At 46.2% G+C, this 72089-nt stretch overlaps 2 long non-coding RNA genes across 2 annotated transcripts; both read right to left on the bottom strand.

Moving 5' to 3' along the window:
- Nucleotides 1–35559: 35559 nt before the first annotated feature.
- Nucleotides 35560–42155, bottom strand: LOC120888494 (uncharacterized). Its single transcript, XR_005732165.2, has 4 exons — nt 41849–42155; nt 38415–38540; nt 36430–36648; nt 35560–35871 (listed from the first exon to the last, which is right to left on the bottom strand). It is a non-coding gene; the product is annotated as an uncharacterized LOC120888494 (long non-coding RNA).
- A 3929-nt stretch (nt 42156–46084) lies between these two features.
- On the bottom strand, nt 46085–53321 carry LOC144365179 (uncharacterized). Its single transcript, XR_013423455.1, has 3 exons — nt 53059–53321; nt 46832–48270; nt 46085–46319 (listed from the first exon to the last, which is right to left on the bottom strand). It is a non-coding gene; the product is annotated as an uncharacterized LOC144365179 (long non-coding RNA).
- Between the last annotated feature and the right edge of the window lie 18768 nt (nt 53322–72089).

The following is a 72089-nucleotide window of genomic DNA, read 5'->3' as shown; positions in this document are numbered from 1 at the left end:
ATCACTGGAGTCTTCCAGGGCAGGGGGAAGTAGGGGGCACAACGTGGCACTTGCCCCAGGAAGAGGGCTCCAAGCTGTTCTCTATGTTAAAGGGAGGTGGGCTTCAGATTAAGTTGGGTCTGTGTGGGTTTTAATTCCTACAGGGCCCGTTTGCTCAGCCCTCGCAGACATTTATGGATACACTGCAGCCTTGCCCCCTGTCCATTTCATCAGATTCCTGGGTTCGTGCCCCATGAGGATGGTTATGTTGTGTGTTAAGATGACCACGCGAATCATAACGATGATGAGTGGCCTCCAGTGGACTTGATTTTGTCAAGATGATCTATTTTGTCTTGATGTTTAAAAGCTCTTTGCCGGTCACAGACTTCCCCAGAATCTCGGGGGCACTTGGGTTTGCAGTCATGGTGCCGTATGGTCATATGTATTACCCACTCACTTACAGTTCAGGGACACTCTTTTTGAGGCCCGTGTGCTGTCTTCCGATATTATCTCCTCATCTATATTGAGAAGAACCTATCCTATTTTAGATATATTCAAGGGAGATGATTTCCTTCCCTCTAAATAACATACATCATATTAAAGGTCTTTCTTTGTTGTAGCATCTATGTAGCTCTTAACCTGTCAGTAGATTGATTGATTTGCCCAGCACTATCCTAAATGTCTGTGTGTCAGTCATCTTAAAACTTCACACATGGGCCCTATACATCCCTGTCACATAAACCACAGGGCTGATTAGGAGATTTGGATGTAGTTTGGTTTGTTAGTTTCCATCATCACAATTTTTGAAAACTCAGAAAGAGTATTGCCTATAGATTTCACAATATGAATACACAGTAATATGTTTTTACAGTAAAACTACAAATGACTTGAGTATACCTAAATATAATCTTCAAATCACCATGTTTATAAAGCCACTTTCTAAGACTTAAAATGAAAATCTCTCTCCTTTCTCTCACACACACCTACATACACACAGTCCAGGTATTCATGCAAAAAAAAATCACTTCAGGTTTGCATTCTGGGGTATGCATAAATCTAGCCACATTTTATGGGATAAACATTTGTGGGAAATGAGAGGTGGAAGGATCCTGTGCAGAAGAGGGAAGCATGGGTTCCGGCTTTGACTACATCTGATGAAAGCCACTTTGCCTCCCTTGAACTGTTTTCTCTTTGACAAAGGAGGGGATTATGAGATTATCTCTCTTGCTGCTTCTCAGTCTGACTTTCCACAATTCTGGGAGTGCATGATCGTGTTCAATATGTCCACATTGCCCTAGACAAAGCAAGAGCTAAGGAACAGAAAAATAGTAAAATCGCCTCTAAGTTCTTTACTCACTGAGGCAAGAAAGTGGAAAAAAGAAACAATTTAGAGGGATTTTCAACAAGTGTTGAAATAAAAGGTATATCCCTTAAATACTTGAGTCTCCTCCAAATAAAGCTTATACCCCCTGAACATTTTAAATTGCACTTCATTCTAAATATTTTTAAATAGCTTTCAACCAGTTCCCAATACTTTTCTTTAGAGCATACGTATATTCCATGCAGCTTAAACAAATGAAGAAAAATACAAGCAAACTGTTAATGAGCTTACTTAGATACTGCTCACCTGGGCTCTCTTTGGGTGAAGGTAATAATAAACTCTCTCCTCCATTTATAAATATCCTGTGCTCCAGGCTTCTTCTTTTTGTCTTTTCCTTGTAGTCGCTACAGGAATGGAAATCTTCTATAGGCAATACGATTTGTAAACAATTTCCTTGGCATGTAGGGAATTGTATTGATCGAATTGAATTTAAAACGAACCGAAGTGAAATAAATTGGGTTAGAATGAATCCATCTAGAAAGTTTATTTCATTTGAGTCACAGACTCATTATGAAGTCAGAACGTGGCCTGTTTGATCTGTTGCTACTTCAAACCCGACTAACTTGTGGTCCCAGAGGCACGAGTCCCACTTCCTTTGGAAACCTCCTCCCTCTCTCCCCGCCGTCTTCTTGTCCATGGTAACTGACATTGACAGTTGCTCCTACGCTTCTCTTCAGCCCGCATTTAGTGAGTGCCAGGCGCTGGGCTTGGTGGTTCCGGTGTGTGTTGGCATATTTACCATATCATGAAGTCAGATGTGTCTTATAGAGATCCTGGAGTCACCCAACCTTTAGGCTATACTGATTGTCTATTAACATTAATAATGTTTCCAGAGCTTCTCTTCTCAGGTCACTGTTCCAACAGACTGGTCTGCCCAGGTCTAGTACCCTAACCTTATTCTGTAGGGAGGAAGGGAGATGGAGAGATTAAGGAAACAGCTGGGTTCAACCAGCTGCTGTTTCAACCACACAGTCCAAGGCCAGGCACGCCCGCCCTCCTCCCAGCCTCCCCTCCACCGTGCCCCTGGCAGCCTGTGCTCTGGCCAACTTGGATTTCTTTCAGGTCCTCAGACACACCCTGTCCATTTTCTCTCATCCTTAGGCTTGGGTTTGGGTTCTGGCCACCCAGAACTGTCCCTCCTGTGCCTCATGTCTGAGGGCTGGACCCCTGGACCCCCATGGCTCATGCCACCCCTATGCCCCCATAACCCACACAATAACTTGTTGAAATACAACTTCTGTGAGGGCAAGAAGCATGCCTGCTTCTCTTCAGAGGATCTAATGCAGCACCCCACACTGGAAACATCTGGTAAGTATTTGTTGAATAGTTTATGAAGCGGTGCCTTGGTGAGAGGTGGGTTGAGAGGGTCATTGTGACTGTTTCCCTGTCCACCCACTCCTCCACACACCCACTACACCAATACACTCTGCAGAGGTGGGGAGAAGGGCGTTTCTGTCTTCATTACCAGCCACCCTAGAGCCAGTGGCCAACGTGAGCTCAGACACGATATAATCAGCTGACCATCAGCCGATGATCATAGAGTGTCATGGACCAAGGCGTAGAGAACAAGGCAGCATTGAAGGTTAATAGTAAAATTGTCACCAGGGGGATTCTCAGAGAGGGGGACCTCAACTCAGGACAAGTGGGTTCCTTGGCACATGTGATAGGAAAGAACTTCAGCATGCCCTGTCAGAGACACAGAGGTTTATTGAGGAAAGCAGACACACATTCAAGAGAGAAGGCAGCTATTTCAAAAATGAGGCGTCTTTTGGGGTAAAGAAAGAAATATACATTCAAGAGGGAATGGCGGCCAACTTCAAAGGAGAGAGCAACCCATTTTTGCGGGATGTTAATATTTATAAAGGTTCAGTAGCCAGGGAATGAACTAGAGGTGGAGCCAGGGAGGAGTTACACAATGTTACTTGCATATCGCCTGATTCCTGTTACTCTTGCAGGCCAAGGATGGGGGCCAAGGATGTGCGTTGGGTTGCTCAGGAGTTGCTTGTTTGCATTTCAAAGGTTCACAGGTACCTTTCTTCAGAGAGATGTATCTTTCTTTTTCCCATCTCTAAATGAAATCAAAAGAAATGAATTGGGCTCTACCAGCCTTGCCAATAGGATTCGAGCTGCATGGAAATTGACGAGACAAAACCCTTGCTCTTGGGAATGATGGAGAAATATTTGTGCCTGATCGGTACCCTTCACATCCCCCTGTATCACTCCAGAAACGGACTCTTCTTTCTGCTCTGCCACGGGCAGCTTCAGCCACCCTGTATCCACTCCTGTGTCCACCACAGCATTGGTCTTGGTGCTATTGACTCCTCACTTAGATGCTGGCCTCTGGGCCTGGCTCCTGAGCAATTTTGCCCTGCATGAAGCTTTGTAATTAATGCTTTTCTGGGCCTGTGGCAACCAAACCGAATACAAGATGCACAGCTAAAGTCCAGTTACAGATAAATAAATCATTTTTTAGTGTAGTCATCCCTTGGTATCCACCGGTTCCGGGAACCCTGGAGGATACCAAAAATCCCATGCATGCTCAAGTTCTTCATATAAATGGTATAATACATATATATTTTAGATAAACTCTAGATTATTTATAATATCAATACAATGTAAATGTTGTCGGAATAGCTATCACACTATATCAAGGATTTTGATTCTTCATTTTTTTGCCTGGAAATATATGAAAGGTGTCAAAAACCAGGATTAAAGTCTTGGCGAATGTGCCTCCATTTTGCTTACATCTCCTCAGATTCCAAGAACAAGGTCTGATCTAAAAAACATCTTGAGATGAGTGGAAGCTACCCTTGCTCCTCAGGCAGTAGCAACTTTCTTATCCACCTCCTATAGTTTCCAACACCTCCCAATAGACCATTCTGATTATGAATCCATCAATGGATTGATCCACACATGAGGCTAGAGCCCTCATGATCCACTCATTTCCGAAAGCTCGAACTCTGAACATGGTTACATGGAGGACCAGGCCTTCAACACGTGAGCCTTTGGCGAAATTCTGGATCCAAACCATAACACCATGGATGGACCTTCTTAAGGGTTAACTCATTCCCTCCTCTCAAATCTTCATCATCATCTACAGGGTAAGACCAAACTCTTGAATGTGACTTCAAGACTGCCTATGTTTGAGCCTTTCCTCCTTTCCTCTCCAGGATCCATGTTCCTTCCACCTATCTCTGGGCTTTACTAATGTCACCAGGAAGAGCCTAAACAACCATGTACCCACACCTCTGTGTCCTTGCTGATGCTGTTTCCTTAGCCTGGTGTCCCTTCCCCTTCTCAGCCAGCCAAGTCTCATTCCAATGGGCCAGGTGTGGTGGTACAGGCCTGTGACCCGAGCCACTTCTGAGGCTAAGGAAGGAGGGTCACAATTTCAAGGCCAGCCTCAGCAACTTAGTGAGACCCTGTGTCAAAATTAAAAAACAAAAAGAACTAGAGATGGAGCTCAGTGGTAGAGCGCCCCTGGATTCGATCCCCAGTACCACAAAAAATGTTTAAAAAGTCATCCAATGGTTAGCTTCCAGGCAGGAACTTTTAGAGGGAATCATATGCTCGCAGGGCTGGGGTTGTGGGAGTTGCTGCCCTGGAAATGAATGTTAGCTTTCCTTCGAGCTAAGCTGTTCTTCTGTTTCAGGTAGAGATTTCCAGAGAAAAAGTGCGAGGAACCTGCCAAAATTGCCGAGTCACTTTCACTCGCTCTCTTAGGTAACCTAGAATCAGCTTTGCTCATCATAATCTCATTGAATGTTAAATTCTCCACCCAGGGGCTTTCCTGTCAGCCATTTTTTAACATGTGATGTATGGAAGAAGCAGGAGCACAAATGGAGCTCGCTCAGGAACATGCCTACCTCTCTCCACGTGACAAGTCTTTCCAATGTGAATATGCATGAGTTTCCCAAATTAAAGCGCCCTGTTTTCTTTGTTCAGAGGGACACACTGATTTGGGACTCATCCCCAGTGCTTTCCTTACTTGCTGCAAGTCATAAACTGCTTCACTCTTACCTCCTAGTTGTGCTCCTTGACTTTGCACCACCAAGGAGCAAACTGGGTATTCAGCCACACGATTGCCACCTCCTTTGGCAGACTGACCCACCCTGAGACAACCTGAATGATGTCTTCCTCCAACTGCACACTTGACTGGGACATCTACCACGTTACCTGTTTCATTCACCCTCAGGTACCCAGGAACACCCGGATCCCATTAGATGTGTGCTCTGCGGGCATCAGGTCAATATCCCACTCTTCCCCTCCCCCAAAACTTCCTCGGGCTTTGCCAGCGGTGGCTGGGTAATGAGTGTTGTTGGATGGGTTGAATTTTCACAGCCTGGAACGGAACATCAGTTCCCTCTGGGATAGGTCGTCAGGGATATTTTCAGACTCCCAGGATAGAAAAGGATGTGGAGAGGTCACTTCATCTATCTCTGCCTCGCGGGCAAGCTCAGCAAAGCTGGGCAAGAAGGATGAGCGTGCTTCTGCTGGCTAAGGAAGGAGAAGGAGCGGAGGTGGGTCCCTGGCGTTCCTTGGCTGGAAAGCCTCCTCACGATCCATCTTCAAGCCCATGCGCTGGTCATTATTGTTACAGCAGCACTTTAGCTGGTTTTTATTATTATAGGATTAACTGAGATTGCTGTGCATGCCCCCAGAGGCTTTTTAAAGCAACCGTTTTAAAAATTGAAAGCACCATCAGACAGTAGAGCTAATAAAATGTGCTTGGTGGGTGCATCCTATTTAGTGAAGTTTCATACTTCTAGCCCCCAGGATTGGTAAAAATTAAAGATTTTCCCATACTTCAGCATTAAAAGAAAAGCCAGCTATGATTTTTATACAGCATGTTTATTTGGAAGCTCTCTGTCATTGTGAAGGTGGGAGAGGAAGAACACCGCACTCTCCTTTCTTTCCCATTGTCTCTTTCATGGGACCAAATTTCTTCTAAAATGGCTTATCTTCAGCGCTAACTCCTGGACGATGGATCTTTCACTGAAATGTCTGAATGCTGATGGCGGGATTTATTTAGAGAATCTCTATATCATTAACTCAAATGATTGCCAAGCTTAATATGATATATACATAATGCAGGGGCCAGGAGACCACTCCAGAGGGGAAGACGGAAGGGTGACCTAGCTCTGTTCTCCTGAGAAGCCTGGGCACATGCCATTCTTCTATCCCCAGTCCCCACCACACACATTCCCCAAGTCCTCCCCTGCCAAATAAGCCCATTTTACTGCCTGGGGGATTCCATGTAGACCTACCATTGGGGAGTCCACTACTACTCGTGGACACATGGTCAACACTATCAGACTCACTCCTGGGTGGGCTTTCCTGCCATTTCCAAGGTGGACATTTGGAGGAAGACCAAGGTTATGGGAAAGAACAAGAACATTGGACCTAGATAATTTGGGGGGTGAATATTAGTGGAGCTGTAGTACGACTTTGAGCCTTATTGTCCTCACCCACCAAATGAGTTGTTGTGAGTTGCTGCAAAGACTCCATGGAATAATGGAGACCTGTTGCTGAACACAAAATTACCCCCAAATTTAGTAACTTAAAACAACAGCCTGGATTATGTGTTTATGTGGCTCAGGATGCTGGTATGATGAAGCTGTGTCCTCTAATGCAGGTTCTTATTAGATGACAATCAAAGTGTCTCAGGTTGCAGTCATCTCAAGGGTCCAGGGGCAAAGGATCTGCTTCCGAGTTCACTGCTGTGGCTGTTGGCAGGACTCAGTGTCTCAAAAGCTGTTGGGCTGAGGCCTCAGGACTAGTCGACTAAGGGTCTCCTTTGTCATGGTGGCCTCTCCAGAAGGCAGCCTACAATAAGGAAGCTTGCTCCATGACAGCCAATCAAGGCAAGTGGTTGGCTGATTTAACCGTTCATCCTCTCTAATCAATAACTAACAAAGTTCTGAACAGTTATTCTATGTGCAGCAACACATCCAGTTTGTATGCCATGTCATTTGAAATGAGACCTACCAAACACATACATAAATGGCAAAGAATTACAAATTTTTAGGTAAAAGTGCGGATAAAATATACTGCAAATTTTTATACTTGCAGTGAAAAATATAAAGAAGTTTCCTGGAATGGACTCTTCTTCACTAGGCAAAGAATGTTGAGACTGGAGGATGGAGAAAGGAGGGGATGCCCAGCCCTCTGCTGTCACTTGGCACACTTTTCAAAACGTGGACCAATTGCTTCTGACATCCTACCAATTGTATTTGGAGAATAACTCCAGATTCTCCTGCACATCATTTTATTAAAGATGTCACACTGAGCTCATGAGACATAAGTATACATTTTTCCTACATTAATGTGGACTGAGGAAAATATTGCTTTGAGAGATGTAATTAGTCTTTGAAATTCGGGTACTTAAAACCACGGAGATCCTACCCTTAGGATATTAACTTAGAGGGGAGGTGTTGAGGAGGTGGTGGTGAGATATGCTAAGAAGAAAAATAAGCATGGAAGCTACCTCATGGTGGCTGGAAAACAGAGAGCAAGGGAAGATGCACCTTCCAATCGTGCTCCCAGAGGTGCACCTCCTCCAGCCACACCCCACCTGTCCACAGTTACCACCCAGTTAGTCTCTTTAAGCTGGGATAGACTGATTAGGTTACAGCCCTCATAATTCATTTTGTCTCTGAAGATTCCTGCATCAACACAGGAGATTTGGGGGACACTCCACATCCAAACCACAACATCCCCCTGGTAGGAGGCCTGTGGGTCCAGAGCTGTGCAAGTCCCTTTAGACTTGGAACACTTTCCCCACTTATCTCCTGGGTCTGGAGTAATAGGAATCCTGGTCACTATGCTATGTGTGTTGCATGGGGTGAGGCTACTAACCTGGTCACAATAACACTTTGGTTGGGAACAGCCAGCCCAAGAATGCTACCATAAGGTACAATCCAGAAACTAATTGAGAATTTTAAATCTAGAATGTAGGGAAAGAGGAACAAGATGAGAAAAGGAGAAGGGGGCCTTCGACAAGTATTTAGTCAAGAGGACCTGTCCAAGGATATGGCTGGGCTGCTCCAGGTTCCAATAAACCCCAGAAAGACCTGTCATGTTTCTGCCCCTCAGGTTCCAACAACTCCAGGGAAGAAACCTTCAGTAGTAGAGCCAACCACTATTAGCCAACCCCAGAGAGGACACACCACCCACAGAACCCTTCATCTTACCAGTGGCTCTAAGGGTAATGATGCCCACCCACCCCAGAACCAGCAACTGGGCTTCAAATTCACACTTCAAATCAATTGCATCAAAGGGTGTATAATAATAACAGCTGATGCTTAACGAGCATTTATTGCATCCAAGGCAAATAATTGCCCTAATCATTGCATTTAATCCTCAAAATCGAGCTAAAACTAGTTCTACCTGCAGCATACAGATGAGGAAACAGAGACTAGAGAGCTAAATCAATCTCCCCAAGTTCACAGTGCGTGAAGAGAGAGAGAGCTGAGATGAGTCCAGGTTTGGCTAATGTCAAAGATCTTCTTCTGCCGGTCACTATCCTGTCTCTCGGGTAAAACAGACCGACCTAAGCTGATTTCCTAATTTGATAGGGAATAGGCCTTGAAGTCATATGGATATTGTATACCTCAAAGCCAGAAGGAGTAGAAAAGGAAGGCTCAAATGGTAAAGGTAAAGGATAAAGTCTCCAGCTTTACAATTTTTATTTACCATTTTATGCACACACATACACACACACACACACACACACACACACACACACACATGAACACACATATTTCCAGCTGTGCATTTCTTGGCAGAGGAAGTACCTGAAGGTGATTTATGCCAGAGGTTGCCAGATGCTTGTTGAATGCACCATGATCAACACCCGAGCCAAAAACTACACACAAGGCCTAAAAGAACTTACTAGCCTCCTCCCACCTGGACAAGCTGCAACCAGCAAGGTAACATCACAAAGGATGTAGGGAAACTGTCACGCAAGTCTAGAAAAGCCAGGTCCAGGATTCCCAAGCTCCATGATAGTGGCCTTTCTAATTTTTCTTTTAAAAAGTTATCAGATAAATAAGTAACCGTTTAAAGTTTGAGAGCTTTGTGAGAGTCAGCCATCCAAATATGCCAAACATACCCTCTTAATCTTCTCAGCCCTCCCAAGCACAACCATTAATTAAGGACCATTGAAAGCCCACATGCTGATCTGTACTGACAGCTTGGACACAGTCCCCCGGTGACCTTCAGGAACAACCAAGTTCAAACACCAAGCAACCTTCAACTTAATCACAGGCTGTATTTCCAAACATTCATTTGCAAAGAGGGTGCTTGGGATATGGGAGGCATTTTTCCAAACAAACAGTGCTGGTTAGACAGCAGAGCAGCCCATGGAAGCCCCTTAGTACCCACCTTAGCTCAAGTACACATATACAGAATCCATGCGAAAGATTCTGTAGGGCTTGACACAGCTATAGCATTTGGACTTTGCTCAGGATTTATTGGGGAGCTGTAAATACTTCTTCTTGAGCGTCACCCAATGAATGTCATACTTTGTGACAGTTAATCTGGATGTGTTCTGCAGTGTGGGTTGAAGCAGAGAGACCAATAAAGGTGCCATGGGAAAAAAAATGTTGTTTGAGTTGATAAAGGTTTAAAATGAAGCAATTGCACCTGAGATATCTAAAAATTTATGTACATTCATTAATCTAACCAACTTTTTTCTTTTGGGTTCTGGGGATTGAAACCAGGGGAACTTTACCATTGAACAATACCTTCAGTCCTGTATGGGTTTTTTATTTTGAGACAGGGTCTCACTAATGGCTGAGGCTAGCCTTGAACTTGTGACTGTCTTGCCTCAGCCCAAGTAATTCTTACTAAGTGCTTACTAGGTGCTCTGGAGATTCATTCATTCTTTCATTAGATAAATATTTATTGAGCATCTACCATATGGGGAGGACCATCAGGCTCTGGAGACACAGTGGTCTCCATCCTTGTGCAATTTTGCAATCTAGAAAGGATTATGGATATGCAAACTAATAAGTACAGGTGTGAGGTGTGTGAAGCTGAGGTGGCAGGGGACATTGGAACAACATCATGGGAAACTAAGAGGTACGGGTGAGCAGGAAAGGCTTCCCCAACAAAGTGGAACCCAGTTTATCAACTGAGATCAGAGCACTGGTTGAGGGCAGATCAATGAAGCAGGGAGAAAGGAACACTCCAGGCAGAGGAACCTTACATACAAAGGTGCAGAGGTGAGAGAGGGTGAGCAAGTTTGAGGAACTGCAGGAAATGTTCATATGGTGGGAGCCAAGCATGCTGGAAAAGCTGGCAGCACGTGCCAGGTGGGAAGGGGGGTGTAAGCCCTGGAGAGGAGTTTTGTCTTACACCTGGGGCCACCGCAGTTTTAAACAGGGCAGTTACATGTTCAGATACAGGTTTGCTTTTTGTTTTTTAATCACTCTTGTTACAACCCGGAGGAGTAATGGCAGAGGAGGGAGACCAGAGGCAAGGAGCCCAGCTTGGAGGCTGCTTACTATTGGAGCCCAAGAGAGCACACAAGTAACCTCAAGGAGTCAGTGGTAAAGAAAAGTCCAAGGACCCTCAGGATGTTCAGGAGGATGAGCACACGGTGGCAGGTGGGAAGGGTAGCTCCTGGGCTTTGAGAGGGTGAGCAGGTTGGGAGATCATGGAAACAATTACTGAGGTAGGACCCATTAGGGGAGAGACAGGTTGGAAGGGGGAGATGGTGGGATGGATTTGGGCAGGTTGAGCTCAGTACCTCCACTGCTGACCAGCAGGGATGTGAGAGGGGTTGGAGAGCCAAGTCTGGACCTCAGGCCACGTGGGCCCATTAAGAGGATCTGGAGATTATCCACCTGAAGGGGAAAATGGAACTCACCAAGTAGGACAGGGTCACCAGGGAGTATGGGGTGCTGAGACGGCAGTGAATGGGAGAAAAGGTTATAGAGATGAGTCAAAGAAGGCTGGGAAGCAACAGGTGACTGGCTTGCTGCAGGGGACAGGCAGGAGGCAGAAGCCACTGAATTTGTCCTGGGTGACATTGAGAATGGCAATGTCATTGGCAGAAAGAGGAACAGGAGATTTAATGGTAGGCTTTCCAAACCTGAGCTGACTAACAAGGGGCCAATCCCAAAAGCCAGATGGTTGATTTGTCAATCAACAAATAGATCCTGTCCATATTTAGTGAACGCCTCCAGATATTGCCCACTTTCCCCCAGCTCTGGAGGGAGATACACAAACAAACAAGACACAGTTTCTCCCCCAAGGAAACCCAATCCAGAGGGGAGACAGACATGAAACAGAGAGTGATGCATGTGTTGTGACTTGATCAAAAATGGACATATATGCTGGGAACTTCTGTATGGTCACGGAGGAAAGAGGCCCCTCCACTTCCTATGAGGAGCTCAACTCTGATATCTGTCTGTTTGCTGGGGATGCCACAACAAAGTACCACAAACTGGGGAGCTTCAAACAACAGAAAAATTTTCTTTCACTCTTCCGGAAACGAGAAGTCCTAAATCAAGACATTAGAAGAGCCATGTTCTCCTCTCTGAAGGCCCCAGGGAAGAATCTTCCTTGCTTCTTTCTGGTTCCTGGTTTGTGGTTCCCAACAATCTTGGGCTTTCCTTGGCTTGTGTCAACATAACCAATCTCAGCCTGTGTCTTCATGTGGACTTCATCCCTTTGTGACTCTGTGTCTCAATCTCCTTTTCTATTTTCTTATAGAGACGCAAGACCCTGCATTTAAGAACCACATTAATCCAGTATGGTTTTATCTGCAAAGACCATATTTCCAAATAGAATTCCATTCACAGGTACCAGGGACTAGGGCTTGAACATATCTTTTGGAGGACACAGTTCAACTCAGTACCTATATCTTTTCAGCCCCAGGCTTGGTATCTAAGACCCAATAGGTGCCTAAAATAAGTTGGTTTAATTATGTCAGTAGCCTGTTGTCTTAGTCAATGATAAACACCTGGGGGAAAAAAAAAAACAATTTAAAGGAGGAAAGATTTATTTTGACTCTCAGTTGTAGAGGTTTCAGTCCATGATTAGTCGGCTCCGTTACTATGGATCAGTGATGAGGTAAAGCATCATGGCGGAGAGGGCATGGTAGAGCACAGCTGCTCACATCTTGGCAGTCAGAAAGCAGAGAAAAAGAAAGAAGATGGGGGGTGGGGAAGCACTGGGAGCAAGAAATATCCTTGCAGGGGATGCCCCCAGTGACATTCCATGACATACAGCTTCCGTCACCCCTCAGTAGATCATTCAGCTGTCCATGGATCAGTCCACTGATGAGGTTAGCATCCTTGTGATCCAGTCACTTCCCAAAAACTCCACATGGCTTGAACATTGCTGCTTTGGGGACCACGCCCTCAATACATGAATTTTGGGGGACATTTCCTATCCAAACCATATCATAATATGTCAGAAAAGGAGGGATTCAGGTCTTTGCTAAAGGAGCTATAATTCCTATCTGATAAAGGAGCTATGATTTGTATCTGAATGTGCCTTAAGGCCTGTTCTGAGGACGGAGTTCTTGTTGGTATTCCTTTGATAACATCCTTCTCAATTAGTAAGTGAATCTTAGTGTCTTGTGCTGTTATACAGCCTATTGAAGCCTTTCTACTTCTAAAGAAGAAAAGAAAATGATTTCACCAAGAGAAATTCTAAAACAAAGTTAAGCTTTTGATCATATATGTCCGGAAGGCTTCATTTGGAGGATTCCTGCCCTGCACACCCACATGAAGGAGTCTCCGAGATGGTACGACCTGTACAGAGAAAAATCCAGCAATGCCAATCAAAGTGAAAAATGCTTGTACTCTTTGACCCAGTAGTTCAAAGATATAGGAATGTAACTTATAGATAATGTTCTCATATGTGGAAAAAAGAGAATAGGGTCAGTTATTTTTTAGTTGTTTGTTTTTTTAATCACAGCATTTTTCAACTCTAAAAGGCTAGTAACATAAGTAATGATATTGGCAGACAAAGAGTATCACATCATTTAGAATTGATTCTTTTGCATGTAACAGAAGCTTGACTGTTCTGACTTTAACAAAAAAAATTTTTTAAAGTGTCTTTTATTGTTTAATAAGAATTCCAGAGGTCGGTGGCCCAGAGCAGGTAGGATGGTTCTACCTAGTTACATTCCACCATTGTTCTTGGCCATCTTGAGTATAATATAACCTTTCTTTTTCTCTTCTTCTTCTTTGTGTGTGTGTGTGGTGGGGGGGGGGTCTGCTACTGGGGATGGACTCTGGGGCTCTTTCCCCTAAGCTATATCCCCAACCCTTTTTATTTTTTATTTTGAGACAGGGTCTCACTAAGTTTCCTAGGGCCTCAATCAATTGTGAAGGCTGGCCTGGAACTTGTGGTCCTCCTGCCTCAGCCTCCTGAGTCACTTTGTGTGTATTGCTAAGGATCCATCACCAACATAGACTGTGAACAAACAAACAAACAAATGAGGTGCAGAGCAGGGTGCTGCGTGGTATGCCACCGGGGCTCTCCTACGGGTGTGTGTGCATGTGCCCGTGCATGTTCCTGCAGGGCACAGAGGATCTTCAGAAAGAGGGGCAAACTACCATCACAGTGCTTGCCTGCAGAAAGAAGCTCTAAGCGGCTGCAGACGAAGGAGAGATGGAAGCTTCCTTTTTGTTCTTTGCTCTTTTATGATTTTGAATGTTTGAGTGTGCACATGTACTATCTATTAATATTAAGTCATTTTTAAAAGAAGAACCCCTCAGGAGTAACGGAGCTGATTGCCTTGCCTTTAGTGTGATGTTCATGCTGTGAATCATGGGGTTCTGGACACTCTACCCCCAAATATGGCAACTTGACATTTGAGAAAATAGCAGAAGTAGGAAGGCCACCCTCACCTCCCCGTTCCCTTCTCCCTGAAGCAGATCATAAAACCTAGGAAGATCACGCCCTTAATTTCTTCCACCCTTTTCCTCCCAAGCAGGTCATAAGATCCTCCTTCAAGAGGCGACTTCCTTTCTCTGTACCTGGAGGAAAGCAACGTGCTTTTCCTCTGGAGACACGGGGTCACCGAGAAGAACCTGGCTTTGCTAAATTCCCTGACTTTACTACCCTTAGATCATAGTTTTATCCAATCATGCTTCTCTGCATCGACTCATTTTTTAATTAAATCTAGCATTAAAAAAATACAGGTCTACCTATTTCTTGAGGTGTTCCTTCCTTATAAAGGCTCCTGTGTCGTGTACAACTTAGAATAAATAGATTTGTATGCTTTCCTCCTGTTCATCTGTCTTTTGCTGTAGGGGCCTCATCCATGAACCTAGCGATTGGTGAGAAGATCTTTTCCTCTCCTACTTGACCACAAAGTCAAAGCATTCAATTGCATGTTTTTAAAATAACTATAAGAGTCATGGACCTGCCAGAGAGGAGAATGGGAAAAGAATTCAGCAAGTGGCACGTGCCTGTGATCCCAGATACTGAGGCAGGAGGATCTCAAGTTCAAGGTCAACATGGGCAACTTAGCAAAAGATCTTGTCTCAAGATAAAACAATAGAAGAGGTTGAAGATGTAGGTCTGCGGTAGAGAGCTTGCCCTGCATCTGGGAGGCCCTGGGTACAATTCCCAATCTGGCATGAGCATCAAGGGGTGGAGAAAGTAGTTTTTGTTTGTTTGTTTTGTTTTGCCAAGTCAGGAAATGAAATTAAAAGGTTACCAAAGAATCATAAAGATTTGACAGAGAGTCCAATGTCTTGTCTTAAAGCGTCTTTAAAATCAGGAATATTATCTAAGAAAGCCAAAGGAATTTTTTCAAAGAAATGTAAAATCACCAATCAGCAGAGGACCTTGCCCACATCCATGGAGGAGGTAGGTGGAAAATCCTCATCAGAAGAAGAATTAGCTGAGCATGTTTTGGTGTGACTCAGAGTCTCAGTTACAGTTCGTGGCATCACACCAGGGGCTTGGGTATCAGTCAAATCCTGTCCCCTGGCCAAAAGACTGAGGAGTACATAACCTTGGCCTCCTGAGATGGAAACTCCAGCCTCATCGGACACAACTGTCTGGTTATAGGTCAGTGCCATTCACTCTGTGGCTAGAATCAAGTATCAAAATGATGAAAGAAATCAAACTCAATCCTTTCTATATGAGGGTAGGAATAATCTCTGTGTACCTGGTATTTATCCGATTAGTCATGTCTAAGAGAAGTTGGTATGTTAGTCTTGTTATTCCCATTTGATGCGTAATTGAGTAATGGAGTTAGACTTAAGATTTCAAGATGAAAAGAGCAAGAGAATAAAGCTGGTAAACAATATTGAAATACCTAAAAAGAATTTATGAGTCATCATATTTACAAGTTTGACTTATTTTATAAAAATGACTTACATTTTGGGGAAGGCTTTGTTAACCTTCTAGGGGTGCTAAAAAAAAGAAAAGAAAAATAGAATTATTTATAAATGTTTAAGGGAGTAGAGGAGGAAAAATGTAATTTCCTCCTACCCATCTTAGGTGCATTAGCTGAGAACCACAGGGGAGTGAAAAACGGCTTCCTCCAGCCCTCTCGGCTCTTTGGCTGGGCTATGAGTTAAGTTGATATAATACAGATTAACAGGGAAAAAATATGTTGAATTGCATACGTAGACATAAGAGTCCCACACAACATCAAGACTCAAGAAGGGCCAAATGTCATTGCTTCTGTAGGAAGAAAATCTTATTTTGGCTTGTGGTTTCAGAGGTTCTGTCCATGATCAGCTGATCCCATTGCTGTAGCCCAAGGTGAGGCAGAACAGGATACTGTTCAACTTGGTACAGCTGGGAAGTAGAGAGGGAAGGGACTGCAGGGAGGATGCTCCCATCCGCCCATATCCCCAGTGACCCACCTCCTCCAGTTATACAGCCTAGGGTCACCATCCAGTTAGTCCATACAAACTGCTATGGACGGATTAGGTCACAGCTCTCATAATCCAAGCAATAAACCTCTCAATACTCCTACATTAACAAAAGTGGTCTTACGCAGATAAAGATTCTCAGATGATAAAAGTTGTCTGGAGCCGCCTCTTTCTGAAACAGCTACTTTTACTAACGTAGATTTCTTTTACTGATGTAAGTTTGTGGCTGAGGTGTAGCTCAGTGGTAGAGGACTTGCCCAACATGGAGAAATCCCTGGGTTCCCAGTACCTAGAGAAAACCCAGTACCCAGAGGAAAAAAAAAATTAGATGTGAATTTCTTTTACAAAGGACAGCTTTTCAGAGCTACTCCTAGGTCTGCAGCTTCTCAGAATAACCAGCTCAAAATATACCAAAGAAGTCTATTTGGGGTGGCAAATTCTGGCTCCTACAGTCATATTTTAGAGTATCATAGTTTGAAGCCCCTGTAACAAGAAACAGGTGAATACAGGAAAGCAAAGATATATTTCTCCTCATCCCCAACTAGGTTCATGGCCAAGGTCCCTATAACAAAAAAAACAGAATAATGTTGATGTAAAATAACAATTGGGCTTTAGGAAAATAAGACAATAGTTTATTCTGAGCCACATACAAGGGACCTTGGCCCTGGAACACAGATTCAAGTTACCCCTAATGGCATGACGTGTTCTGCTGCAGAAGAGGTCACATGAATGCATAGAGCTATAGAATACAGTGAGTCCTAGACGAATGCATTTGACAAATACAACCGTGAGGGCATGAGGTAGGCGGGCAGGGAAGCCTCTTCTATAGGTTTTAGATGTTGCCTTGGAGCATCTTAGTTTAGGGTGGGGAGAGTCAAGAGGTCTGAAAAGCTTAGTGACACATTCTGTGAGATTTACCTAATAGTCACAAGGAGGTTAGGTCAGAAGCAGAGGTTGAAAGTAAATGGCTATTAAAGGGCCTAAGATAACCCAGGATAATTTTGGTTCTTGACCTGCAACGTTCCATCTCTCTGCAATCACAATGTCCTACTCGCCAAGGTCAAGCATTCTGCAGGAGCTTTAACATAGGTCTAGCTTCTTCAGAGAACTTCAGCTTCACAGTAACGAGAGGAAAACATGCACATTTATTTCATTGAAGTTTTGCATGATGCTAGAGCCTTCATATGGAAATGAAGACCTAAAGAAAGAGTTAAACCTGACTGACCTAAGGCTAGGTTGGATGAAGCTCAGAGGGCCACAGAGAAATGCAATAGGATAAAGGAGACGTGATAGTCTGCAGGCAGCTCACATGCTTCTCTGTAACCCTGTGTCCACGGAAATGAGGGTGCCCCCTTCCTCAGAATCAGGGAGGACACCTCTCACGGAGGGTCTTATGACCTCTTCACGGGAGGTCAGAGAGCCCTTCCCACACACACTCAGATTCCTTCAGCTTAAAATAGTCAATATATCGAGGCATCACAGTTTGGAGTAGGGTACTCCAATCTACTAAATTGTCATCTACTAAATTATGACATTCTTTTGACAACAATTGTTAAAATTTACTAATTTGGTGGCCTGGGGTATAGCTCCGTGATAGAGCACTTGCCTAGTATATATATAAGGCCCTAGGTTCCATCCCCAGCCCTGGAAAAACAAACTAGTTTTAAAAACAGAATGACAAGATTGTTAACTTGAACTTCAAACCCAAGGAATGAGATTAAAAAAACAAAAACAAAAACCTGTGACAAACTGAATATTCAATGAGGTTGCAAAAATAACTCTCTATTGTTTTTCCATTTTTCCAAATTTGCCTTTAAGGGTCTAAAACATTCTCATTCACATCTTCGAGGCCCAACCAGGAGAAACCCTTCTCAACTACCCCCGCCCAGAACCGGCTTTGCTGGCAGCTGCCTTTACAACTGAAAAGCTCCCCTATTGATTTACAAGATTTACAAACCCCTGTGACCCATGCCTATACCCTGCTCTGTTGCATCTTTCCTATAGCACGGATCATCTTCAAGCGTATCACAGGTTGAACATCCCTCACCCCAAATCCAAAATATCCCCAAATCTGTAGCACTTCAGATAAGAGGTGCCCAATCACATAGTTTACTATTATCTGTATTGTTACTTTATTCTCATTCTTGGCGATGGCTATTGGACCCAGGGCCCTTTGCATGCTAAATGCATACTCTATTGCTGAAAGGCACCCCACCCCCTACAAGTTATTTTTTCAAAAAGATGATTTATCTGAGTGTGGTAAAAATAGACATAAAATTTACCATGAGAACCATTTTTAAGTGCATTCTCAGGGTTACTAGGTGCATTCACATAATTGATGGTCACATAACCATCAATTCTTTATTAGGCTTGTCACTTATTGCATCTCACTCCCCAGAATATGAGCCCTTCCCGGGTGGCCATGGTGTTCTTTCCTGGTGTCTCCTGCACCTGGAACTGTGCTCCACGCCAGGGTGGAGAGTGAGTTCTTGTTTGGACCTGACCATTTCCCTAGTGCCTACTTGGTGACCCCAAGCCATGGGGCAGTTCCTAAGGCCAAAGGAGAGACAGAGCCTTTGGCAGTTACTCTTCTTCTCCCCAGCACCCACGGAGAGGAAAGGTGCCCACAGGTCCAGGCATTGGGTGGCCAGGACATGAGCCCTGGTACCCACCCTGCCCTCAGCTGCTGCTGTCCAGAGATGAGGTTGCCAGTTGCCAGCCTTTCTTCAGTCCACACCTGAAGACAGCTCCCTGTGGCCACTGCAAAAATTCCCTTAGCGACCTGCAACTTTATGAGACCCCAGTGTCCTTAGTTTTCGGTCCTTTATGGTCACCCATGTAGATATTAAACATAGAAGTATATGCAAGTAATTTCCCTGTTGAACATTCTCTTGATTTAAATATCAATTCTGAGTATTCCCCACTGGGTTACCCTCTAACCTGTTACTGATCCTAAGTTTTCTTAATTATAAGAAAGAAACAGCATCCACCTTGTCTACTGGGCCAACTAAGCTTCTCAGGCTCTATCAACAGAGCCGACTTTGGCCAGTTCCCCAAAAGGAATTTACCTGCTCAAAGCATGAGCTATAGTCCCTTTCCATCTACATGTGGTTTGTCACCAACCCATGATGCATTGCAAATAAGTGGTCAAAAACATTTATAGCAACTTGACAGAATAATTGCATGTTGTTGAATTAATGATAAAAGTTGGTGTTTGCATTTTGTATGTTTTGACAACTTTTTATTGGATTTTCGTCTGTTGTTTCTCTAGCAATGCACATTTATTATATTTTGCAAAAGTAATGGTCCTTGAGGGATGGGAAATTTTTTAATCGATTGAGGGTACCACATTGAAGGACATGAAGAGGATCTCATGGACTTTTCCTGAATCAGGGACAGGCGGAAACACGTCACAAGACTTGAGATCCCGGTTCACAGTGTGACCCCAGGCATTAGAGACTACTGCAGACACCTCCACCACACTGTCCCCACACTGTGGTTTGACACAAGGGATCTGATAGGCAGAGTCTGGGTCTTAGCTCTGTGTGCTAGCTCCCTGGGTCCCTGGTAAAGCAGACTGACCTCTCTGGCACATCTGGTGAGACAGTTCAAGCATGGAAAAACTTCTTCAGAGAAGTGGAGCCCCCAAAAAGAAAAGATCGACATCCATCCTACCTTCCCAGGGTCGCCTTCAAATATTTTGAAATGCTATTTTGTCCCAAGCACTGTCCAGGGCATAGAAAACAAAGATACAGAGCTTCCTCTTTAAAGCTATGGGGGTCTCTTAGTGAGGCAGACCGAGAGCAGCCTCATATGCTGGCTAGAATACAAATATGAACGCAGTGGAATAGAAACAGAAAAGGAGTAATGAGCTCTGGAGGGTGAGGGCGAAAGCCAGTCAGTGTTAAGGAAGATCAAGGAAAAGAGGCCTGTCACCTGGGTCTTGGAGAATGCAGTGTCATTTCAGTTGGAGCAGGCTAGTGACAATATTTAGAATGGACAGAAATTGGTTGAAGCTTGGACTGTGCAGAGTGAGGGAAGGAGGGTAGGGACAGGGGACTGAAATGAAAGACAGTTTAGGCCTCATTAGCAGCTCTTGTCCTGCAGGCCTGCAGGTGATGGGAGTCAGTCGGCCAAGGACTCTCAGGAGCAGATCCAAGTGACAGCAGAGGTGGAGGAGGCAGGAATGGGGACCTGGGGGCTGTTAGGACGCAGTCATTCTCTGGGAAGAGCCGGCCTAAAGTGAACTGGGGCAGACAGGGATGGAGAGGGGGTGTCAGTGGGCCAGTACCTAGGAGGAGGAGGGGACGGTCCACCAGGAAATTTCACTAGTGCTCACAGAGCTCTGCCCTTGGAAAGGACTGTGACAGAAACAAGGGAGAGAGGGAGGTGAAGAGTTGGGTTTTGGCCTTGGAGCATGCAGCTTAGTGCCATTCTGTGCTTGGGATAAGATTATGGCACCAGAGAGTGGGGGCAAGGTGAGGAGGCAGTTCCCACAGTGCCCCTGAGCTGGGTCCCCAAGCTGACCACATGGGTACGGGGCCACTAATGGTCATGAGGTGCATATAGGGCATCTTCCTGAAAGGTCCGTGATGGCTGTTATTTTATGTAAAAACCCTCATTATGAAATTATTTCAATCATTATGTGCTTGATAAAAAAGAGAGAGTAGAATGCAAAATTCACATAAAGTCTAAAGTAGGCAGTTACCTACCTTGAATTTCCAGTTCAAGGTAGGTAACTGCCTTGGACCAAGAGACTCTAAGAACTAGGCTCTATTCTCCTCTGCCCTCCAGACACTTCACGTAAAGGCAGGAGAGGCACGATGGCTTCCCACCCCAGGATGGCCACCAAAGGATGACTAATGGATGTGGGTATAAATATTCCAGTTCTCCTGCTCCGTGGCCAGGATTATTCTGAGCTGTGTACACTCCCAGGATTAGACTGGTGGCTGACGGTGGTGGCTGACTCAACAAGTTCACTCCTTTGTCACACGGCCACCTTGCTCATCCTCCATGAGCCACTTCTGGTGTGGGGCTGGGGGAGAGATCAATTTCAAAAACTATTAGAATTAATAGGAGAGTTTTGGGGATATAGCTAAATACAAAAGTATTGTGAAACTCAGACACCAACACCACTAATACCAGTAAGAGAGTCTGGTTTTACATAGGTAGTTGTTCCTTGGTATCAGGAGAGAATGATTCCAGCAACCACAGAGACAGCCCAATCCCCAAATACTCAAATCACTTATAAAAAATGGTCCAGTATTTGTATACAACTGTATACTTTGAATAATCCCTACATTACTTACAATACTTGACACCATGTAAATACTATGTTAATGTTTGTTTTACTGTTTTGTTTAGGAAATAACAAGAAATGTGAATGTTTAGTAGAGATGAGATTAAAAAACTCTGGATTTCGCAGGGTGTGGCCTGGAGCCCCAGCTACTCTGGAGGCTGAGGCAGGGGGACCATTTGGGACCAAACTAAGCAATACAGAGTAACCCTATCTAAATTTTTTTTAAAAAAAAGGACAAAAAGAAGAAGAAGGAGAAGAGGGTGGGGAGTGGTGGGGAGGGAGGAGAAGAAGACTCCAAAGATACAGAGGGCCAACTGTGTGTGTGTGTGTGTGTGTGTGTGTGTGTGTAGCTATTTTCTTTGTCATAATAAGTACTTAAAATAAAAATCTTAGAAGAAATCCACATATAATAATGACAAAAATCTATGAAATCTTTGCTAATAAATATAAGACACAGGTCCTGCATGAAGACCCCTCTGATGATATACTAACAGACATAAAACAAGACCTGGATAGAGGGAAAGATAAAGCAATAAATACTTTTAAGGAAAATCCAGAGACTATGCCTGACATTCTTAGCCAAACCAGAACATCCAGATGTGCTTTTTTAAAAAAAAAATTAGATACTTGACTATGTTAAAAAAAAAAAACATGCTTTTTTAAAGTGGCAAAAAGTATCATAATAGAGCTAGGGGGACCACTAACTAATTTGGAAATATGTTTGCAAAGCAAATAACAAGAACCAAGATCCACATATAAACAGTGCTAACAGATCATCAAGGCAAACCAGCCACTGGTAAAATGAACAAAGTCTAAACTATGAGGCTTATAGAATAGAGTAGATAATACTTTTTTTGTACTTGATGTATGCACCACTCTACAGACTTTACATATTTTTTTGATTTTTCAACAGCTCTGTGCAATTTTATTCATAATTTAAATTTTTGCATATGAGGAAACTGAAGCACACAGAAGTGGCAGAGCTATGATGTTAAGCCAGGTATCTGGGTTTTTTTTGTGGGGGGGCGGGCAGGAGTGTGGGGGTCTGGGGATTAAACCCATGGTCTTGTGCGTGTCATGCAAGCACTCTACCAACTGAGCTATATCCCCAGCCCTCCAGGTGTCTGTTTTTGGTGGTGAAGTGGGGAGTGCTGGGGATCAAAGCCAGGGCCTTTTTACACTGTTATACTAAATTACACCCCCAGTTTAGCACCCAGGATATGTGCTGACCTGCCAAATCTAAATGTCCAAAAACATGAAATGCTGTTCAAATGTGACTGTGGTCAGGGAAACAAAATAAATAACCACAAACAAGTTCCCCCTTTAAATCCATTCAACTGGCAGAAATTATGAAAGAACATAATTACCAATCCCTCTCAGATACCCTGGGAAAGAGAGTGCTCTCTGTATTACTGGCAGAAAGGTAATTGTAACTGCTCTTTTAAGAAGGCTGTTTGAAAAACAATCTAGCAGCACTTACTAAGGTTTTTTTTTTTTTAAATAATCTGCATTCATTATGAACCAACAGCCTCACTTCAAGGGAATCTAGCCCACAGACATAAACTCATCAATTTGAAGACTATAGCTATAAGGCAGCTTTAACACACCCGCCTTTTTGGAAACAATGACTGCTCATCAGTAGAGAGAAAAATTCTAAGTGGAACTTCTTTCCAGTAGTTTTCTGGAAACTTCTCCAGAAAACTACTGTGCACATCTCTTTCCACCTCCACTGCCAACATGTTTGAAGTTTGAAATTAACCAGAGTGGGGATATTTAGGGCACAGGTATTAGCAAGCACTTGCAGTCAGAGCTGGTAGCTGTTTATCTACCAGCTCAAAAGTGCCTCCATAAAATAACATAGTCATTAAAAAATATCACACACTAAACCAGTTAAAGTATTTTCATGAGTTTTCGTTGAGTAAAATAAGACAAGGATGCGTACTATTTCATTTTTGAAACAATGAAGGAGACTCTCAGAGGAGTACATATGTTTGTAAATATTTGATGATATGAGCATGAAGGAAAGTATAAAGGATACATAGAGAAAGGGTGACAAGTGGTAGCGGGGGAGTAGAGGAAAATGTTTGCAAAAAATGATTTCGTATTTCACTTTCATACACAAATATACATGTATGCATGTATTTAAAAAAATCAAGAAAACGAAGACTAAGCTAAATTTATACCCACAGATTTATAGAGATATTTATGCTCTATTACCAAATGAAGAAGAAAGTTGCAGGGCCATAAGTTTGGAATGATTCTATTTTAATAAAATGAAATAAACTCCAAACTCCTGTAAATGTGTGCATTGACCTGCAGATGCTTATATGAGCCGCATAAAAGCTTATAAGTATAAAGACTCTGGATAGCTCAGAAGGGTAGGACTAAAAGTTAGTAATGGTGGAATTCTTCTTTTTTATGTCTTTGAACTGTTTGAACTACTACAGCCAATGGGTTATACTTTCATGATTTGAAAGACATCAAATTGAAAAAAAATCCTAGAGAAAAAAATGCTCCTTCGCACACAGGATCACCTTTGCCCCACCTGCCTATGTAGGAAGAACAGACACTTCGATCTCCTCTTCACGGTTGAGGAATTGGAACTCAGACATGGTAATCGCCTTGCCCGAGACCCCATGATAAGGAATGGTAGAACCCGTCTCCTATAGTGGTCTCTTGGCCCACGCTCCAGAAGTCCCAGCAAGTACCCCAGAGAATATGGCAGGAGGCAAACTGTGGCATCTGCAGAAGGTGGCTGCCATGTTTGTGTCATATGTTGGCAGTTTGGTCCCCAGTGTGGCAGTGGTGGCAGGTGTTGGGAGCTTTAGAGGTAGTGGGGCCCTAGCGGGAGGTTCTTGGGTCAATTGGGGGCCTGAATCTGGAAGGGACTGTGGGATCTCAGCTATCTCTGGCTTCCTGTTTTGAGTTATAATCTCTCCCTTGCATGTGCTCCCACCATTGCCATCCTCCATGATGTGATGCAGCCAAGAGGACCCTCCCCAGAGCCTGTGCCATGCTGCTTTGAACCTCCAGAACTGTAAGCTTAACAAACCTCTTTATAAAGTTAGTCTGCCTCTGGTATTTTGTCATAGTAACATAAAACAAACTAATACAGTGGCCAATGGTATCTTGTTGGCAGAGACAGCTACAGTTGGGAATGAACCCTGGAACCCTGCCTCTGACATGAAACAAAGATGAACGCACAATTATCCGTATTTACCATGGGTAACTAAGAAGCCTGTTTGTCTGACTTGAAGCACCCAGTGTTTGCCAGTAATCTTCTTACATCATCTGGGCCTTCTCTTGGGGCTGTTCCAGGTCACATTGCCAAAAGAATGCTCACAAACATCATCTGCTGTGGGGAAGAGGGAGTGGTGCCTGATGTGTCCTTTCTCCCTATCAACAGTGTGCCTCCCTAAGCCCTTTCTGCTGGCTCCACAGCAGGGGATCAAGGGGAAGACCTTGCAAGCCCCTACCTGCAGGAAATCCTTGAGGCCCGGACGTGGGTAATGCTCCTTTGCTGTATCAGCATCTTTAACAAACACACACCCTGTGCTTACTGGAGAGATGTCCAAGTCCCTGAAAAACGAAGTGAGCATTGTGACATGGTCAAACAGACCACAGTGGTAGCTCCAGGTAGAATCGCATCAGTTGGCTCTAACTTGCACACCTTATCATCCTCAATGGAAGTCAGCGCACGCTGGGCTTTCCTGGCAAACTTGTCTCTTTTTTTTCCCCCTCCTGCACTGGGGATTGAACACAGGACCTCATACAAGCAAGGAAAACACTCTAGCACTGAGCTACACCCTTAGTCTTTTTTTAAAAAAAATTTTTATCTTGAAACAGGATCTCACTAAATCACAAGGCTGACCTCCAGCTTGCAATCCTCCTGCCTCAGCCTCCCAAGTATCTGGGATTGGAGGTGTGTAACACTATACCTGACTCAAATCCTGTCTTTTGAAGATGGATTGAGAATTCTGTTTAGAGGTCCATAAATGTTCTTTCAATATTTACATTAAGTTGGGTGCCTTTGATCAAGACTAATGGGTTTTAGTAGAGCTAGTGGTCAGAGTGAGTGGTGAGCTGCGCCCTAGATTTGGAGACTATATATCTGCAGACAGACCCAGCTGTGGGATCCCACTATGGGATCTCAAAGAAGCTAGAACAACTTTGTGGGTCAGAGTCCCGAACTGTAATATAAGGACTGTAAAATTTGCTCTACCTCCCCACTGGATCATTGTGAGAATCAAACTAGAAAATTTATGAGAATCTGCTTTGCAGACCATAAAGCACTTTAGACACACGAGGAGTTGTTATTGATTTGCTATGTCATAGGAAATGAGAAGCCTCCTCCCTGGGGCTCTCTATTTTAGGAACATATGAAAAAATACATATACATATACATATACATATACACATGAATATACGTCTTCAATTGGGAATCATTCATGGTCGATCCAAGTTTCCTGGTAAATCTTTTTGCAATATTGAAAGAAGAGTTTCTGTTGATAAATGTCCAAGGAGCAGGGAAAGTAATATTTACCACCAACAAATAAGAATGTTTTAAAAGATGCCTTCTTGACCGTAGTTACTTCTTCTTGACACTATGCATATGCCTTTATTTCCACAATGTTGTCTTCTTGTTTCTTAAACGAGAGCTTTGGGAACAGGCTTAGTACAATGTGTAGCTGGAGACTTTCAAAATGCAAATAAGTCTTTCAATTCAAAGTTCAGAATATTCTCTAAATTTAAATGAGATCCACTTAAGACTTTTGGAAAGCAATCTGGCTATGATTATTAAAATTAAAAATAATCATCTTTTCGGTTATAAATGTGGCAGAGCATACCATGAGGCTAATGTTCCCTGCGTGTTTCCCCGGGTGCCAGGCCTGAGGCCATATTATACGGGATCGTATCATTTAATCCTCACCAGTCAAAGAGCAGGTGTATTATTAGTTCTGTTTTGCAAATGAGGAAAACTGGGCTACTAGATTCAACAAGATGTCACTTTTCCCCAAAAATGTGTTCGTGGAAATGTCATTGTTAAATGAGTGTCTGTTAAATTTAGAACACTACCAAGCCCTGGCAGATAGAGAACCCCAGAAGAGCTGTGTTCCGTGCCCACCAGACTCCATGCTAGACCCTTGCCACAAACTCTCCGGCCCCAACTTTCCACTGCCCTAGTGGTTCCCAGAGGAGGAATGAGGCTCAGACAGGAGTCAAACTAGTATTGTTGAGGTTGTTGATGACTGCCAGACCTAGTGCAAGGCCCTTGTTAATGACTTCCTCCATTACCCATGAACAGACAGGGCACAGAGAAGAAACTTGAGTGGATTCATATTGTAAACAGACACATGGGGAAAATGGTCAGCCTCCAGAACAAAACAGAACAAAAACTTACAATTTACAGCATCCATGAGGGACCAGCCTCCCTGATCACATTAGCCAAACAAAGTTAAATGCCAGTAGTAGTGACTTCATGCTGAACTCCTTTATTTGTATATTGCTGGTGACATGTTTATGACCAAATGCAGTGAAGATGTGGAATACGAATGGATATAGACTCAAAGATCATCCACGCACACGAAGGGAACACAGCGAAATGGAAACAGCTGTTGTGTTAGGGTGGAATGAAGTTTTTAATCTCTCCCGTTGTCTTCCCTATTTTAGAATATTGTTTTTACAATAAATAAAATGGGGAGGGAAACAGAATTTTATTATCCCGTGGCGCCACGTAAGGTAGAGGGTTGCCTTCCCGACTTAAATAAATCTTGGATATGACCAAGCAATTATGAAAAAAAAAAAAAAAAACAAGATTCAGTCATTTGAAACTTCTGCCTTCACCTGGGAGATGGAAAGTAAGCTCTAAAGCACAGAGTTTTATGATCCTCATTCAACCCCGTCCTTTTCTCAATGAAGAATAGAGACCCAGAGACAGAATTCTTTGTCAAGGTCAAACAGTTCTCTGTGAAGCTACCGCTGACACCTGTTGCTTCATTTGACAAAAATTCCATAGAATGAAAATACATATGCTACTTTTATTAAAACCACCAAAAATTCAGCAAAGAATGGGTAGGTCTTGCCATCCAAATACGCCAGCAAATATGTCCCTAGGGTCCACTCTGGGACTCCTGGTTGGGGCATATCGGCCGCCAGTCTCAAGGCATCAGCTCACTCTAAGGCAGTGGTTGTCACCGTGGGGTCCCTGGGCCGCATCCGTATCACCAGGGGACTTGTTAGAAATATGAATTCTTGGGCTCCGTCCATGGTGAGGTGAATCATAAATTCTGAGAGTGGGGTCTAGCAATGTTGTTTAACAAGCTCTCTGGGTGTTTCTGATGCAGGCTAAATTGAGAACCAGGCTCTAAGGCGGCGCATCTCTGAGTTCAATGTGCCCAGGAATCCCCTGGGGACCTTGTTAGCCTGCAGGTTCTGATTCAGTTTGGGGGATGGGGTCTGGGAGCTGCATTCCTAACAAGCTCTTAGGAGGTACCAATGCTGCCCCTTTGGGGACCACATTGGGAGTCACAAGACTGTCCTAAAGTTGTGTGCCCCTGGTAGATTGTGAATGAGCTCCCCACCTGCCTAGATGATGAACCTCAGCCCTCTGTGTCCTTTCCACTCAAAATGTGGTCCGGAACCCACATTCTGGGGATCCTCTGAAGCTTGTTAGAAATGCAGAATCTCAGCTTCCACCCCAGATCCCTTGCATCAAATCTTCATTTTTAAGAAGATCCTGATTTTAGTTGGTGGGGAACATGAGTGACACTGCTCTGGGAGATCACCTGATGTGAAGGGACAGCCAATATCTTAGAGCCAGTCACCTTCATCAGACGGCCTCGTGACATGCCAATGCAGCTTAGAAACATTGTTCTCCCTACATTTGGAAATGGCTGACAGCCCAGGTGGGAGAAGTGGGGACTCAGAGCCTCACAAGACAGAAACCAACAAGGGTCGGGGGGCGGGTGGAAGAGGCTGGGGAACAGTAGTCCTACAGAAGCATTTTTAAATGAAAGAAAAGTGTTTAAAAATAACATTCCCTCTCACCCCAACAAGAACAAAATAAAACAAAATGACAACTGTTGTGGAAATTTTTCCAAACTGTACAACTTCACCGCAGATGGGGGAGTGGCTGGCCAGCACCAAGCGTCCCCTCTCCTCCTGTGTCCATCCAGCTCCAGATACCAAGGAAGAAATGTAAAAAAATACACAGTCTGAAAAAATGTTTTCATTAGAATCACTTTAGATCAAGCGCCTTGTGTATGAATTTCCTATGGTTTCTATAACTATCTCAAGTTAGTGAGTGGCTTAAAACAACACAAACTCATAATCCAACTGTTCTGGAGGTCAGAAATTCTAAAGCCACAGTGTCTCTAGGGCTGTTTCATCTGCAGGCTTTAGGGGAGGATACCCTGATGTGCCTTTTCCAGTGTTATTGGAAGCCTGCATTTCTGGCTCATCTTCAAAGCTAGCAGTGCAGCATCTTCAAATCTCGCCTCCCTTCAATCTCTGCTGCCTTCCTCCTGTCCCTCTCTTTCCTTTATAAGGACCTAGAGATTAACTGGGGTCACTCAGACAATCTGGGATCATCTCCCCTCCTTGGGGTCTTTTAATTACATCTGCAAAATTCCTTTTGCCGTGTAAAGAATATTTTGTTCCCAGGTTCCAGGGATTCCAGTGAGGACATCTTTGGGGAAAGGAGTCATTATTTTTATGTAAAATGCACCTGCTTTGGAAAGCTCCCTTTCATGGGTCTCATGGTAAAGGATCTACCTTCCCAGGGGGCTTGCTGGACTCCTGTGGACCCTGCCTTCGAAAATGGGAAGATAATGTGTATGTCCCTGCCTTGTTCAGAAGGGAGGACAATTCAGTATTTCCTGTCAGGTGTCCCACTGTCAGCAGGACTCAGCTTGAGTTATTTATAGCCACAACGGCCTGCCTTTTACATTAATGTAACCATCTGCATCGAATGCATTTTTAAGATAGGCTCTGCTGAAAGCCAGGCTGGGGTGGCCTCTGTTTTGTGGGATACCATGACTCATAGGGAGAATATAATGAGACCTAATAAGTATGATTATTTATCAGGCCCAGCTCCCCCACCCCACCCCCACCTTGCCAATGCCAGTGACATCTGAAATACACTTATTTCAAGAAGCTTCCATTAGGGATCACCTTTTCTTGCTTGCGCTAATGAATTTAGAGCCAGTGAAGGGTACCAGGGGACTGATAGCCATAGGCCACCCCATAGCTTAGGAGTCAGTCAATGAGGCTTCCAGCTGCTCTAGCACTGTGACCTTGAGCAGGAAGCATGTGGATTCTGGATTCAGAGCCCCCTCTAGCCGCTGGCTGGTCTTCACTGTAACTGATGGAGCTCCTTCTGGGAAGGAGAAGTCAGGATACAGATGGTCTTTGAGGCCAGGGCTAGAAAACATCCTTATTCCCTCAGCAAACTCAGATAATAAAAGCTCAATCCCCAACCTCAGGAACTTCCAGAGAAGAAAAGGAAAACAGCAGCAGTCCAGGGTGGAAGAGCCGCACTAAAATTAAGTAAGGGATGTTAGGGACACAGAAGACAAGCCCTGCAGCCTCAGAGGCAACACTAGAGCAGGATTAGAATGATGAGCAGGAATTAACCAGGCCACGGAGTGAGGGCCAAGGAGGCTTTCTGGGCACAGAGAGAAACAGGACACAAAGCAAGCTCTGGGTAGGTCCTGGCCATTAGCGCCTGTGCTGTTGCTATCATTAATGTATTCTCGCACAGAAAGGGCACTGTTACCATGACATCGAACAAAGCCTAGTGCTTACCAAATGCCTTGTCCATGGGCTTTGAATGCGGTATCTCTCTCCTCTTATGCCCATGAGCACCTTACGAAATAGCAACTCTCGGCCTATCCGAAGGAAACCAAGGCAGAGAGAGCTGAAGACCAAGATAAGGTGACCAGAAGAGGCAAAGCTAGGAGCTTCTTCTTCACAGCCTGATTCCAGAGCCCTGGCTCACAGAAGACTAGCTGTTCTGAAGCTCTGAGTCCCCAGCGCCATGGAAGATACACATGGGGCAGGGGGCAGCACAGTGCAGGACACGGTTCCGATTGTTCCCTGGAGAGCCATGTGCATTGGAAACATCCAACAGGGTTCGCCTCTATTTCTGGTGAGTGGCAAGCTATGGAGGGAACAGAGAGCAGGCTGGTGGCAGGAGGGGACACCATCAGGCCCTCCCCAGCCTCAACTGCTCTGCGCCGCAGTTGTAATGGCTCCAACGCTGTCCAAGGAGCCGAGCCCCTGGCCTAGACCACACACCCCGCCCCCCAGCAGCTCCCAGACCTTTCAGGTCACAGAAGTTTTCACTTTCCAGAAGCTTCCCCTGTATAGAATATCAGGCACTCCCACAGGCTAAAAGTGAGGGTCCCCGTGCCCTGTGGCTCAGGGAGGCCTGGCTGCCAAGTCCACTGCAAATAGTCCAAAAGGAAATGCTCTAGTGGCCCATGAAGGGTGGGAGACAGACTCGAGAGCCAGGGCCTGGATCCCAGGATACATCTGTAGATGTTTCTCACATGAGCCCCACATGGCTTCTCCTCCTCCAAAGCTCTTCCTTTGACATCCCCAGATAAGCTCCAGCCAACAGCACTGGCCCTGCCAGCCCCAGGCCGTGCAAGACCTTCAGGTCCTCTACAGCTTGGCAGCGATCCTCTTCTCTCTCCCATGGATCCAGCTGGGGCCCCTCCCCCCCCCAGTGCCCACCTTCTCCCTTCAGCCTTTTGGTCAGCCAGGATGAGGCATGCGACTTCCCTAGGACAAACTTCCTGTCCACACAGCTCAGCTGGGTAAACAGGTGACTTTCAGAACATCTTGGCTCTGACGACCTGGGTGTTGCAAATAACTGAGGCACACACGCAGGCTGAGGCCAGACTAGGGAGGCAGCTGGGAGCATTTCAGGCCATTTTGAAAAATCATCCACAATCAACTTCTTGGCCTGAAATGACCTATGAAATAAAGATTCTTGGTGATATTTGAGGGAACATTAAGTGCTTCGGACAAATTATTCCAAGTACCCTGCCAAGTATCACTAGCTGGGATTTTATTTTCTTAGTTGTTTTTAGTTGTTCTGATTGTGCTTCAAGGACACAGAAAATTGAGTTAGACTCCTCAGTCCTTAATTGTTTTCAGTAGCTGTGATTAAGAACCTTCCGTTTCAAACCCTGGCTCTACCACTTAGTGTTAGCTCGGTGACATGCTTGGTCTCTGTTAACAGAAGCAACAGTGATACGACCACCAGCAGCCTGCTGTGAGGGTCAGGTTAGTTATTACACACAGAACCCTTAGCACTCTGGCAGGCGCGTAGTAGGAGCTGTGGGTTTGCTCTCTCGTTACTATTTTTGTTATACTCTTCTTCTCCTTCTCTGATCTCTACTTCCCTTTCCCTCTCCAGAAAACCAGTCTAAAGGGTTTGATATATGACCTGTTATCCTTGTAGACAGGCTTTCAAAGTCAGAATTAATTCCAGGCCACAAGTCACAGCTAACAGCCAATGGTGCTGTGTTAACAATTCCCACGAGCGCCGTGTGAATTATGGAGAGCTACAGTGATCGCCATATTCCGGGCTAACAATTCAATTTACCCATAAAATAAATTCTTTATAGGTCGATCATTTTTATTGATGCTATATAAGTCTGAATTCTAAGTTGCAAGCTCTAGAAATTGATCCTGCCCAAGAACCTCACAGAATTCCCAACAAGAGGGTGTCAGGGACTCTAATCCAGACTATTTTACAAGGATCTAGGCTAAAAAAGACTCCATCAACTTCAACATATAACCAGGGCATCAACATTCAAAGACTGAGGAAGAAGGTAAGGGGGGGCGGGTCACATGTGGGAGATCTTATTGGTCTGCCCTATGAGTGGCTTCATGCCATTGGCCAGGATTCAATCACATGACCTAATAGCAAAGGGGGGCTGGGAAATGGGTTTAGTAATCAGCTATGAGTCTTTGCTACAGAAAGCAAGTATTTGGCCTTTCAGTTACCCAGACCCACGTGGGAAGGAATTCCCTTAAAAAAGGGTCTCAAACACTCAGCAGCCACAACAGATGACAAATGTCCAACGTAGGCCTTACAAGAGAGACTCGGGGATCTCTCCTGAGCTTGCAATCAAGATGTGGGTGAGGGCTGCAGTCTTAGCTGAGAGTTGATTAGAGCTTCTAAGGCAGTAGAGGAGGAGAGGTGCCTTCATTTCCCCAGGCAGACTTCTGCTGAGCGTTCCCCATCCTCCGTTTAAATCATATGTGATTTACAGTGTGACTTATTCACCCAGTGGCTAGGAAAGTCTTCTGGCATTAAAACTTTGCATATTACTGCCACAAAATGATCCAGGATTTGCAGTAACAGAAATACTAGGTCATCAGCACTAGAGTCCCTCTTTTCAGGCTTCAAACCATGTGTCCACCCACAAGTCACAAACGAGAGGTCCCAGGACTGTGCGAGTTTTTACTTTACTCTTAGAGGAAAAACCCCTAAAGAGCTTTGGTGACTACAAAGTGAATGCATGTCAGTAAGTGGCTGCAAGACGTCTTGAATCATGGGACATATCAAGGGTTTGGTGTCATGTTAGTAGGAGCCTCTCTCCATGCCAGACCACGGGAGGACTGCTGAGGGCCATGTCACCTGCAGGTGGACATCTCCTCTAACCTCCCTCTCTGGGTTCTGGAAACATGGCAGCCCTTGCTCCTTCAGGTCTCAGGCAGTACCAGCTCCCTCTGTTGCTAGCCTTGGAGCCTTCCCCAATCCTAGCAGGTTTCTCTTGAGCCTTTGGTGAAGAGCCCCTTGATTTGTCCTAATACCATTTTTTTTCCCTGCCAGGACACAAGCCTATCAAGAAGACACTTACCTTGGACCTGATAAAGCCATTCCAACCCCTGGTCTCCTATTGTCTTGAGATCAACCCAACACACCCTTGGTGCCAGTGTGATCTGCTCCAAACGCCCTGTCTTCACTCAGGTGGGTTTTGAGCGGTGAGCCCCTGGGAGTCTTTCTTGCAGAACCTGCATGCTGTGTGTTTCACCTGCAGCCTCAAAAGAGGTTACAAAAGTCTAAACAGCCTTCAAAGGCATTGAAATCTGAGTTCTCACTGTCATGCTGACCCCCGCATTTTAGCAGAGTTCTTGTTTGTCCGTTGGTTCATTCATTCATTCTAGCTGGTGTTTTGTGGACACCTATGTACCGGGCATTACTGTAGGTTCTGGAAATGCGGCCGTAAAAAAAAAAAGAAAAAAAAAAAACACAAATGTCTTCTCCGTGGAATTTACAGTCTCCTTTGGTTTCAGGGAAACCTCATGATTCAGGTTCGCCGCTTGAATACGATTTATTTCATTTCATTTTTGTGGTGCCAGGAATTGAATCCAGTCCTTCACAGGGCAAGTGCTATCACTGATCTACACCCCAAGCCTTTAAATACCATTTTAAAGTTCAAGGCGGTGTGATCAAGAGGTGCTTCCTGTTAGGATCCCCTCCCTCCCCCACCCCACCCCTCACATGCTGGGATCGACCATGGGCACGTCATGGTTTCTGGAGTCGCAGATGAAAGCGGATGAGGCAGTCTCTGGGCAAGCCCACCCTCACCCTCCCAGGCTGATTCTGCGTATGACATTGAAAAATCCCAGGAGCAATAGGTGTGCCCATGGATAGGAGCCCTCCTTCATCTCCCAGTGCACTGACCGCCCCCACCGTGGCACTCCTGGAGGGGCCGCGTGGCTAATGTGTGTCGTTCATCATCAGCAAATGTCTTCACCCCCACATGGTCTTGAAGCACCAAGGCCTGGGGCTTAGAGGGAAGGGACAGAAGTAAATTCCCATTCTCAGGATGCTTTCCCTGGACAGGGGGGCCCTCGGCCGTCTCGATGGTTTCACTCAGCAAGCACGAGGCTTCCGGGCTTAGGAAGCGCATGCTGTCAAATGAAGCGAGTCAGGCTCTTCGGCATTCCCTAAGGCATCCCGCCAACACAGGGCTCTGTTTCCAGTACAACCTGGATTTATTTCTGCATGGCTCCCAGGGGGGCCTCTTCTGCTGACCTGGTCCAGATTTTAAATCCCCCTGTGGCTGCAGAGCCACACAGATGGCTCCAGCCCTACAGCAGCGGCATCTAAATGGGTCAGAAACTTGAGGGACACCGACCCCCAACCACTCTGGCTGTCCCTACAGTTTCCTTCCTGGTAGAACGCAAGGTTGGACCTGGAGATATGGAAATGACAAAGGCTTTGGTGGACAAAGCATCTTGTCAACTCTTCCTCAAAGCATATGCCCTCTGGGGCAGGGACGACTGGGATCCGTTGCTCTATTACTGCACACATGAAGGAGTGCCTGTCTTCTCATGGGTGACATCCACGTGATAGGTAAGCCACTTCCTTCCACGTTACAGTTCAGACCCAAAGAGCCCAGGCATGGTGATTCTCACGTGGGATGGAGTGATTGGGTGGGCGCACCAGCAGGCCACAGTTTGGGTTTCCAGCACCTTCTCTCTCACTCTCACAGGCACTGTGTCCACCACTTAAAACTGAAGGAGAGGGAGCCGGGGCGTGGGATAGGAGTTGGCAGTTAGTGGGGACAGAGAATCCGTTTGAGAAGATAAAGTCCTGAAGACTGATGGTGGCTATGGCCGCACAACAGTGTGAATGAGCCTAATGTCACAGAATTACACACTTAAAAATGACTAAAATGATAAATTTGAGTATGTAGGCCCCAAACAGGGGACAAAAAGAAAGAAGCTATTGAAAAAACACAACAGCCAGGAGCAGTGGAGCACACCTGTAATCCCAGCTACTCAGGAGGCTGAGGCAGGAGGATTGTAAGTCTGAGGCCAACCTGGGCGCTTAGTAAAATCCTGTCTCAAAATAAAATAAGAAGGGCTGGGGATGTGGCTCAGGCGTAGAGCACTTGCCTAGCATGTGTGAGTCCCTGGGTTCAATCCCAAGTACCACAAAAACAACAACAAAAATAAATAAATGAACTTCAAAAGTGCCATGCAACAGGAAAGAAGCTAGATACAAAAGGCTCTACACTCTATGGTTCCATTTATAAGATTTCTGGAAACGTCCGACCACAGAGGTGGGGGTGGGGAATGATAGTGATTGCCAGGAGCTAGGATTGTTCAAAAGCTGTTGATTACAGAGGGGGACAGAGGGGTTTTTTTTTTTTGGGTGATACAAATGTTCCCTGTGGTAATTGTGTTGGATAAATAGCCGATTTGGTTCATCAAACTCATCACAGCCAGGGTTGGCCAGTGTCTGTAGTCCCAGCACTTAGCTAAGGCAGGAAGACTTCTTCAGCTCAGGAGCCCCAGGCCAGCCTGGGTACCAGAGACCCTGTCTTTAAAAACAAACAAACAACAACAACAAAGAATTAATTATATACCCTCTAAAAGTGATTGCTTGTCTTATGCCAATTCTACCATTATCTACAAGTTGATGATGGTACCTAGGAATTGCCAGAAAGGAAGATCCGTTCACTGGGTGCTTCTCCTTGGTCCCCCTTTTCTTGGTGCCTCTATTAGGGACATGAGCGACTTAACACACTCGTAGTTTCTTAGATGAGATAGAAAAGTACAGGAACCCCCTAGACCTCCCCAAACAGCTAAAGAGATGCAGGTGGGAGGACGGAGGGGGCGTGAGGACAGGTCACTACAGGACTGTTTCTTGTCCTGCCTGGCCCTGGCCACTGGACTTCCTGACCTTGCTGACCCTGCTAAATGAAGCCAAGCTGGATTGGGCTTCCCACCCTCCCCCTGCTCACTTCACTTCCATCATCTCACACAGCCCCTCCCGTTCTGAATTCCATCTGATGATGCATCCAAAAAAGCCATTGAGAGTTCAACCGAACCTTTCATTTTTCTTTAATAAATTTCCTTGTCACACCTCAGGTACTTACCTCAGGCACATTCAGGCGCTGGATGACCTGTTCAAGTGGGAGACGTCAAGGAGGCCATTTATGGACCTTCACGCGCAGGGTACCAAGACAGCCCTTCGGGCTCTGAGTGCGTCTCTCCTCTGCTGCCCTCCTGCTGCCCATCCACAAGGTCAGAAGGAACTTGGTCCATGACCGTGAGTTCTTCAGGCATGGTGACAAAACGATTGTTTTAGGAAGGGACTGTAGAGGGCCAGAAGGAACACATAGTAAGTCCCTTCTGATCCGCCATGTTGGCCTTGGATTCTGTGACCTGGATGACCCACAGCAGTGATTGTGTCCCTCTGGACAGACATAGAGCTTATTAACTCCCAGTACCTATAAATGTGGTTTCATTGGGAAACAGAGTCTTTGTAGGTGTAATAAGCCAAGGAATTCAAGATCAACTACGGTACCAGGAGGAGAGAACGAGCTCTGTGGCAGAAGCAGAGGAGCAGCCCCAGAAACAAAGTCAGAGGCAAGAGATTGGCCTCCGATCCAGGGAAGGTCTAGAGCCACCAGAGATTAGGGGAGAGGCGTGGGGCTCTCTCACAGCCTCCAGAAGGAGCTAATCTCGCCAGTGAGACTGATTCCAGATTCCAGAGCTGTGGGAGAATGCATTCCTGTTGTTGGGGGGCCATGGCTAATGGCAGTCCTAGGAAACCTCTCCTGGGGTTCGGGGGCCTGTTTTGGAGAAGGCCCTGGATGTGGGAAGAGACCAGGCTCCAGGCCCTTCCTCCAGGGCCTCTATCAGGGGAATCTGATGCCAACTTCTAACCTGCGAAGGTGATCAGAGCAGAGCTCATCTTCTGGGTGGCCAGGATCCGCCTTGTCGCAGGGTAGCCAGCACCCTGCTAGGGTAAATTTTGCCTGCTCAGAAGGGGATAAGCCGCCTGAGAAAAATAAAGTCTGAAATAATTAGTGAAGAACTAAGAGTCAGAGTCACACAATAGATTTATTAAAAGCAGAGCACCTGACAGTTTCTTCCAAGCCCATACAGGAGCTGGAACAGAACAGCTAAAAACATGGCTCCACTTCTTTATTTCAGGGAGTACATCAAAGGCAGGGGTAAGGTTTCAGTGGGTGGAGTCTTGCTTCCTAGTGTCTTGCCGTCAACAGGTTGATTGGCATGTTGGCAAGCCACACCCATCTCTGAGAGGCTGTGTCTCTGTGCCCATGCAGCAGGTTACCCGGTCTCGGGTGGTGTGTGGGATCTTTGGCAGAGTTGGGAGGGAATCCACATGTATTGGGGCCACCTCATCAGGAGGAGTGCTGATCTGAGTTCCCAGGCACCAGACTTTCCCACTCAATGGCTTCTATGCCTACCTTGTCCACGCACATTTCACGGACAGCTCTCAACACTGCCTGGCCACTCAGGGGCAGAAACCCCACTCTCCCAGCCTCTCTCTTCCCAGGACTCCCTCAAATTCCCCCTCCTGTCTGGAGGCCCCTCCATGAATCCCAGAGGCTCTATAAGATGGCCTGAAGCCCCCAGTGCTGAAGAAGAACCAGGCAGAGGGGTTCTTGACCAATGAACCAATGGTGGCCTTAGGCAAATAACTGTTTCTTTGAGTCTCAGTCTTCTAGTGTATAAAATGGGGATCCTAATTCCCACATCCTCTGAATTATGTCTCCCCAAACTCTCTAGGCTAAAGCCCTAACCCGCCATGTAACTGTATCTGGAGACCAGGTCTTCAGAAGGCAATACGGTTAAATGAGATCCTAAGGTGAGACCCTAATCTGATAGGCATGAAGCCTTATAAGAAGAATCAATCTATCTTCTCTCTCTCTCTCTCTCTCTCTCTCTCTCTCCCCCCCCCCCCGCCCCACCCCACTCCCTACCTTCAGAGGCTACATCAAGAATGTGGTTGTCTATAGGCCAGGAAGAGGACTGTGTTAGTCAGTTTCACGTTACTATAACAAATAACTGAAATGATTAACTTATAAATAGAAAGGGTTTATTGGCTCACCGTTGTGTAGGTTTCAGTCCACGGTCTCTTGGTCCTACTGCTTTGGGATTGCAGAAAGCAGCACACCATGGCGTGATTACGTGATAGAGCAAAGCTGCTCACTTCATGCCCAGGGAGCAAAAGAGACTGAGAAAGATAAAGAGGAAAGACCTGAGATCCCACTATGTCCTTTAAGGACACTTCAGACCTAAAGACCTCACATGGGCTTCTCTTCTTAAAGGTTCTACCCAGTCCGGACAGTGTCTTTTTAAGAAACCAAGGCTTTAACACAAGGACCTTTGAGATGCACCTGACGCTTCAGATCCAAACTACAGCGAGCACCCTCATCAGAACCAGAACCAGTTGGCATCCTGACCTTGGACTTCCAGCCTCCAGAATTTGGGGTTCCAGAACTATGAGGAACTATGAGAAATAAATGTCTGTGTGTTGAGTCCCCCGGTCCACGGTTACTGGTTGTGCAGCCCAAGCTGACAAAGACATCACTTACCCAGTTGTTTGGAGGGTGAACTGAGAAACCTGGGTACCTTCAGTAGCCCACATTAGAAACTGAGAAACAAGCGGAGGTGACTTCCCCTCTCCACTTCCCCTACTCCATCGTCCCATTGTTCTTGCTCCTTTTTATGTCATGTCAGAAGACCCTTCACAGCTCCAAGTAGTGGTTGGGGTGTCATGTGGCCCAGTTGGTCAATGAGCTACTGGACGCCACTGTCCTCCTTGATAAGAGTGTGATACTGTCTCGTGAGGTGAGATGTTTGGCCCTGCCGTGGTCGTGCTGTTACAAGGAAGGACCTGAAGAATCTCAGATCTCAATCCACTGCTGAAGCCCTGGCACAATTCTGGGATCACTTCCCTACAGGCTTCTTGTCAAGTTAGATAATAAATGTCTCGATTGTTTAAGTCACCGTAAGAAGAATTCTGCTGAATGTAGGACCTGCCTCCCAGGATTGTTATGGAGATTGGGTGGATTAATTCATGCCAACCACGTGGCCCCGAAAGCCATCAGGTCACTGTGTCCAGCAGTGAGGCTGCCCATAGCACCTGTCTAAGGAACAGTGAAGGAGCCTGGGCACTGATGGGGGGTGGGGGTGCTGATTGCTAACTGCTGAGCAAAAGCACCAGGGCTGGGCTGAGCAGAGCAGCTCTGGGCCGCGTATAGTATACACCCGTGACAGAATAGCCTACCATTTCATCCCCATGGTAACCCTTGAAAGATTGGTAAGGTACCTACTGTGCGAGGGCTGTCATGTTTGTGCCTGAGTCAAGGTTTACCAACTCTGCTAGAAGGTAACCTCAGTTCAGGCAGCTATAACAAATGACCACAGGCTAGCAGCTTAGAAACAACAGAAATCGATCCTCACGGTTCTGGAGGCTGGGAGTCTGGGATCCAGCATGAGTGGATTTGGGTGAGTCACCCCTTCCTGTTGCAAAGGGCAATCTTCTTGTGTCCTTATGTGGGAGAAAGGGACCTCTCTGGGGTTCTTATATAAAGGCACTCATTCCATCCACGAAAGCTCTACCTTCATGACCTGGTCACTTCCCCAAGTCCTAGTATCACCTCCTAGTATGATATTAGAGTTAGAATTTCAACATAGGAATTTGAGGAGGAACACAAATATTCAGGCTATAACATTTCAAATGCTTGCCTCATTTTTTAAAAATTTTTATTTTTCTCCTCTCTTGTGTTCTTTATGTTAAACTCAATATGTGTTAGAAGGATAGCCACCAGTCTAGTGATGGATGCTTAAGGAAAAGGAAAACCAATGTTCTTCCTTTGTTCTCACTGACCACTCTATACAATACTTCCTGATGCACAGACTCCCACACACCAAGCAATCAATGCTACAGAGGAAGATACCTGGGTGTCCAATAGTTCAGGCCAATCCAGACCTCATCTACCTGGAGGTGGCATCAGATCTCGCAGCCCGAGGACTCTGCCCCACAAGACTGACCTCTCCTTCAGTTATTAATTGGAAACATGGGTGGTGATTTTTGCTTCTGACCAATTGGGTATAAATTGAGGCTCCCACAATCCCCTGCTCAAGTCCTACTGAGCTGCTGGGGCAGCTCACAGCACCCAGAGAAACACCTTACTTATGTTTATCTACCACAAGGGACACCACAGGGATGCAGGTGAACTGCCAGATGGAGGAGAAGCCCAGGGTGGGGTCTGCCGGGAGGGCCACAGAGCTTGTGTGTGCTCAGCTGCACAGGAGCTCCCCAAACCCACCCTCTGGGGTCTTCAGGGAGGCTTCATTGCTTAGGCATGCATGATCACAGCACTCGCCACGGCTCAGTTCAGAGGTTGGGGTGGGAATAAGGCTGAAAGTCTCAACCCTCTAATCCTGCCTGTGACCAGCACTCACCCTGAACCTACCTAGTGGTGGCCAGTCCCTGACTTCTCCTCTTGTCTAAAGATAAGGGCATCCGGGGTAAATGTGCATTGGGTAACACAGAGCAGACCACTGACTGAATCATGAACCCAGGTTTTGGTTATGACTTGGTCACTAATAAACTGAGTCGCTTTGGGAGGGTCCCACAATCTCCCTGCAGCTCCTTCCTTATTTGGAAAACAGGGGCCTGCATTATAAATCCACTACTGTCCTGTGACTTTGTAAACTGACTCCGCCACTTGCTAAGTATATAACTTCAAGCTAGTGACATATATGTAAACCCCCCCCCAAGTTCCAATTTTTCTTACTTATACAATGGGCACATTTGCAGTCCTTTTTAAAGTTTAGAAATAACACATATAAAGCATCTAGCACAGTGCCAGCCACGCAGACAGGCATTTAAGTACCAAAAATTCTTATCACTGTTTGTTTTATGAGTCTTCGCCTTGGGATAAAATTGTGAAACAGGCCGATTCTATCACTTTTCAAACTCAAGGTTTGCAAATGCCTCGCCTGATAGCGCTGGTAAAGCACACATCAGGAGTGTATTTGGCACAAAGCCAGTGCAGCGAGACCTCGCCCCTGCAACTCTTGTCCAGGCCAACTTCCTGGTAAAATGAGTTTGAAAAAAACCGTCCAGGGCAGAGCCATAATTAGAAATGACTGAAGGCCTTAAGCGAAAAACAGCAAGGTTTTGCTGATCAATACTTGCCATTTATTTCAAAGAAAGGAAGGCAGGTTTGGAAAAGCCTTAGAATTGGCATCCTGGGTCTTCCCTTGGTGCCATGTGGGTGTTACAAAGTAGCCTGGCACTCAGAACCAGAACACCTTTCCTTCATGCCAAGAGTCACCTCCAGAGAAATGCTTCTACCTGCCAAGGACCCTCCTCACTGGTGATTCTCAGACTCTGCCCAGGCACCCTGGCTCACTCAGGGAGAGTCCCAGCACCTCAATAGCAGACCAACCTTTCACTTTTCTGTTCTGGAACCCAGGTGCCTCTGACGTGAAGCCCCTGTGGAATAAAGATAGTTGTAGGAAACTCACCAATCAGAGTTTGGGGCCTCCAGTGCCAACCTCACCCACACTCCAATGCAGTCACACAAAGGTGAACACCTGTCAAAGCGACCGCAGGAACGTGCAGGAATATACTTTGTTTTCTGCCTTAAGGCTCCGTTCTGGTTTCCAGTTGGCAGGGGCAGCAGCGGGGTGGGGGGAGGTTTCAGTTCATTTATCTCCTTTTCTGTCCTCCAAAAGGGGAACATGAGGGTTGCCTCCATGGGAGATGTGGACTGTTTCCAAATCTCTACCGTAAAAACTCTGATTTTTTTTTTCAAGGCTACTTTTTAAAAAGATTTCCATCATGGATACCCTTGCACTTGCATGAACCCATTCACACGGGCCCAGGTACTTTGCTGTTAAACTTCAACAGAGACACACTTGAACTCTTCTACATCCTGCCCGGCCACCCTGCCCCAGTTAGAGTGGGGTCATGTAACTAGTGTTGGCCAAAGAAATGTGAGCATCGGCCACCAGCTTCTATTTCCAGGCTGAGCCAGGTAAGAGCAAACGGGACTCCTCCAGCTCCCTCTCTCTCTGCCCTGAAGGACCCCTCCTCACTCATCCCCCACAGACAGACCCTCTAGCTGCAAGAAAGGCTGGCCATCTGACCCACATCAGACCTTGTGAGATACAAACTTGAGACTTGAAGTTTTATCTGTTGTAGCAAGTAGCCTTAGTACCCGGACTCATCATAGGATTGGTTTTCAGTCATCTCACATTCTTAGAAGTAGATCTAAGATATAAATTCAGGGATATAGGGATACACATACAAATTCAGGGAACACTGAGTTTCTGAAGAAAAATATCCCTATTAAAATACAAGAACAAACAACTCGTAACAATTTGTGAGCTGGACAAAGGAACCTAAGGGACAGAAAGGGCCAGAATGTAAGGATGCACAGAACAGCCCATAAATTACTTTGTAACTTTCCAGTTCCCCATAAGTTTTGTGGAATGTAGCAAAACAGGAACAAGTTGTGGACAGAAAAAGACCATTAATCTCGTGAGGCCAGGGGCCAATGTTTGATTGGACCATGACCCTGTGGCCACATCACTGGATTCACCACCTGACAGCCAGAGATGTTGATACAGACTGAAACCTACATACCAGACCCCCTAACGGTGAAACACAATCTTGCCCAATAGTTTCCAACCCCTAAGGAAGTCCCGCCTCTTGGGTCATACATATTCCACCTCATTATGAACCCTAATAGATGCCTGGTTGCCAGCCCTGGAGGAGCATCCTGCCCTTGAGATTGCCCCCCACCCAGGTATGTGAACCTCCCCTTCACAATGAATCTCTGCTGTTTCTCAGATCTGACGTCCTTAAACTCTTTTCTGAACCTTCTTTTCTCCTCAGTCTCCGGAAGGACCTCCTCAGACCCCCACATGATAACAGGTTATTGGTGTAACTTATTATCCGAGGCTCATTTCTTGTATCTTGCATGAAGCCCTACTATGTGCAGGCACTCCTGAGCCTGGAGGTAGGAACTCATACCTGCCCTAAGGAACGGCACAGTCTGTTAGAAAACAATGAGCACTCCTGAGCAGACCTGTCTAGGTGGTGAGAGTAAAATAATGATCCCTGCAGAATTGTCTCAAAGCCCTTGTCTCAGCAAATTCCAAGGAGTCATAGGTGCTGACAGGAAATGTAAGTATTGAAGACCATATTTTCTTTGGTCAGACTTAATTGGACAGATGTTCCATGAAATAAAATCCAATTCGGTTGTTAATGGATCTTTTCCTTCATCAAATGAGCACAGACTACTCCAGGCACCTCCCAAGTGGGAGTAAGACCCCACCTCAGGACATACACAGACAAGGAAGACAAGCAAACAGACTCCCAGGCATGCGTTCATTCTCTCAAGTTATGTAATAAAAAATAAATAAAATCAGGATTAAGGAGTCATTGGACACCCACTAGATTGGGGGGGGGGCGGGAACAGTTTATTGCACAACATCTGTACAAGTTTGCTTACCTAGCTGCCATAGTGAAGTGCCACAGACTGAATGGTTTGACTCCAAAATGTGTCTCATGGTATGGAGGTCAGAAGCCCTAGATCAAGGTATTAGCAGGGTTGGGATCCTCTAGGCCTCCTCTCCCAGCTTCCAGGCATTTGCTGGCGGACTTTGGCCTATCTTGACCTGCAGGTTGCCGGGTTGCTCACGACTAAAACACTCAGGGCCACTCCAGGGGAACTGGGCTGCAGGAAATAACCACACAAGAGAGACACCTTTTTCTTTGGGGGGGTGCTGTGTCTGCTCCTCTGACCTTAAGTGTCCGCAGAAAGAAAGAGAGAGCAAGCATGTGCTGACCCCTTTTATTGAGGAGAAGCCATTCAAATGAGGCAAGGGGTCAGGTTTCAAGGGGCTGAGTCCAGCGTCATGATGTCTGAGGTCAGCAGGTTGACTGACACCTAGGAAGGCCACACCCAAGGGCAGAGTAAGGGAAGGGAAAACACAAAAGGTGCTTCCATGGAACATTCTATCCCAAACAGGGTAATGTCACAAAGGAACAGGTGAGCGTAGGCCTGTGGGAAGGCCTGTCTCCCATGCAAGAGACACCGTCACTGGAACCCTAGAAGACCGGGGCTATCCAGTAGCATGGCCGCCAGATGCCACATCACTCAGCAGGGGAGTCAGACCCAGTCACGGGCTAGTTCAGCCACCCACAGCAGGTGCTACACCAGATCTCTGCCTTTAGGTACACATGGTGTCTCACCTGCTAATCACCTGTCTCTGTATCCAAATGTCCCCACATTATAAGGACAGATATGGGGTTGGGGACTACCTTTTGACCTCATCTTCACTGGCTCATCTGTAAAACCCCTATTTCTACATTGGGTGATCAGGACTCCAGCATGTTTGGAAAAGACAATTCAATGCATCTTGAACCTATTGTGAAGACCAAAGTGAGGCACTACTCTCTTCAGGGATGTGCCAAAGTCATTAGAAAAGACTTAATGCTGTAGTTACAAACATTTTCCTGGACCACATCGTTTTAATTATATTTAAATACATGTGTATTTGTAGCCACCATTGACAGCCCCCCCCCAACGCCTGCCCCCAAGTTTTCAATTTCTATTGCTGCCATGAGAACTTTGATGAGCAAGTTTGAAAAGATCTATCTGCGGGAATCATTCAACAGAAGCCTCTAGGTACACAGATGATGGTTGCTGTGTTAATGCTATTCCCAAACTAGAAACAAAGAGCCATTTCGGCTAATATTTACTGAATATTTGCTCCTGTCTGTTGGGCATGGTACCGGCGGCTGGGGATGCAGTGGTGAGAATCATTCCCAGGGTCTGTTGGCATAGACAGTGGTCCCAACTGGTGAATATTTTAATAAATTCTTTTCTTAACATGTTAGCATACCATGTGGGCATTAAGTAATTTAGAAAAATGTAAATACCATTTAAAATTCCTAAAGATTAAAATGGCATATTGTATGCTTAACTATTTGAAATATGAAATATGCATGTTTGTTGACCTTGGTCCATTTGGCTATTGTCTGTATCCCTGGTACTGAGAACAAGGCCTGGTATGTCCTGAGTACTTCATTAGAATTTGGTGAACTGGATTAATGTATTAAGGACTAGAAGGCTATATGCAAAATATTTTTTTAAAAGATATCATTGTACTTGGGTCATGGACTCATGAATATGTTTTCTTCCAAAAAAAAATTTTTTTGTAGTTATTATAGTTTGTGGAAAATAAGTTAATAAATTGAAAATGAGACTCCTTTATGCTTCTAGTCCACATAGGTCAACGGAATGAAAATCTTCAAGAAATTTAAAAAGCTAGGGTGCTAGGAGGTCCCCAGGGCTGAGAGGTTGTCTGCCCTTGATGGTTCTTGGACCACGATTCTTCCTTCAGTTATCCCAGGACTAGAGGCCCTGGACAAAGGAGGCGACGATCCAGGGGTCTTGCAAAGAAAGTGACAGGGTGGCCAGACGTCCTCCCAGCCCCTCCCCTCCAACCCCCTAACGCTGCACTGGCTTCCTGCCTCCTTTATCCGCCTGCTCTTCCAGGAGAGCAATGAAGTGTGCTATCCCACTCTTGCCTGGCTTCTAGACAAGTTTAGAAAAATCTGTCTCTGTAAAGGGTTGGGATCTGCCCATCAGCTGAGACAGGAAGAGGAAACTTCCACCTGTCCCAGCTGAAGGATACGTCCACACAGACAAAGCTCAAAATGAGCGCTCAGTGTGCAAGGGGCCCCTCCCTAGTCTGTCCAGTGGCTCAGGGCAGAAGGCTGGTGGTCCTCCCTGACCCTCCCTCCCACCTGCCACAGAACACAGAGCCACAGTCCTGAACCTCACAGGTGCCACCTGAAAGTGGATGTCTCCACTTTCTCCTACTACAGCTACCACCCCTAGTCTCCAGAGACTCACCTGGATTTCTGCAAAACTCTCTAACTAGTCTCACCGCTTCCACCCTTGCCTCTTGGATCCATTCTCTGCACAATAAACCAAAGAGATCTTTTTAAAAACACAACTCAGAACATGTCTCTCTCCTGCTTTGCATTCTCACCTTCAGTGGCACCCATTTCCCTTAGGCTAAAATATAGAGCTTCTCCCTGCCCCTGGGACCCTGTGCCCTGCAGAGCTTCCCCTCATTCATTCACTGGCTATACAAAGCAGTCAAGTTCATATACACCTCAGGGCTTTTGCTCATGCTTTTCTTCCTCCTTGGAACATTCGTTTCCTCACTCTTTGCCTAATTAACAGCAATTCATTCTTCAGCTCTCAGCTTAAAGTGATCTCCTTAGAAGGATCTATTTTAACCACTTCATGTAGGTTAGAAATCCCTGCAACACTCTCTATGTACTCGGTGCTTGTCTTTTATACAGTTATCTAAGTGTATAAATGCCCTGTGTATCTGTGTGATTATTGGTTACTGGTTCAGTGTCTATCTTCCCCATTAGCCTCTAACCCCTATGAGGGTAAAGAGCAGGTCTGTTTTACTTACCACTCTGTCTACACCCAGGGCCTAGCAGGGATTCCAGCTCACGGTGAGTCCTCGACACATGGCTGTCAAAGGAAGTGATTCAATGAACAAACCCAGATATCAGTTAAATCCCAAGCAATATTTCTTGGTTATGCCCTTAATCTGTCGAACCCAAATTTATTCAAGAGTTACATGACAAAGGGTAAGCAGAGAGCATAATTCTTTCACTGGCATGGAGGCTGCATCCCAACGACATCCTTCTCGGTTTGACAGATCATTTCTAGAGGTAGAAATATAGCAGGCAATCAGATAGAGCCCAGGGTGCCAGGCGAGGGTTTATCTTGGAAACATCATTAAATACTTTATAAATTAGGCAATTTCAGGCTTCGAGGGATAAAGACGTCCTCAACTTGTCTCAGTTAATGGAAGTCTATCAGTCAGGACTCTTAATGTTACAGGTGACGAAGGACCGCACTCGAGCTGCCTTAGACAACACAGAGGATTTATTGGTTTCATAAATGAAAAGTCTAGAGACAGGGCTGTCCTTTGGGTGAGGCGTGCTTCTGTGGCCCAAAAATGTCACCAGGGTCCCTGTTTCTCTGTCACCACCCATTGCTTGTCCTTAGGTTGTGGAATCACCACCAGTTTTGTTTCACGGAAGCAAAAGGGCTACAGTGAGCCAGACCTCACATCTTCACATCCCCTGGGCCAGAGAAGAGAGTGGCCGGGTTCCAGAAGCTCCTTAGTGACTTTCCAACCTGACCCATCAGCAAAATCTCAGGACAAGCTGAATCCCATCCCTTCCCAGCACCCCCACCGGCACAACTCAGGATTCCTGGGGTACGGCCTGAGAATACAACTCTTGAATCTCATTTTATATGGAAAACTCTAAGGGAGAAACCAGAATTGTCCCCTGATTTCACTATCCAGCTGACACCTATTGAAGTTTCCCAGTAAATGTAGTCAATGGCATAAAGTAAGAAAATCGAACAGTATCTAATAAAACGTAAGAACTTCTCTTTCTATCCGTTTTTCCAAAGGTGTCACTGTTATCAGCTTCTTGTCTATTTTCTACTAAAATAAATGTGTGCATTTACCAAAATATATAGCATCTCATTTTTTTAAATTACGGGAGATGGATCACACTGTTTACACTGGGCTGCTTTCTGCTCTTCTCGCTCCATAATCTAACTCAGAGGTGGCTTTATCCTGGCATCAGCAAATGGAAGCCCTCTTAAATCTTTGTAACAGGTCTAAGAATGTGCCATCATTTATTTAACCAGGTTTCTCTTGGTGGACACTTGGGCTGTTCTGCTATGCAATCAGTGGTGCCACGGGCATCCTTCTTCATCAACCTTGACGTCCCCTGTGGGGGGTCCTGGAGTCATCTCTTGGCAGTAGAATTGCTGGGTCAAAGGTCACTCTGGAGTCCATCCCTGCTTCTTGCCGGCCCGTAGACCCTGCTTAACACAGAGCAGTAGGAATTTAGCTGCATTTCCACGGGCTTGAGTGGGAGGGGACATAAAGTTTCATGGAGAGAGACAGATTTGCAGCATGGAGCCTCTGGAGGAAAAGAACTGGTTCTCACTCAACGTGGCAGCCCTCGCAGCATCTAGACCAGCGACCTAGACTAGATAGATCCCGAATCAGTCCACCGAGAATGGGAGATTTGAGTGGAGTCTGAACAGACAGAACAAGGACCATCTCTTTCTTTTCTCTGTGTAAAGTAAGGCCTGCTACGAAGCAAGGGCTCCGGGGTGCTGAGCCGCACTGTCGGGGGAAGGGAGGGTGACAGCGGGGGCCCACTTGCAGAAAGAGGGTCAGGACACAACAAAGGTGGTCACAGGACAGGAGGGTGGCCTATGTAGTGACAGAGGAAAGCACAAACAGTATGCCCCAGGTAAAGGAATGTGGATCTCCGTCTGTGTGGGCAGTGGACTTCTTTGTCCAGTGTGCTAGGGAGATTTTCATGGTGACAGTTAAGCAGGGAGGATGAGAAATTGGGAAGAAATTCTAAAACACTCAGACAAGGATCTGGTTAGGACTAAGGTTGGAACACAAGAACACGCAGTGCCTAGAACCTTCTTCCTCCTCTTCTTTCTCTTCCTTTTCTTCCCAGGGCTTCAAAACTGCTAAGCGCACACACTATCACTGAGCTACACTAGTGGCCACAGTAAGGTCTTTGTAACCCCTCCCCAGTCTCACGCTTTGCCTTCTCCAAGCATCTAGGATGCCAAAAGCAAAAAGGCAAGAAGACAACAGACCAAGAGATAATTGTGCAAGCAGGAGCCAGGCTCTGGGCCTGGGCACTGAGCCAAGAAGGATCTGCAAAGAGATGAGACCCACTGGGCACAGAGAGACCCACTGGGAGCCAAGTCTCCCTAGAGCTCAGAGGGAGACTGGAGCCACAGCCTAAAAGGCCCCCAACACTAGCTGACAGGGGACTCGTCTCTACAAGGAAACGGGCAGAGCCTGGAATATTTTGAGCAAGAGAATAAAGCTGATCTCCCTCTCTGGGTACGTTTTGGATGGGGAGGGACAGCCCAAAGGTAGGGAGATCCATCATTCAGGAAACTGTGTCACTGAAGGGGCAGGAACCCCTAAGGACTGAGAGAGGGTGGTGGCATTGGGAAGGGGAGGAGTTTGACTGGACCAGGAGGAGGGTCAGTGCTGGCTTGGTGGCACCGTGGCCCTTCTCAGTTCCTGACACTTGCCAACCCTCTCCACAGCAACCCCTGAGGTGTGACCAGTGGGGACTGAGGGGAGCAAAGGCCAAGTGGCCCTTCCTGCCGGCTCTTCCCCTCCTGTTTCTCAGCACCCCTCACAGGGCTGACGAGAAGGTCTACAGGCCTCAACCTCAGGACTCAATCTCAGTAGAAGGCTCAGAGCCATGTCGTTTTCCACTGGAGATCCAAGCAATAGTACTACCATGGTGGCATTCAGTGACAGTGTCTGCCAGGGAGGGAGCCCCAGTTGTACTCTGATCTGTGTCACTTAATGGACCAGAGGCCCATGCAGGCCAAGAAGGTGACTCTGCCCAACTTGCTTATTTGACTTACCTAAACTCTCCAGAGCTGATGGAGACTCCAGGAGTCTCATAAAAATGTGTCCAAATCAGGACTTTCTGCTTTCCCTTCTCCTAAAAGGCAGCTCTTCAGAACTCAGTATTCTTAAAAAGATTGGCTCCTTATCATGAATAAAAAGCAGCAACTCTCCTGCGATGCTAGTTCTCATTTTAAAATAATAATTAAAAAAAAAAAAAACCTAAGCCCAAGGCAGTGTCTTATGCCTGTAATCCCAGCAACTCAGGAGGCTGAGGCAGAAGGATCACAAGTTCAAGACCAACTTAGTGAGAACCTGTCTCAAAATAAAATAAAAAGAGCTGGGCATGTTGCTCCATGGTAGAGCACTTGCCTAGCACGTGTGAGGTCCTGGGTTGAATCCCCAGTAACATACACACTCACACGCACACACATATATACACACACACACACAACACTCACACACTCAAGTAATATGCAGCATATTCAAGAGTATCTGATAACATTTGTACTATTATGAATTCAATAATATTATTTGATTAAGAAGCTCACCACCCAATTTAAGACTAGGAATCTTAACAATAAAACCTATATCTATGGGTTACACATCCATGAATTCAACTAATCGTGCATATCAAAAATATTTTTTAAAAAATTGTCTGCACTGAACATGTGCAGACTTTATCCACCTGTCATTATTCCCTAAACAACACAGGATAACATGGCATTTACATTACATTAGGTATTTAAGTAATCTAATATAATAAGTAACGTCTATGGGAGAATGTGAGTAGGTTATAAGCAAATACTACAGCTTTTTATTTAAGAGACCTGAGCATCCGCAGAATTTGGTATCTGCAGGGGTCGAATCTAGTAGCCCACTGGGCCGATGGTACCACTGAAGGTACCCGGGCCCAGTCCTCTTTTGGTGTGGGTGTAATTTCTACATGGGTCTTCTCCTCCATTTGATTCTAGTCTTTCTGAGGCCTAGGAATAGCTTCAAATTCCAATTCCCCAGCACCTGATCTCGAGTCCTCCCCACAACATTAAGTACACAGCTAAAACATGATAAGAATGAGAACTTAGTGATGAATAGCAGATCACTCAGGATTTCAAAACCAGTAAGTAAAATTATTAAATGTGGTTTTAATCATGACGACTCATGCACTTTGGGTATAATTAGCCTTTTCTTCTTACTCATATTTTAATTAGGAAACAAATATGCAAATATATGCTAATAGTACAGCCAAGCAAATTATCCATTGCATTTGAGGAAGCACTCAGGCAAATTTTTTAAATGGGATCATAGTTCTACAAAGAGTCCCAGAAATGGACTTAGAAAAATGGGCAGAGGCCTCTAAATGCACAGTGGAGTTGGCTCCAGACCCAGCCTTTTGGAAAGCTTGCATGAATGTGTTGCTGAGAGTTTCCGAGGGAAACAAATGTTTTCCCCTCAGTTCCTGCTGGACTGAGATCAGAGCCTGTATCCCAGGGTCTGTGTGTGTGCTAAAGCTCTCAAGGATGTAGACTAAGCCAGAAGAGCTCCATTGCCAGGCTCTCCCAAAAGACAGGGAAGTGCTGGCTACTGTCCAGCCTTCCTGATCACGTGGCCTCCACATACTGCTACTCCATGGTCCATGTGGCCCAGACCGGTGCTGCGGCAAAGACCCTCAAAATGACTGTCTATATTTTATATATACATCTCTTAAACACTGTGACAGAGACACAGGGCTCACGGCAATACTTCTTTAAATCTCCTTCTCTTTTCCCATTTATTTCCCTTGGACTCCAGCAACTCTGTCCTAAAATCATCCCAAAGGACCCCTGGCCAGCCACAGCTGAGCAAGCAGAGAAGCATCCTAAACATGGCGGCCCCTTCCCAGTGGACAGGATGGAGAAGGCCAGTCAGCTGAGATGCACAGCTCTCTGACGGGCAGGGAGGGAAGCCTGGAGACACTCATACACAGCTCATTTCCATTCCCTTCCCTGTCGCCTTCCATGCCGACGTGAGCCTCCGGGCCTCTGCCACAGAGAGACGGCATACCTGCAGAGGGAATCCCAGCCACAGAATCACAGGCTGCACAGGCCCGCTCTGCCTTGGAATGTGGCTTGTGTAAATGGCTGTGGGGCTTCCTGTCCTCTGCTCCAGTGATGAAATCTTCCTGTCACCATCGGTGTAAAGAATCATCAGATCTCAGCGAACAGCAAGGTCATAAACCCAAGCATCACCAACAGAGGCTGCTTTTAAGAAATCTGAGACATACCCACTCCTTTGCTGGCACAGGGCCCTAATCAGGTTCCCTTCAGCCTGTGGCTACTACACAGTCCCCCCTACTTGGTGCCCTTCTCCCCTCCCACAGTGCCCTTTTATAGAACCATCGTCTGTAGAGCCACCAAATGAGGCTCAGAGTAATCCCTTGGATATCTCTTTTTATTAATTGCTTTAATTATTTTCTATTATTGATTTAATTTTGGGGGAGCTGGTGACGGAACCCATATGCGGAGCATGAGCCTACCACTAAGCCATGCCCCTGCCCCCGTGGAGTCCTCTTTCTAAATGCACAGGCTGGCCACCCATCCAGTCTTGCCCTCTGCTGTTACTCCACCCACTGTCCAGCTCCTGGCCTGTGCCAGGGTGTCCCCTGTCCATTTTAAGAGGTACAGTAGAAAAAGGAGGCTTCAAGTGGAACAGGAAGGTGGCCAGGGCTAGGAATGAACTTCCTCCTTCACACCAGAGAAGCTGATCTTCCCCAGATTGTTATTTCCTCAAAGACAAACTGCTCCAGCCCGGTTTCCCATATTGATCTAATCAACAGTCCAAACACAATTTCGGGACTGTCAAAACAAGATCCGCAGACAATTAGCATAAGTCAAGGCAACCCACCCCCACGTGCCATCTCTCCCCGATGTCTCAGTCAAGATTTCAGCAAAAGCCGGTCGCCCCTCTCGTTGCAGGCTGTGATATCACCAGAGACAGGTTGTAGAACCGGGAACCCCTGACACGAGGCTGGAAGCTATAATTACCCGGGGTATAATTTGGTTGCTAAATGGATTGTTTACAAAGGTGTGCATGATGCAATCACAGGCCTGGCAGAGCCGGAAACCAGGCAGGTGGGGAGGAGACAGTCAGGCATTAATATCCCCCCTCCCTCCAGGCTCCCACTTGCCAATCACGAGGCTGCTGCCACCGCCACTGCAGACTCTGACCTTGCTGAGTCACCTGGGGCCGTGTTCCGTGACGTTTGGGAAATACCTGGCCTTCCTCCCTCAGGTTTCATCTGGTAATAACTGCAGCAGGAGCAGGGTCACCTGGCACAGAGCAAGAGGTGGAGTTCTGCCGTCACAGGGCCCCCCAGGGCCAGCCTGGAAGGAAAATGAGCCCAGCGGAAGTCCCCAGGATCCCACAGGCCAGGCAGGCGCCTCCTGGGGTCCTCACAAAGGGATCAGAAGTGGAGCATGAACTGCTTCATATCCCCATCCCCGAGGAATTGAAGTAATGAAACTGAGCCTTTCCCATTGAAGTTATAGGGAACATCAGTGAGAGGGAGAACAGACGCAGACTTTGCCTGAGATGTCAAAAAGACTTCTCGAGCCAGGCATGGTGGCACACGCCTGTAATCCCAGCAGCTCGGGAGCCTGAGGCAGGAGGATCATGAGTTCAAAGCCAGCCTCAGCAACAGGGAGACACTAAGCAACTCAGTGAGACCCTGTCTCTAAATAAAATACCAAATAGGGCTGGGGATGTGGCTCAGTGGTCGAGTGTCCCTGAGTTCAATCCCCAGTACCCACCCACCCACCCCCAAAATAAAAAGGCTTCTCAAAATCACAGAAATGAGTTGACATCCCCTATGGACAAGGTTTGGGCCCATTTGGAACCTGCAAAAAAGCTACAGACCCAAAATGTGAATCATGGGTCAACCGTAAAAAGCCTGGGAGGTCACGTCACATCTCAGATCAAACGTGCCTTGGTAATAAAATGCTATTTTAAGACAAAATAAATGGAAAACTCTTACATAACCTACATGTGTTTATGTCAAAAGAATTTAAGAAATTACAAATGAAAGAATTTACCAGGACATAATTTATTCTGTGCTAAGAATCAAACTTTTGGAAAGGAGTGGAAAAATGAAAGAGGGCCTGAGGACAGGGGACTCAACCCCAGTGACCCGTTCTGAGAACGTGTCATTGGGCAACATTGTTGTTGTGACACACGTTAAGACTGCGAGCCATCACTAGGTGAGAGGTCTGCTTGGGCTCTGTCCTAACCTCGTGGGACCACGGTCGCACACGCCGTCTCTCACTGACTGAACACCTGCACAGGTACGGCTACTGCCACAGGGATGGAAGATGGGACGATGAAGGAAGAGTAAAACATTCGAAATCATCCACTCTACCCTAAAAGAGGTGAGAGAGGGTTCCATCCTGATGGTCCACTCGGTTTTCTTGGAATGCTAGGTAGAGCAGTGCTGATCTGTCTGATACTGGGTCGTCAGAGATTTCGTTAATAAAGCACTGAGATCACATGGGCGGGAGTTTCATGTGCTAAATGGTCCCATCCTCCCCATCACAAACCAACAAAAAGGCCAGCAGCTGCATGATCAGGAACCCACTCTCCCCTCTCTGCAGCAACCACACTTAAATATTCATGACACCCACCAAGACGGGCTCCGACGCCATCCTCCCTGAGCTCATGCAGATGGGAGCTACAGTGAAGGAGGTCCTCAGAGGATGGATGACACTTCTGCAGCAAATTCCACTCAACTCCCGGGATTCAAGGATGGAGAGGACACTTTTGCATCCTGGCAGGAAGGTGGAATATGATCTGCAGGACCCTTCACCCCAAGGAGCCAGAGGAGGTGCCTGCTCAGAAGCCCTCTTTGCTCAGGCTGCCCTCGTCTTCCCAGACTGCAGGAACACCACAGGGCCAGGGATGTGGCCATCTCATCCCACCATCTGCCGACTTGTTCCACATGGACCCTCGGCTGACTCTGAGCTTGGAGGCTGAAACCTTCCAGCCTGCTCCCTGCTGAGATAACAGCTTGAGTCTAGCATTCAGGTTTGGCTCAGCCTCTGAACTGTTACTCCAAAGCATCGGGGACCCAGTCTCAAGCTGCCACTGGGACAGATGAGACCCAAAGGCTGCCCCCTGCCACCAGCAAGGTTCCTGCTAAATGTGGTTGCAAGTGGCAACTGGACTTGTGTAGCTTTGACTGGTGGAGGGGCAGGGAGTCACCCAAAACAAGAAGGAGGGACAACATCAGTTTAGTACATTTCAGAAATAATCAAAGACACATGCTTTGCATATATGTTACTTGGTATAATCCTGTCTGCAGCCACATTGTCGGGGGGACGGTCCTATCATTGGCTGCACTTAAGAGCTGAGGAAACTGAGGCACAGACAGGTCCCTCGGAGCTTGAAAGGGCCTGGGGTTCTACTGCAGGCAGTCTGGCCTCAGAGTCCATGCTCTGGACCATGGTGTGTGCTGGCACTCCTGTCCCTTCTAGGGTGCTTATGCATCCATCCATTCATAAATCTATCCATTCGTGAAAAAAATTAACATAACCTGTGGCATTCATTGTGCCAATAACTACAAGTTTTTATATGAAATTAATATTTTAATGTATCTTGTTTTAGAGTGGCTATTATATTTGTTGCTCACAACCAGCAAGGTAGATATTAATGTTCCCATTTTAGAAGAAAACGGAGGCTCAAAAAGGCTAAGTTAGGAACGCCAGTTTGGTTGGACAGTGAATCCATCAAAGGCTTCCAGGAAAGAGCCAGTGTCTCCAAGGGCTGGCTGGAGGGAGGCCTGGACAGGTGAACAAACCAACCAGGGGCAGCAGAGCAGGAAGCTGCTTCACACCAAGTCTCAAGGGGTAAGGGCAGAAGGTGATGTCACAGCAAGCTCATGAGAGGTCCCAGAAGGGCTGCTGAGAGGAGCAGGGCCCCAGAGGGATTTGCCACCACCAGCAGGAGGGGACCACAGGCACAGACATCACTTTTCTCTCCTCCATCCAATGGCTGAGCCCGGCTGGAAAGCCAGAAGTCAAGAGAGTGGGAGACAGAGACCAGACCAGTTCACAAAGAACAGAACGGTCTCTGAGGCCCTGAGAGTGGAGAAAGTTCTCAAATAAATAGAAGGGAACACTGGAGACCAGCCAACACAAATGGTAAAATGTGAAGCTGCAACTGGGAATCACGGAATAATCTGTCTTTTACCACTGAACAAAGAACACGGTGTGAGCACCTGATGTTGAAATAGAAGCCCTGTGACTTCAGACCTAGCAGACTAGGGACAGTTCAGGAGAACATTATCTAGCCATGTGTACGTCATCTATTGCCCTGCCCTTGCTCATCCAGCAACATGGAGGGAGGAGCTATAGCTGTGTCATCTAGAGTCCCCCAACCAACCCACAATAGCCTAGGAGAATAAATGAATGAGAATCCAGGAGAGTCATATCCTAGCAACATCCTGATACTTACAACCCCAGAACTTAAATTAAGGTGAAGCTCTGTAGTACATGGCCTGGGGAATTGCACATAATGAGCATTGCACTTCGCAAACACTTTTTCACCTCCTTCTCTACGGATGTCCCCTTTTCTCCTAACATTATGCTCTAACACTCAATTGATATGGTCCCCTGCATACAGACAGCCAATGTATTCAGCAGAGACATGAATTTGTATTCGCCACTGTAGAAGGAGTGTCTGTACCCGGGAGGCTCACAGTCCTGTGGGAACAAGAGGAGGACGAGATTTGAGAGCGTCATCTCAAAGAGAACACAGAAGATGCATAACATTTCTGATAGAGAAAAAGAGCTCCTGATAATAATATCTATTACAGTCTGGTTCAATTATGGTCCCTAGATTACAGACTGCTCATTAAAACACATGGCGCACGAGCGCACACGCAAATCTGACTTTTTCACTAGAATCAGAGCAGTAGGTTTCTTTTTGATTGAAAAAAAAATTCAACTTTGAGAATGATGCATTCTTCATTCAAACCAAATCAAGAGCCTGAACCGAGTGAGCCTGCGGACATTTTGTCTCCTCCTCGCCTCTAACCCAGGCGCCACCTAGTGTCCTAAATCCTGTACTACACTCTCCAGCCCTCTTAAGCCTTTTCTTGCAAAGATCTGGTTCATAGAGAATCACAACACTTGATAGGAGACAAAAAATTGGCCTCTGTGATAGACATTTTTCAAAAGTGGTTGAGCAATAGACTTCTCATTTATTGGATTTCACACATAATTTTTCTTGAGCCAAACCAAAGACTCATGACTCTTACAAACAACGAATAGGGGATGTACAGAGTGTTTGGACATTTTTCTCATGGATGTCTGTTTTTAAGGAAGATGTTTATGTGCACGCATAAAAAAAAAAACCGATTTGCATATGAAAGTGCATATTTTGCAGGGTGTGCCATCACGCAACTAAAACCTATTTGGGCTTCTGTTAGGGGCTGAATGTGTCCCTCCTGACCCCCAACAAAATCCATGGGTAAAGTACTGAATTCATTTGGAGACTGGGTCTTTAAAGAAGTAATCAAGTTAAAATCAGGCCTTTAGGGTGGACCCTTATCCAATTATGACTGTGTTTGGGGGGAAATGTGACAGCACCATGCATGCCCAGAGGAAAGACCATATGAGAACACAAGAGAGAAGGTAGACATCTTCAAGCCAAGGAGAGAGACCTTGGGAGAAATCAACTCTGCAGACACCTTGAACTTGGACTTCCATTCTCTGGAACTGTGAGAAAGTACATTTCTGTTGTTTAAGCCACTCAGTCTATGGTATTTTGTTATGGCAGTCCTAGTAAATTAATATAGCTCCTAACCCCATCCTCACCCCCAAGCTAGGCAAATGCTAGGACACTGGAGGAAATACTGATCATGTTGATGCTAACAGTGCCCGAAGCCAAGCTCTGTGTCCCTGTTTTGTACACCTCTTGACCTTGGAGTGTAGGGCAATGGATTTGGGACCACTCTTTGCCATTTTCTCACTCCCATCTGTTAGAAGCTGTTTTTCCTTCAGTCTATCCTTGGAACTGGTTTCCTGGAAGGAGGTGTGGGGAGGATCAGGACCCTTCCAGAGTTGGAGTTGGATGCCCCATCTGCCTGTGGCCAAGACTAGGTAGGTTAGCTAGCAAGTTACCATGCATCCCTGAGCCCTAATTTTGTCCTCCTTTAGAAGAGAATCATGAGGTTGGCAGGAAAATGAAATGTGCTCATTGTGTGGGGGACCCAGCACAGCATCTGGCATGTAGTAACTGCCCAGCACATTTCCACCAGCCACTCCTTACTGAGAAAGTGGACATCAGAACTCCCAAACTTCCTCCAGCAAAAATGTTCAGAACTCAGACCTTCCTCGTAGCTTCAAAGTAGAGGGGAAGAGGCTGTTTGGGGCTGTAGCCATCTAAACAGCCCCATCTCCTGGAGCCACAATCCATGGATAAAAGCAAAGTTTACAAAATTGCTTTCCAGTGATCTTTGATCTAAAAATCTCAATGTTTAAGTTATATCCCTTTTCAAAGACAGGGGCTCCTAGCTGGGAATTTGGAAACATTTTAAAAGGGAAAGAGAGGAGTGAAGGGGGGGGGGGCAGACAGGGAAAATGGAAGGAGAGACAGAGAGAGGGAGAAAGAAGGGGGAGACCTGGGAGGGGGAGGGGGTGGGGACAGGGCTGCAGGATGGACACGGAAGGGCATCTGGCGCGAGGCGGCTGGACTCCTCAGAACCGCAGCGCCGACTCAGCCACTTCCAAGATCAATGCTAGGCAGGGCCATTTCCTCCGCCGGCGCAGGAACGGGCCATTAGTGACTCGGTGACCCCGCTCACCCGCAGCGTCACCGCCCGCGCGCTCACAGCCCGGCGCCGCGCTGTCCATCATCCGCCCGTCGGGGGCCGGGCCGTCAGTCGCCTGTCGCCCGGCTGAGCTCCAGGCCTGGGGAGAGACCGATGCCTCCCTGCGGGCCCGAGTCACCTCGCAGCGCCTCAATCACGCGCGGGACTTCCCTGCGCCGCTGTCTCGGCCGCGCGCTGCTGGCGCGGAGCTAGGTCGTCCCCCAGACAGCAACCAGGGCTCCCCCTGCTGGACGCCAGACCCCTAACGCGTCCCAGGTGATTTGGGGACTTTCCTGATCAGTGGTTTAGGGGCATTTTCCCTTGGAGACCTCCGAGATCTTGGCAGCAGCAAGATTCACGCAGGGTAAGGCGTGAAAGAGCCAAGATGCCAGAGAAAGGCAGAATGATGAGGACAGAGAAGGCCATGCCACCACGTGTCGTGAACCGAGTATCAGCGGAATGCTCCTCATTGCATTTGTGCTCGTCTTCAGGGCAAATATAACACTATTGGTTCTCCTTCCTGGAATTTCATACATTTTGGCAAGGAACCAATGAGTTACAGGTGCAAGTCGTTTTCTTAAATATATCGAATATGTAACATCAATCTTCACAAAGGATTTAGATAGAAACAAGGAATGAATGATGTAGGATCAAAGAATAAAAGTTCAGTACCATAGAACATAGTTTGAGTAAGTTTAAAAGTTTTCATAGATGGCACCTTTTAACTATGTTCATATCTGGTTTGCAAGGGGAGAAAAGAGCTTTCTTCCTTCTCTCCTACAAGGGCACTAATCTCATTCATGAGGGCTCTGTCAAGACTTCACCTTCTAATACCACTACCTTGGTGATTAAGGTTTTATTTTGTTTTAGTTTGGTTTGTTTTGGGGGATTGAACCCAGGGGCATTTAAGCACTGAGACACATCCCCAGCCCATTTTTGTGTTTTATTTAGAGACAGGGTCTGACTGAATTGCTTAGGGCTTTGCTCAACTGCTTAGGCTGGCTTTCAACTTGAGATCCTCCTGCCTCAGCCTCCTGAGCCGGGTGATTTAGGTTTTAACACTGACTTAGAGGAAACTATTCCAGCCATCGTATAGATCAACCTTGTGTTTTATTTCCTTATTAAAAAAAATAAATGTGAAAATGCCTGGGAATTTCAATCATCTATGAAAGTTAGCTCCTGTGACATGGACCCTCTCCTGTACCTTCCTCTGCACCTGGACATCTGTGCTGTGGATTGAAATCTCACAGAAGGTGAAGCAGCCGTGAGCATTCGAATGATTCTGAATAGCACAGCAAAAAGAAAGAAGATGAGAAAATACGTGTCACTTTCTTAGTTTGTAAAGTAAATTTACAGGTAGTTCTATTTTAGATCAAATCAGCAAGGTTGGGATGTGTCCCTCAGGGCTTTGAGGTCTTCAAACCTGGGGAAACTTATGCAGGTGGGTCTCCTGGGAGGCCCAAGGCTGAGCCCACCTTCGAGGAACTCCCACCCTCAGGGTTTGGCAACATGAAGATCCCTCTCCAGCATCTCCCAGAAGGCCCCCTTTTGAAATTTCCATCACCCAGCTGTCAAAGCAAGGGCCGTCCTTCTACTTGGAGGCAGCCACGTCTCACGTGAGGGACTGGCACTCCTGGAGTCCTAGTTGGGAGAAAGGCAGTGCCGGGGCCCTGAGCTTCAAATGGATCTAAGGAGCAAAGATGCCCCAGAAGCACAGGTGCAGAATGATCTTCTTAAATCCACTTTATTCGGTTGAAAAACAGCATGGCACCATGCTTCAGTGTTTGTGCTCAGCCTTTTAATTCAAGTCATGAAGTGCTGATTCACTGTTTAACAAATATCAAACACCTGTTGTGGCCAAACATTTATAGAGAAGCAAGGAGAGTCCTGACATCTTTGTTGATGTGAAGATATGATGAAACTATAGTCGTTCTCAGTGTGGGTTCCCAGGCCAACAGTCTCAGCACCCTTCAGGAACTCACAAGAATGTGAATTCTTAGGTCTCTCTCTAGACTGCCAACCCAGAAACTCGGCAGCTAGGACCCACAGTCTGCTCTAACAAGCCCTCCGGGTGATGCTGATGTACCCTGAAGTTTGAGACCCACTGTCCTATCTCCTGTCTTCTTGTAGTGTCAGATGCTCAACTAGCTCCAAAAGTCAGAGTAGATTCAAAATCAAGGTATTTAAAATAGGGTTTGGAATATGGGGAATAAAATTTGATCTGAAATCATTACTCCCAACTCCAAGACATAGATAAGCAGGGATCCCATGAGGAGAGAGGATGGAATGGGAAGAAAACTGAATGGATCTGGAGAGAGGTTTCTGGATGATGTGCCCCAGGGCTCTGCTTTCAGTCTGGCCTGCTAAATATCTCAATCATTGACAAAGCTAACCAAGTGCTTACAAAATTTTAATTTCCAGATTAATTAGTTGGCAGAAATGTTTGATTGATGGCTCTAAGAGGCTATCGACAGAATTGGAACAGCAGTTTAAAGCTAACTGATATTCATTTAGTATAACATTCCGTAGTCAGGACCAAACGAAGATCAGCCTTGATGCTAAATAATTAGAGTCAGAGAATACACTCACTATAAAAGTCAATGTCCACCAGAAAGCTAAGGAGATACCAAGGGCTCTTTAAGAAGTGTAGCCTTTAAAAGGGAGTATGAGAAAGAAAAAAAAATTCCCCCAAGATATCCAGACCTTAATCCCCAGAACCTGTGAATTGTCTGGGCTCAGAACACACCACCCCCAAATGTGGAATCTTGTAATCTGAGAAATTAGCAGAAGCATAAAAGTCACTCTCGGACCTTCCCCCAAGAGCTGATCATATGGAATTTCCAAACTGCCTTTCTAGAAAGTAGGTCATAGACGCTCTCATGACAGGCACCTGTCTTGTACCTGGAGGTTGAAGAAGAATCTGCAGACAGCCCTGGCCGGCTTTCTCCTCTCACGTTAGCACCTTTGGTCCATACTTTTTTATCCAGTCATATTTTACCTTCTTCATCAAAACAACATAAAAACAAAGTTTTTCCTGGATCTTTGGGTCACTTTGGAAGATTCACTGGTCATGCAAACTTTGGTTAAATGAAAACTTGTTTCTCATCAATCTGTCCTTGTTATGGGAAGATTTATTGGCCACGTCCCTTGTGGTGGGTGAGAAAAAAGGATTGCCTCCCCTAAAGAAAATTACCTTATGTGGAAAAGCGGTGTGTGAGGGTGGGGAAGGGCACATATGTGAGAAGGAGAGGTTATCCTGCCATATCCAGGTGGATGTCAACACAATCACATGCATTCTTATAAGAAGGAGGCAGAGCCAGGCACGGTGGCACTCACCTGTAATCCCAGTGACTAGGGAGGCTGAGGCAGGAGGATCATGAGTTCAAAGCCAGCCTGGGCAAAAGCAAGGTGCTAAGCAACTCAGTGAGATCCTGTTTCTAAATCAAATACAAAATAGGGCTGGGGGATGTGGCTCAGTAGTTGAGTGCCCCGGAGTTCAATCCCTGATATCCCCCCACCAAAAAACAGAAGAGAGGCAGAGGATGATTTGACCTCCTGCAAAAGAGGAGGTAAGCCAGGGGCAGTGGTGGATGTCTGTAGTTCCAGAAAGTCAGGAGGCTGAGGCAGGAGAATTGCAAGTCAGAGCCCAGCCTGGGCAAATTAGTGAGACCCTGTCTGAATATTAATTTACATATATATCAGTAGTAGCAGTAGTAGAGTACCCCTGGGTTCAATCCCTAGTATGAAAGACAGACAGAGAAGGTAAGGGACGTGAAGATGGAACAGAGAGATTTGAAGATGCTACCCTTAAAGATCAGAGTGATTCAGCCCCAGCCAAGGTATGCCAGCCGCCACCAGACGCTGGAAGAGGCAAGGAATGGATTCTCCCCTAAAGTCTATGGAGAAGCTTTAGACACCTTGTTTTTGGCCCCAGGTGTTAGCTTTCGATTACTATAACAAACATCTGATACAATCAATCTAAAAAGAGGAGAGTTTACTTTAGTTCATTTTTGGCAGTTCCACTGCTTTGGGTCTGTAGTGAGGCAGCACATCTTGGGGGGGGGGGCACATGGTGGAGCAAGACTGCTCACCTCGTGGCAGTCAGGAAGCAAAGAGAGCTAGGAAAGCACTGGAGTCCCACTGTCCCCTGTGGGGACACAACCCAGTGACCTAGGACATCCACTCGGCCCTCCTCCTTAAAGATTCTACCATCTCCTCATATCCCCAGGCTGGGAATCAAGCCTTTGGGAGTCATTCTAGGTTTAAACTACAGCACCCAGTGATGTTGATTTTGGAATTCCGGTCTCCAGAATGTAAGAAAATTAATTTCTGTTGTTTTAAGTCACCAGGTTTGTGGTAAATTGTTCCAGCAGCTCCAGGACAGTCATGCAAGAAGAGAGAAGAGAATTCTAGGCTGCACTGTGCTTGGTTCTGAGCACCAGACTCCAGGAGATGAATTTATCAAGGGAGGCATTAAGAGTTTTCTGAATGGTCCCTGGAGGAAAAAAATAGCACCAGTATTCAGAAGCTGTGAGGTAGGTGACAAGTTTCAAGTACTCTCTGGGCAAAGGGGAATGAATAGCCTAAAAAGATAGTGACTCCTCCGAGGCTGAAGGTAAGCACACAGTGGAGCAGCCGTTTGCTAGGAATGTGAACGAAGATGTAAAAGGAGTTCAAGCCCCAGAGGAGGTGGATTAGCTGCTGGGTAAGGTCCCTCTGAACCCAGAGATCCTGAGCTGACAGGCTTGCACAGCCCTTCTTGGCTCTCACTAGAGCCGGGCAGACAGGAAGCAAGAAGGTCCAAAAGGTGGTGAGAGCCTGAGCAGGTGATGATTGACCCCGGGCACGGATGTGGCTTTGGAAATGCAGAGGAAGGAATGCATTTTTAAAAAGGGTTTGGAGGCTTAAGTAGTCAGTCTTTGGCAGCAGCTCGAATTTGGAGAGAGAAGAGTATTTATTAGTTGCCTACTGAGAGCATTGACCCAGGAGCCACGGGCAAAATAAATACAGATGGACAGCTCTCCCCTGGGAGAGGGCAGAGAACACATCTGGTAATTAAAGAATAAGATTCTAGTAATGACTTCTGAAAAGATATGGGAAGAAGGGTCGAAAGGAAGGAGTCAAAGAAGGCTGGATTCGTCCACGTTTTTGGTTTTGTGTTGAGTGGGCTGTGAAAGACGGCCAGGTCCAGCTGAGCAGAGAGAAGCGGGCACTCTGGAAAGGGGAGCCGGGGTGCCCCCCACGGGTGGGGGAGGGGTGCGCACTCTAGGTTGAAGCAATATACTAGATCTCAGGAAGGTCTGTGCAGAAGACCAGGGGAAAGGAGGACAGTGGCCCAGACTCAAGCTAAAGCTCTAGGTAAAGAAGTGACAAATGTCTGGCTATTGTCATGCTCAATTTGGAGGTGGTGGCAGTCTCTAGAGAGGCTCTTGGTGGCCTGGAGTCGGGGAGCACAAGCATGAAGCTCGATGCCCTTCCTTGGGATTTTCCAACTCTCCGCAGGTGGGGAGGTGGTCCTCACCGGTAGCCAAGCCCCTTGACAGCCACCCCCCTCCTTCCACCAGCCGGTGCCCCCATCCTCCAGCTGCGTGAACCCTGCTGCTCAGGGCTCACACCTGTGACCTCTGAAGACTGGCTTTGGCTGGTGGGAGCCACTTACCAGAGACTCCTGGGAGAATCCATGCCCGACCCTCAGAGGGCAAGGACTCAGACACAGGCATTCTGCATTTGATTCCTGCACCTGTCACTTACTGGCTCTGTGACCTGGCGCAGGCTTCAGCATCCTAACATATGAATTCTAGACAACAGCAATTAATTTCGAGGGCAGAAGGCAGTATACTGTAGCATTCAGATGCTTGTGACAAAGCCTAGCACAGAGGAGAGAATCAATAAACGATAATATTGTTAGGCTTTATTCTTCTTATTGTCAAGTCACACAAAGTGACATAAAGAATTGGAGGCATTTGGGGTATGAAATCAAATCTCCAGGGGAAGATTAGAGCTATCCTCAAATGATTAAAGGGATGGTGAACGAAAGAGGAGTTAGACATGCTCAGGAGATCACCAGAGAGCAAACTTAGACCTGAAAAATAGGAATTAAAAGGAGTCAGGCTTCCGATAAATACATCTGACAAAGACACAGGCTGGGCAGTCCCTGGAAATGGGGAGCAGAGGCTGGGCAATCTCTGCCTAGACAATGATTCCAGAAGATTCCTGAGTGGGCTGGGAGTAGAACTAGCCTTTAATGTCTCTTCTAGTTTAGATAACAATAGGTTCTTTAACTCCGGAACTTAGATTGCTTGGAGTGAATTCTAAATGGTTGCCTGTATTGTCGTGGGGTTTGGTATTTGTTCCTTTAAAAAAAAAAGTAAGGAATTTTAGTGCACAGCATACAAAGATATGTGCATAAATGTACAACCATATCCAACCATTATTTATACTAAATAGTGGGAAATATTCTAAATACCTAAATACCTATCAATAGGGGATTAGTTATATAAATTACATAATTAATATAAATTATCATATGTTTATATAAGAGAATTATCTCTATTCACTACACATGATAATGATAAACATTAAAATGATGTTGTAGATAAAGGGATAATGTCTAAAATGTTTAACAACTGGGAGGACAGAAGTATGGGAAGCTGAACAGACCCAGCCACAGCCTGAAGGCTCTGCCAGAACATTCCAGCAGAACATAAGTCCCACATAGATCTATGTCCACAGACATAGAAGTGTAACATTTATGCAAAATCACATATAATTTACATGCACATAAATTACATGCACATAAATTATACATGCAGAAAAAGGTCTCTGCAAGGGTGCTCACTGAAAGCCAACAATGTACGTTATAACCCACGGGTGCTATGGTCTGGATATGATTCAAGTCCCTATGTTCACTTGCTGGAAGATCATGGACTCCAGTGTGGCAATACTGAGAGGTGGTGGACCCTTCGAGAGGTGGAGCCTGGTGGAAGGTGATTGGGAGCACTGCCCTCTGAAGGGGTTAATGCAGTTCTCCAAGGTCCCCAGATACTGCTGTCAAGAGTGATTGATGCAAAGTGGGGCCACCTGGTGCAATTGATCCCTTTTGCATGAGGCCGTTTTCTCTCTAATTCTCTGCCGTGTTGTGATGCAATCAAGGAGACCCTCACCAGACACTGAACAGGTGAGTCTACCCAATCTTGAATCTTCAGTCTGAAAAACAGCCAGCCAAATGAAAATCGTTTCTTTAGAAATTATTTAGCCTCAGGTATTTTTGCTATCGCAACAGAAATGAGATAATAAGTGTAAGACCCAAGATGATTTTTCAAACTTTCTTCTTTGCATTTTCTGGATTGCTTAAATTTTCGAAATGATACTTTGCTCTGTTTTTGTTTTGTTTTCATTTGTTATTATTATTTTTAGTATTAGGGATTGAACCCAGGAGCACTTAGCTTAACCACTGAGCCACATCCCCAGCCCTTTTTAAATTTGAGACAGGGCTTTGCTAAGTTGCTTAGGACCTTACTAAGTTGCTGAGGCTGGCCTTGAACTTGGGCTCTTCCAGGCTCACAAGCCGCTGGAATTACAGGTATGTGCAACCACACTTGACTTGTTTTGACTTTTAAAATTGAATGTTAACTTGCAGACTGAAGGTACTGCATAGTCAATTAGCAGACTTTCAAGAAAACACTCTGAGAGTTCTACATCAATTTGAAAGACTCTCTATCAGAATCTTGTCAGGAACCCTGCTCTTTCTCTGCCTTCCAGTTCCTGATGAATGACCTTCAAGATTCCTCTTCTCTTGGATACATCCTAGTGCTGAGGGACTCTTCTGTACCTAGTCTAGATCACAGAAAACAAGGACACTAGATTCGGTCCTCTCGCTAGCCATGGAACACTGGGGAATTTAAGGTCTCTGAGCCTGAATTTCCTCATCTGTAAAATTGAGGTGATTGGGCCAATGATCTTTCAGCCCTGTGATTTATGAAGTTTAAATAAAACATCCTTACATTTGTGGTGAAAATCATGAACCATAAGCTCGGTTCAGGGAACTCAATTTGTTCCTGAGCCTTTTGAGAATTAACAACCACAGCGGACCTGAGGAACCCAGCCTGACCCTTTTCAGTGTAATACCTACAAACAAGAACTGTCACCTGCGAGACCACAGTGCACCCTCCACATCAGGAAAGTCACACCGATGCTTTAAGACCTCAGCCTCTAAAGCTTCACCTGTCAGCCCTTTCTAGAAAAAGGATCAGTCCTGGCCGAGGGTTGCTTCATCTGTCCTGTCTCCTTATTCCCCGGCAGTCTGGGACAACGGCTCAGTCTTTCCTCCACTTTCAGGACCTGGAAACTTTGGAAAATGACAGGCCTGGTATTTTGTGGTCTCTCAAAGTAGGTCTGTCTGATGTCCCCTCATGGTGACATTCGGGTCAGACATCTTTGGAAGGAATGTCATAGCTGCAAGACTGTGTTTTTGTTGTATCCTGTCAGGTGGCACAAAATTTTGACTTGTTCTACTACTTTTTCTCCCCTGATTAGAGTTGTGTCAACCAGTGTTCTCCTGTGTAAAATAACACATTTCTACTTTGTTAGGAAAACTGTGTTACAAGGAGGTTTATTTTATTTTATTTAGTTATAGGTGGATGCAATATCTTTATTTCATTTCTATGTGGTGCTGAGGTTTGAACCCAGTGCCTCATGTGTGCTAGGCAAGCACTCTACCACTGAGCCACAAACCCATCCCTATAAGGAGGTTTAATATATAAATACCATGTTCCTCATCACTTTCAATTCACTCATCCATTTCTCTGTTTGTGGTTTCCTATTTTGTTCAATAGGGATCTCTTACTCTGGCTTTTTATTTTGGTGCATATGTTGTCTCTGGAGTTCAGCCGTTGGGAGCTCTTTTAAGTGTCTTTACAATTCAGATCCGAGTGTTAAATGTGTTCATGGTTCTATGAACGTCATGGCTCTCAGACTGACGTGACAGACAGCGCAGGGGGTATATGTACAGACTAGGTATAGATACATAGAGATACCTACAGGCATTTGGAGGTGGATGTATAGATAAGGGACATAGCTCTATAGATATGTAGGTACAGATATGCTTATAATTTTATATAAGTAGAGACATAGACAGAGGTCATCATAGATATATTCCTGTAGAGTCATAGGCAGGATATAGACATAGACAGATCCATGCACACAGTTATAGGTCTATTTATGTCCATATTCATGACGCACTAAGTTGTGTCCTCTCAAAATCCCTAACCCTCAATATGACTGTATGTGAAGAGAGGTGTGTAGGGAGGTAGTTACCATGAGGTAGGAAAGGTGGAGCCTGTACTAGAACTGGTGTCCTTCTAAGAGGAGGAAGAGGCACCGGATCGACAGGTTTATCTCCTCCTCACCCCACTCACCATCTCCCCCTGCATAGAGGAAAGGCCCTGTGAGGCTGCAGAGAGAGGGGAGCTGCCAGCTGGGACAGTGCCCTCTCTAGAAGCCACATCTGCTGGCACCTTGACCTTGGACTTTCCAGCCTCCAGAGATGGGAGAAATCAACGTCTGTTGTTTAAGCCCCGCAGTCTGGCATTTTTTTTAGGGCAGACTATTTATCTACTGAAAACTGAGAATTCTCACAAATACCTCCAATTCCAAACTAATTACAAATCCTAGTTTCCTCCATTCTCATATTGAACCTCCCTTGACTGACAGTAGGAAACTTGGTTCCGAACATTCCCTTGTTTGACCAAGCTCCCTACTTAGGCCACCCTTGTGCCCATGTGGGGACACGCTTCTCAGGCCCTCTGTGCCTGGTTGGACTGAGTCCCGCGCTGGTTTCCACTGGCAGGGACTCCCCTCACTATGCTTACATTCTGATCCTTCACCTCATTTAGAGTCCCCTCTGCCTAGAGGTTTCCCCTAACTGATTCGAACACTCCTACGCTAACAGAGAGAACATGAAACTATAAATTACTCTAAAAGCATCACATACTTTACCTCCTTATTTTCATAAGTTAAAATCATAGTTCTTTCCACCCCCGTAGCATCAAACGTTCAGAAATTCTCCACCTCTGAAAGGAACAAAAGGATGGGCACAGAGTCAGGTGTGTTAGCCTCTTTTCTGTTCCTAAAACAAAATACCAGAGGCAGACTAGCTTTATAAAGTAAAGAGGTTTATTTTGGCTCCTGGTCTGAGATGCAAGGGCATGGCACTGGTATCTCTTGGGCTCTGATCATCTGGGCTCTCATGGCAGATGGCTGGAGCATGTGAGAGAGGCAGAGATCACATCACCAATCAGGAAGCCAGAGAGAAATTCCAAGATCACATTTGCTGTTATAACAGCTCATTCTCGTGAGTGCTCAGGGGTCCCACAAGAACAACATTGACCCCCCATCACCTCCATGAGGCCCCACCTCCAAACACCACAACCCTGTGGACTAAGCCTCCCACACACGAACCCTTGGGGGACAAGCTACCTCCAAACCACAGCATCCATCTGTCCCCTACCCCCATTGGAACTCCAGCTCCATCAGCCAACTACCAAGTGACATCTCCAGGCTCATGAGCACCATGAAGATAACACATGGACTTTGGGCCTCTTTATCTCAATAAATGGCACCATGGCCACAAAATGCCACGGACTCCCCCCTTTCCCAGTGCCCCTTTCTCATGGACCATATCGACCAAACATATTCCCCATCCGGCACTTTCCGTCCATTTCCACACTCATGAGCTGGGCCTCAGTCACCCTCATCTTCCCTTCAACAATCGCAGGCCTCCCCTCACTGGGCCCCTGGCTCCCGCCGTCCTCACTGGGTGGTGGTGTTACCGTTTGCAGTAAAGAGTTTCGTATCTCCTGCCTCCTTGACTTTGGCCTGGGCCTCCTGACTTGCTTTGGCCAGCAGAGCCGGGCCTCTGTGCCTAGTCTCCGCTCCTCAGGACACTTCTGGAGCAAGAGGGAAGCTGGGCCCAGCCCAGGCCAGCTGTCGGCCTTCCGAAATGGTGAGCAAGGGCTAAATGTCATGTTAGCCTGGGCAATTCGAGGTCCTGGGATACCCCGGTAAAGCCTGCTAATCAGTCCTCTGGAATCTGTTCCAGGCAGTGGCCACGAATGAGCACTGAGAATTTTAAATGAACCGTATCAAGTCATTCCCCTGCTTAGCACCTTCAGGAGCTTCCACAGCATTGTAACCAAGGGCCAGCCGAGGCAGCCCCTGACCCTGGTGCCCTGGAGCCCCCTCCAATGTCCCCTTCCTGAGACTCAAGGTCTCGGTTAAACATCGCTGCTTCAGAAAGGCGTCCTTGACCCCACCTGTGCCAAAGCAGCCCTGGTGGCCGAGCCAGGCTCTGTCCATCACATGCAGCGCACCTGCCCCGAGTCTCTGCTGTTTCCACGGCTGGGTCTGTTCTGCCCTTTGGTTGTCTACCCCCTCTCACCAGAAGGAACATTCCACGTGCTCAGAGCCCGCCTGTCCTGGTCTCCATGGGTCCTGGGCATAGAAGACAGCCCGGAGGGGAAGCGTTCCTATTGTCCCGGGAGCCTGACGCCTCCAGAGCTGCATAAAGACGCATGCCTGAAGGGTCGAGGGGTGGTCCTGCCGTTAAACCAGCCACCTTCTTTCCCCGTGAGACACCACCATGGGGTGAAAGGCCACAGGAGGAGGACCAAAGAGTGAAGACCAGATGGGACCAAGGGAGACCAGCCTGTCACAGAGACACCGTCAGCGGGAGGCACTCAGTCAACAGGTGGCTCTGAGATGTTACCCTGGGTCCCACTGCTCTGGACCCTAGGTTTCTTCTCATGAAAACCTGGGGTGATTTTGAAATGACCTCTACCGCCCTTTCTGGATTCGCAGCGCTGGCCGCATTCCAGACCCACATTCTGAAGACAAGCTTCTGGGAAACAGGCCCATGTCAGGGTTGGGCGAGGAAGTGGCTGGAGCCTTTAGGTGCTAGGTTTGCTCTCTCCACAGAGAGAAAAACAGAAAGCACCGAGAGACTGAAACTGACCTGTTCCCTCCGGGGGGCTGCAGACTCTGTTGAGAGCTACAGGCAGAGATCAGCCTCTCAGGAAGACGCCTGTAATCCCAGTGGCTCTAGAGGCTGCAGCAGGAGGATCGCAAGTACAAAGCCAGCCTCAGCAACTTGGTAAGGCCCTAAGCAACTTAAGCAAGACCCTCTCTCAAAATAAAAAATAAGAAGGGCTGGAGACGTGGCTCAGAGGTTCAGCACCCTGGGTTTAATCCCTATTACACACACAAAAAAAAAAAGGACTAACATTGCCAATTCACAGGGATTTCTGTGAAGATTAAATAAGATAACAAAAATGATAGCTGACATGTAGTGAGTACCTAGTAGGAGCCAGGTGCGGAGCTAAGTCATGTGCACACGTGTTATCCTATTTAATTTTTTAATCCTGTACCACAGGCTACTGTTATCCCTACTTATACATGAGGATACCGAGGCACAGAGCAGTGAGGCCACTTGCCCAGGGCCACGCAGCCATAATCTGCCTGATCCTGTCGCTCTGCTCTGTGGTCAACTCACCCGCCTCTCCATTCCCAGATGTGACAGCTCCATCAGCCCCTGGCACCGAGTCGACACTCCATAAATATTCATTTCTTTCTTCCTGTCCACTTTTCAGTCGTGCATTAACTTCGTCCTCTGGAGGAACGTTTTTTCTGCCTTCCATAAATTCACGCTGCGAGCCAGGTGCTTTGGAGAGTCATGTGGCCCTGAGCCCTGGGTCTGACTTCTCTGCGCTCTTGGTCCCTCGTTGCTCCTTCCACCCCTCGATGTTGCATAAAGAGGGTGAAGTGTTCCTTTGTCAACTCAGCTTGGGGGAAACCTGCAGATGGATGAAAGTTGCTGGCCCGAGTGTGAGTGATTCGCACAGGTTTGGCAAAAGTAAGTTGGAGCACAGAGAGGCCACAGGCGTGACCGGAAAAACATCTTCAGAACACTCACAGAAATGCGTCCTGTTCTTGAGTCTGTGGGCCGGGTTGTAAAGGCCGATCCCCCGAGTTCATGAATTGTAAGGATCCTTGGTGAAACCTTCCTGATTTTAGAATGTAAAAAGAAATGTTGGAGTCCCCAGCACTGCAAGGAGAAAACAAAGGGATCTGGAGAGACGGAGACTGGGCATCATGTGCAGAAGACTTGGCTGAAAGAGTGTACTGGTCATTCTAGAAATTCATGGTCCAATGTTTACAATTTTTCCATTTAAAAAAAAAAGAGCTCTGATTAAATAGAAAGAAAATGTGAGGTTTTTTCCCCTATGATTTGTTTTTCCCAGATTTTTACAACTGATCCTGAGATTGGGGAGCTGGAAGGAGCTTTAGAGATCCTGCCACCCCTCCCTATTATAGTGCGGGAATGAGGTCTGCAGCCAGCAG

This window comes from Ictidomys tridecemlineatus, chromosome 6 (genome assembly GCF_052094955.1).
Source record: "Ictidomys tridecemlineatus isolate mIctTri1 chromosome 6, mIctTri1.hap1, whole genome shotgun sequence".
NCBI classification, from domain to species: domain Eukaryota; kingdom Metazoa; phylum Chordata; class Mammalia; order Rodentia; family Sciuridae; genus Ictidomys; species Ictidomys tridecemlineatus.
Note: the sequence above shows the minus strand (reverse complement) of the source record. Positions and strands in the feature narration are given on the sequence as shown.